At 48.1% G+C, this 72,089-nt stretch overlaps 1 protein-coding gene across 1 annotated transcript; it reads left to right on the top strand.

The window, feature by feature from the left end:
- Positions 1-13,976: 13,976 nt before the first annotated feature.
- Positions 13,977-63,219, top strand: LOC142584198 (endothelin-converting enzyme 2-like). The gene is made up of 5 exons (XM_075694358.1): positions 13,977-14,149; positions 27,919-28,972; positions 46,122-46,556; positions 57,161-57,343; positions 62,874-63,219. Exons 2-5 carry the CDS (start codon positions 28,043-28,045, stop codon positions 63,060-63,062), a joined length of 1,737 nt encoding a protein of 578 aa, XP_075550473.1. The 5' UTR covers positions 13,977-14,149; positions 27,919-28,042; the 3' UTR covers positions 63,063-63,219.
- Positions 63,220-72,089: the final 8,870 nt, after the last annotated feature.

The raw sequence follows: 72,089 nt of genomic DNA, 5'->3' as shown, positions 1-72,089 counted from the left end.
TAGGTTCGCAGTCATGATGAGTTGTGTATATAGGGCGGCCAATCTTTCTAGGACAGTGTTCCCACCATCCTTCAACAAATCTGCTGTTACCTGATCCTCCCCAGCTGCCTTCCCCCATTTGCATAGCTCCTAAGGCTTTCTTTACTTCTTCTGGCGTTACCTGTGGGATTTCGAATTCCTCTAGGCTATTCTCTCTTCCACTATCGTCGTGGGTGCCACTGGTACTGTATAAATCTCTGTAGAACTCCTCAGCCACTTGAACTATCTCATCCATATTAGTAACGATATTGCCGGCTTTGTCTCTTAACGCACACATCTGATTCTTGCCTGTTCCTAGTTTCTTCCTCACTGCTTTTAGGCTTCCTCCGTTCCTGAGAGCCTGTTCAATTCTATCCATATTATAGTTCCTTATGTCCGCTGTCTTACGCTTGTTGATTAACTTAGAAAGTTCTGCCAGTTCTATTCTAGCGGTAGGGTTAGAGGCTTTCATACATTGGCGTTCCTTGATCGGATCTTTCGTCTCCTGCGATAGTTTCCTGTCTAACGGCGTTACTACCGACTTCTATTGCGCACTCCTTAATGATGCCCATAAAATTGTCGGTCATTGCTTCAACACTAAGGTCCTCTTCCTGAGTTAAAGCCGGATACCTGTTCTGTAGCTTGATCCGGAATTCCTCTAGTTTCCCTCTTACCGATAACTCATTGATTGGCTTCTTGTGTACCAGTTTCTTCGGTTCCCTCCCCAAGTCAAGTCTAATTCGAGTTCTTACCATCCTATGGTCACTGCAGCGTACTTTGCCGAGCACGTCTACATCTTGTATGATGCCAGGGTTCGCGCAGAGTATGAAGTCGATTTCATTTCTAGTCTGACCATTCGGGCTCCTCCACATCCACTTTCGGCTAACCCGCTTGCGGAAAAAGGTATTCATTATGCGCATATTATTCTGTTTTGCAAACTCTACTAATAACTGTCCTCTGCTATTCCTAGAGCCTATGCCATATTCCCCCACTGACTTGTCTCCAGCCTGCTTCTTGCCTACCCTGGCATTGAAGTCGCCCATCAGTACAGTGTATTTTCTTTTTACTTTACCCATCGCTCATTCCACGTCTTCATAAAAGCTTTCGACTTCCTGGTCATCATGACTGCATGTAGGGGCATAGACTTGTACTGCCTTCTTTTTGTACCTCTTATTAAGTTTCACAACAAGACCTGTCACCCTCTCGTTAATGCTATAGAATTCCTGTATGTTACCAGCTATTTCCTTATTAATCAGGAATCCGACTCCTAGTTCTCGTCTCTCCGCTAAGCTCCGGTAGCACAGTACGTGCCCGCTTTTTAGCACTGTATATGCTTTTGTCCTCCTAACCTCACTGAGCCCTATTATATCCCATTTACTACCCTCTAATTCCTCCAATAACACTGCTATACTCGCCTCACTAGATAACGTTCTAACGTTAAACGTTGCCAGGTTCAGATTCCAATGGCGGCCTGTCCGGAGCCAGGTATTCTTAGCACCCTCTGGTGCGTCACAGATCTGACCGCCGCCGTGGTCAGTTGCTTCGCGGCAGCTGGGGACTGAGGGCCGGGGTTTGATTGTTGTATTCATATAGGAGGTTGTGGCCAAGTACTGCACCAGGGTGGCCAATCCTGCTCTGGTGAGACAGTGCGTTGCCGGTTCTGGTCACCGGGATCCTACCTTCAATGTGTATCCATGGCCTTGGCGGCATATCGAAAAGAAGAAAAGGACGCCCAGACAGCTAATTCCCGCTCGAGTTCACTAGCACCAAAACGTCTGTGCTGCCCCGTAACCTCCCACAGTCAGCGAGGGAACCCCCTTGAGTATAGACGAGACCTGCCGGCTTCTCGAAGTGTGCCTGTCCAATACCTTTTTCTCCTTCCAAGGCAGCTACTACAGATAGGTTAACGTAACTGCTATTGCGGCGTACATTTCCGTTGCCATGGCCAACATGACTATCGAGAGCGTCGAGGAAAGAGCTCTCATTACTTTTCCCCCGAAACTTAGTCTTCCTTAGGTACGTGGATGATTGCTTCTGCATCGTGAAGACGGGGCAAGTCGAAAACCTTCAGAGACACTTAAACCCCATAGACCCGGATATACTGTTCACATATGGCTGCGAACAGAACGGATCGCTCCCATTCTTAGATGGACAAGTTACACGAACAGATGACATTCCAAAATTTTCAGTCTACCGAAATCCAAACCACACGGGCCGTTACCTTCACTTCCAATCCGACCCTCCGGCAAACCACAAGGTCCTGTTGTAAATTATTTATTCAAAAGAGCCGAAACTCATTCCTTATCAGAATCGGATTGAAAGAAAGAAAAAGGAACGTTTCTCAACGAACTTAAAAGGAATGGCTTTAAAGATGACTTCATTCGAAAAATAACCCGTCAACAAAAAAGAAGAAACCAACTACGGTACCTTCAGCCGTTGACCTCTCCCTAACCCCAGAAACGAGTGTCCATCCCGTACATCAGAGTTACCAGCGAAGCGCTCAGCCGAATGTTGAAAAAAGAAGGGCTCAAAGTGGTGCACAAACCGATAAACTTTCAATATCCTCCTCCCTAAAGCAAAAGTTCGTCCACCAAAAGAAAAAAGCCCAAAGCATTGTCTACAAAATCAGCTGTGCCGACTGTCCAGCGTCGTACATCGGGGAAACCAAAAATCTAAAAGAAAGAATCCGACAACGGGAGAACGACGTCAGAACATTCAGCCGTAAACGCAGCGCCGTCGCCAAACTCTCTGAAGACGCCGACCACGAAATTTCTTTCCAGGAAGCCCAAATACTTCAAACAGGGACGAACTGGCGATAAAGACAACTAATTTAGTCATGGCACATTCAGCATTCGGGGGGTAACATAAACCGCGTGAAGGGCAACCTACCCTCGGTGTATATCCATCGCCTTGGCGACATGACGAAAAAAAGAAAAGGACGCCCAGCCAGGTAGATTCCCGCTCGAGTTCACCAACACCAAAACGTCTGCGCTGCGTTGTAACCTCCCCCTGCCATTTCCCGTCAACGGCACTCTCGCGGTCAAACTCCCCCAGCACCGGTCATCCCAGCCGAGCAGCACCACTGGAGCCATCTCACCCCTTTTGCTTCCCCCCATCCCGTCTCTGAAGTGTCTCCCCACCTTCCGTTCCGTAGTCTCTCCTCCTTTTTTACAAAAGACCCTTTAAAAGCTGCACACCACTACCTCCGAAGAACAATCCCTGAAGAAGGAGCCGAATGGGCTCCGAAACGTCGAGCTAATAAAATTCACTCATTTGGTGGCAGTCAGTCTGACGGTCCTACGAAGTCACTGCCGCGTAAGACCAATTCGCGTCACCTTACCGCCTCGCTATCCTATGTCACGTCAAGTACACCTCCTCGCAAAGAACCCAAGGAGGAAAAGGAGAGGTGACTCCTTCATACTCAAATTGAGTTGTGCTACAGCAAGACAAGAATATAGTGCACCAAGTTGCCCAGTATTTGTTGACCCACCGAGGGGGGACATAATTGCCCCCTGCCTTTTGTTCACCTTCGCGCAGAACGTCCCTTTCTTTTCTTCCTAATCCGGCGGCTCGGACTCGGTCTGACTGCAAACATTCCAAGCGACAAACGCGCCTTTCTATCTCTTTCAAGGCGCTCCCCTCATGCTTTAATGCATTACGCTTTATTCGGCCGCGTTGCCTTCTCTGTCGCATTCTTGTCTCTGCGACGCCTCTTAGCACGCTTTTTGACGCTCAGTTCCGAGGGTTCCGCTCTCATGTAGGGCTGACAGACACTCATATCGTAGATGACGATTGTCATCTCAACCGCATAGTCTCTAATTCTTACCTCGACTGGCGCATAGCTTAAAACGTTATGGGACAGCCATGCAGCTGTTTTCTTCAGTGTAACGAAGCTCGTAAACATGGGAGCTGTCTACAAATGCAGTGCCCTCCGTACATTGTGCTTTAGATCTCTTTTCTCACCGACTGAACTCTCCACTAGTGCTCTTGTGATAGTGGAGAGTGGAGAACTCTCCACTAGCGCCGTGATAACATTGGACTTCCGCATGAGCTACCTTGGCGACGTACTCCCTTGATAATTGTGCCAAATGGTCCCCAGCTGGCCTATTCGCTTCTCTAGCATTCAATTGGCATAGTGCCACATGTAGGTGGTGAGTCGAGGGAAAGAGTGTGTAGAGCCCAAAAGATCAAAGAAGACCGCGCTTCTCTTTCCTGCTCGCGAGCCAACTCAGACGGACGCGTTTTCCAGGCACCAGCTCCTCTACGGTTTATTAAACCCCCAAGAGTACATCTGAAGGCTCGTGACCAACTGGTGGAGGTGCTGGGTAGCCCTCACGGATGTTGCAAACTTCTCCAAAGATCCGCACTACGAATCCAGCGCCAGTAGAAACTCCCGTGCATCGAGCCAGTCGCAGGATGGTAAGGTTCCCACCATTCAACGGGCATGACCAGCGCTTCCGCTCAACCCGCCCGAAACGGTATGGCGAGGACGATGTTGAATCGGTTACATTTAAGAGTCCATGGGTGCCGACGACGTTCCATGACGCTATGTTCGAAGACGTCGAAGACTGGATAGTCGACTTCAAGCATGTGGCCGCCTTAAACCACTGGGACGACGCAGCAAAACTGAGACACGCCTACTTCTACCTGGAGGACGGCGCGCGTACATGGTTTCGAAACCGCGAGGAGCAACTGACGTCATGGCACGAATTTTGTCGTCGGCTTCTGGAGACCTACACCAGTGCTGATCACCACGAACGAACGGAACGAGCGATCCAGGCTTCAATGTTGCGGGTTGTCCTCCTCAATACCTGCGAGCGACCTACGCGGAAGCCTTAAGGCACCCTACTTCCTCTCCGCCGCTGTTCATTCGTGCTGCTCCTACAGTTTCACTTCAGTCAGCGCAGCCGATGTCGTACTGCGAAGCTGGGTACACGCCACCGCCCTTTGCTCATGCCGCTCCAGCTGCCCATCGACCGGAGCAACCGGTCCACTACGTCGACGATAGACGCACATCCCCTCGGAAGCCGGATATTTGGCGCACACCCGATCGCCGGCCTCTGTGCTTCCACTGCGGTGAAGCTGATCACTTGCACCACCAGTGCCCACACCGGCGCCTTGGACTTCGCTGCTTTTCTGCATACTCACCACCGCTCCGATACGGTCAGCGATCCCGGGACATTTAGAACTACCTCTCTCAGCAGCGGTTTCCATCGCATGCAGGGCGGCAGTTGCGGTCACCGTCTCCGAGACGATTTTCACCACCGCCCCAGCAGTATTCTACCGCGCGGTCCCCCAGTTCCCGCCGGGAAAACAAATTTTTGGGGGCGAGGTCGCTGATGAGCGAAGTGCTGAAGACCTCCGATCCACCCAGACATGGACAGATCCCGATCCGATACCACCTGCAGCTGAACAGGACGACCGGATTTCTCTCTATATAGCAGTTATTATTGACGGTTGCGCCGTTAGTGCTTTAGTTGATACTGGCGCAGACTACTCCATATTAAGCGGGAAAATGGCAACGCAGCTGAAGAAAATACTCACGTCATGGTATATCTCGCAGATTTGGACGACTGGCGGCCACGTCGTTAGCCCACTGGGCGCGTGCACGTCTAGAGTTGCAATTCAAGAGTCAACATTCGTAGCATGTTGCCTTGTCTTACGCGAATGCTCCCGCGACGTTATTCTTGGCGTTGACTTCCTGCGGGAATATGGCACTATTATTAATCTTCAAGAGCTTCGTATCACATTCCCAGCCGACAGAGAAATCGACGAACAGGGCGATCAACGGCGTGCGGACGTACTTCGTGTTTCTGGAGCCAGCGTAACGCTTCCTCCACGAGCCAGTGTCCTCGTCGAAGTCACATGTGGCTTACGCGATGGGGAACCAGTGGCCAAAACTAATTTGGAACACCTCCTGAAGCAAGGTGTTTGTGTGGCTAGGAGTGTATTACAGCTACGTGATGGCCAATCGCAATTGCTTTTTACCAAGTTTAGCAACGGGCATCGACACCTTTTGCGCGGCACTTCGATAGCGTTTGCAGACGAAGTAGCAAACGTTAACAACAGCTTCACGTCGAAAGTAGTAGAGACAGCAGACACGTCTCTGGGCCATGTCGGCATCAATTATGAACAGTCCATTGATAGCCAAGCAGCACTGCACAAGCTATTGCACGAATTCCAGACCTGCTTCGAGAGTTCTTCAAAGGTACACCAAACTCCCATCCCTAGACACAGGATCATCAGGTTCGAGGACGCACGCCCGATACACCAGCAGCCGCTTTGTGCTTGTCGACAAAAGAACGCGAAGCCATGCGTACGCAGGTCAGGGAGATGATTGACGATGGCGTTATCGAACCTTTCAAAAGCCCGTGGTCATCTCCGGTCGTTCTTTTCAAAAAGAAAGACGGAACGCTCCGTTTCTGTGTCGACCACCAGAAGTTAAACAACGTGACTAAAATATTTTTGTACCCGCTGCCGCGTATCCATGACTCGTTAGATAGGCTACAGCGTGCCCACTATTTTTCCACTGTCGAGTTAAAATGCGGCTACTTTCAAATCGAGGTACACGAAGGAGACCGCTAGAAAACAGCCTTTGTGACTTCAGATGGCCTCTACGAATTTCGAGTCCTTCGTTTTGGTTTGTGTTCAGCTGCGGCTACAGTCCAGCGAATGGTGGACACTGTCCTTGCTGGACGGTAGTGGCAGGCTTGTCTTGTGGACCTTGATGATCTGGTCGTATTTTCTGAAACTTTCGAACAGTATCTTCACCGCCTGGGGAGTGTGCCAGAAGCCATCCCATCGGCAGACCTCACACTTAGGCCGGAAAAGTGCCACTTCGGTTATGAAGAGCTCAAATTCTTATGGAATGTAGTAAGCGCCAATCAGTTCCGATCCGATCCAGACAAGCTTGCCACTGTCGCCGCATTTCCAGCTCCTGCCGAAAAGAAGGCCGTCGCGCGCTTCCTGGGTTTGTGCGCCTGCTATCGCCGGTTTATGAAGGGCTTTTCAAAGATAGCGGAGCCTCTGACTCGCCTTACAATGGTCGACACACCATTTGTCTGGCATAATGAGCAACAGGCAGCTTTTGCTGAATTACGACAGCGCCTGAACTCAGCACCCGTTCTTGCACATTTTGACGATGATGCCGATGCAGAGGTGCATATCGGTGCCAGTAGCATTGGCCTGGGCGCAGTGCTGGTCCAGCGTGAAGATGGAGTAGAAAGAGTTATAGCCTATGCCAGCCGCTGACTGTCCCACGCCGAGGTAATTTATTCGGCTACAGAGAAAGAGTACCTAGTAGTCTTGTGGGCGATTATCAAGTTTCGCTCCTACTTCTATGGTTGTCGCTTCATAGTACTGACCGACAACCATGCCCTCTGTTGGTTGGCAGGCATGCGGGACTCTTCAGAATGACTGACGGTGAAGCTTGCGGCTACAGGAATTTGACATCACTATCGATTATAAGTCTGGCCGTAAGCCCGAAGACGCTGATACACTGTTACGCACACCCATTGGTCCTGTCAGTCAGGAAACAGGGGACGATGACGGCTTCCTGGGCGCCATTAGTTCGACGGATTTGATCAGACAGCAGCGTGACGACGCTGAGATTCGACCGGTCATAATCATTTAGAGGGCCCCGGCACAGCCATACCTCGCCATCTGTCGCGCTCGTTGACATCTTTCTGTCAACGAGCCAACGTGTCGAATGCGCGTTCGAACAGCCGTGCTTACCTCCTGGTGGTTCCAAGAGACATGCGAGACGACATACCCTTCGCTTGCCATGACGAACCCACATCTGGCCATTTAAGCTACTCACGAACACTCGCTAGAGTAAGCGAGATGTACTATTGGCCCAGGACTTCGGCAAACGTCAAAGAGTACTTTAAAGGCTGTCAAGAATGCCAGCGTCGAAAGACAGCGTCCGTTAAGCCTGCTGGCTTCCTTCAGCCAATTGAAGCACCTCACATGCCTTTCGACCAAGCCGGCATGGTCATTCTCGAACCGTTTCCTCTTTCTGTTTGTTGCAAGAAATGCGTGACCGTCGCGACTGATTATTTAACACGTTATGCTGACATGCAGGCGATCCCAAGAGCCACGGCTTCAAAGGTAACGTAATTCTACATGCGCCACATCGTACTGCGTCACGGTGCTCCTTCCACTGTCATAACAGACAGAGGGAAGGGACAGCATTCACATACCAGCTTACGCATGAAGTTTTTGAATTAAGCGACGCCAGGCATCGAACGACGACCGCATATGATTCACAGACCAACGGACTTACCGTGCGACTGAACAAGACGATCACAGACATGATGTCTGTGATCGACGTTCAACACAAAACATGGGATCGGATCTTCCCTTACATTGCCTTCGCGTATCGCGTGCAAGAGACGACGCGATTGACACCATTTCGCCTTCTCTACAATCGTGAGGTCCTGACGATGCTGGGTGCTCTGCTGCCGTGTCAAGACGCCGACCACTTGACAACTGACGCCGATGAATTCGCTGAGCGTACCGAGGAAGCTCGGCAGCTCGTGCGGCTGCACACAGGCCAGCGGCAGCAGGCAGACGCACGACGCTACACATCGGCTGCCGGGACGTGTCCTGGAACCCCGGAGACCAAGTTTGGGTGTCGACTCCTATTCAACGCCGTGGCCTCTGTGAAAAGTTGCTGAGCCGGCATTTTGGTCCGTATAAAGTACTACGCCGCGTCAGTGATCTTAACTACGTAGTGGTCCCGGACACAACATTCCAGACCTGGACCCGGACACAAAGACAACCCAACTCGGACATAGTTCATGTTGTGAGCCATGGAGCCGCATACAACGCGTACATAATTTCTTTATCTCATTCACCCTTCTTTGTTTCTGCTTTTCATTTGTCTTCGTGCGTTTGCTTTCTGTTCATTGTCTGTGCCAGCGGCTTGTTTCGTTTTCTTTCTTGTGCTTTCGCTTTGTCTGCGTTGTTATCTTTTTTTCGTTTTTGTTTTATTTTATTGCCTGCGCCTATTTAGCAGCATCGAGAGGATGCTTTTGTTCGGAACAGGGATAATGCTACATGTAGGTAGTGGGTCGAGAGCAAGAGTGGCTCGAGCCCAAATGAACAAAGAAGGTCGCGCTTCTCTTCCCTGTTCGCGAGCCAACCCCGACGGACGCGTTTTCCAGGAGCCAGATGCTTATCGGTTTATTAAACCCCCAAGAGTACTACTGAAGGCTCGTGACAATAGTATCTCGTCGCGGTCAATCCAGTCCCCACCAACAGGCTCCTCACCAACTACTAAAAAATCTTCAAACTACTCACAACGCATCTGAATGGGCCTTTAGGGTCATATGGATTAGCCTCTCTTTCGACCATCTGTAGAACCGTGCCTGCTACTTCGTCGCACCTTCCGTGCGCCACTTCTATGGATGCCTACGATTTTTGCTGCTTTGCTTGTTGAATTCTTTCAGTCTCTTTTGTTAGAGCTTGAATCGCTTCTTCTTGTTGCCTTATCCATTCCTGTCTTTTTAATTACTGCTCCTTCTGAACTGCTTCCTTTTCATGTTCTTTTAGAAATAGGTTGCCGAAGTATTCAAAGTATTCCTGATCACTGTTGCTTTCCCAAACTGCTCTACTAATTTCGGCTTCTCACCTTGTCTTCCTCTACCTCTACGTCGCACTGTTGCAACAAGCTAGCCTTTGACAAAGTCATTAGGCCCATGGCCGCTGCGTTAGGCTCTGGTTCAGTTATTCCACCATACTTGGTGCGAAACCCGCTAAACTGCAGTGCAAGTAAAAAACTATCAGCGGTTTAATTCTGTTTTCCCAGGTGAATTTGAAGCCCGGCAAATAATGCATAAGCCAAACGCTCATCAAATGAAGTATCACCAAATCCCCAAGTTATCCTCCACCGTATTGAATTAACCTCAAGAAGTCGTAAATCCTTAGTCGCCTTCTATTGATTAGAATTATGGTTGATCTCGACGTTTGCATTACTCCCACAGAAGTATGAAGTCTGGCTTGAGTAGTTTGTTCGAATTTATGCTGAAGGCTGCTTTCTGCTGCGACAGGCTATAACCATAGCATCATTATAGGTAGTCGCATACGCTATGTTGGCTTTTAGTAAGTCTAGGATAAACGATCCGATGACTCGAAAGCGCAAAGCCAGGCACTCACCGTGTACCATGCACTCATGATACGCTGCATTCATTCAGCTGTTCGCGAACAAGTTGGCGATTTTATCCAGTCGCTCGTGAATCAGGTTTTGGCTGCACGATCCATCTCAACGCTGTTTTCCAGTTGTTGTGACTGGGGGTAGTGTTAGGCCATGAATCCTTCTGGCGCAGAGATGAGTACGTTCGGTAGTCGGAGTGAAAGATAAAAGGTTCATGTTACAATATTTGCACTGGCTCTAGAATGAGAACTCCACTCTATCTAGGAGAATTTCGAATGTCTAAACTCACTATACATCAGCTCACACATCTCAGCACACGTCAGGATTCGTCAGGACACCGTCACTGCATGAAAATCATCCGCTTTTAAAGCAGTAGTCTTCCCAAGGTTACTAGACTGAGGTGCATGCTGTCTGTCTCGGCCAATTATAATCGTCGAACCGTTCGCAAAATACCTCCGCTGTTGCGCGATCGCCCCCGTATGGAAGGCAACCGCATGTCGATTTGGGAAACTGAAGTAGACGCAGTTCCAACGGAAGTTTTCGATGTTGGTCCACTTCATCAATTAGTGTGCTCTCCGTGACGGTAACCTTGTCAGGGTCAGGATAGTGGCCTTCGTGGTAGTAATTGTTTCCATGGAGGACAGCGGTTGTCGTCGCCTCGACGTGGGCGCCTTTGCTTGCGCGTCATAGTCTACGTCGGCACGCCTTGTGGGCCCGCTGCTGAAAGAACTGTCTCTGTATTGAAGCGAAGGTTTGTTTTCATCTTCTCCCGACTTTCCAGGCTCTGCTGCTGCTTTGACTGACTTGACTTGCATGCCGCTGGGTTTCTTTCAACACCACCAGATGGCACTCGCCTCCTGCTCCTGTGTGTGTGTGCGCGCGCGCTGTTTGGTTTTTTGTAGCACTACCAGACGGTGCTGGCCTTCGCGCATCCCGGCCGGCACCGCAGCTGCACCATTTCACTCTTTGTGCATATGGAAGAGGCAGTGCTTTCTTTCCTGTGCTACAGAAATTCAGGCACTGGACTGTGGATGTCCCGTGCTTGGCTGTGATATTCTAAACGTTACAATCGTCCATAGCCCGAAGAGAGCGCTTGGAGCTGGCGTCTCAACAGACCGGTGGCCACGTATGCAGAAGCAGAACGTAAATACGCGCCAACAAAATGGCTACAAAACGTGCACTCACCCTCGAGGATTACCAGGCTCGAAAGAAGCGCCGCGTGCAACAGGAGCTTCCTCACTGCGCAGCGAAACGCGGTGCAGACCGCGAACGTATGCACACAATGTATACATACAATTAAAATGCTTTTTTGAGTTACGTACAGCCTCATAATTCAATTAAAGTTTAACAATTCTGACAAGATGGGATGTGCCATGTGAGACAGTGATAATGCTCAACCCTCTAAGACATTATGAAGAATGACGCACAAAGCCTCGGGCAAACAGGTCTCCCTGTGTGTTCTGTAGAATATGCCGAGAAATACTAGTTGTAGACGCAAATTAACGTTTAACTTGAACTCACCACTCGCGTAATAGACTGGGCGCTGAAAAAGTTACACATTCGGCCACCAACATCACTGCTAACTGTCGATAATCAAATCAAACAGCATTCAAAGGTTTGTTTACATCGATTCCTACAGTGCGTGGGATCCGCATATTTTCTCCACTCTTTCTTCCCGCTTCCTCGCGATATCTTGTCGCCTACGTCTTGTCTTAATATTCAAGTCGTTTCTGTAGCTCATTGTTTTGCTGCGTCAAGGAGGTGAAGGTGTTCTTATGGCAGAAGTACGGATCCGAGACTACCAGGTTGTTTAGCTTCCAGCACCGAGGGCACAAGAAGTTACATCTGTCCAACTAAGTCTCTGCTTGATTTGGCTTCAACTGTTGCTTTGGCTTGACTTCTTGCTTTGGCTTCTAATACGACTCATGCTTCGGCTTTCCTGCTGCTGCGTGAAGTATGCACTCTCAAGGGTCCAGTATAATTGCCTACGAGTTGTTGCCAGCCTTTCTTTGGATTCATGGTCATCTTTTCTTTGCGCACTGGCTTCGTTCCTTCTTTAATTCCTAAGGTGGAGCCGATATGAGTTTCCTGCATTTCTTTCTTGCCATCTCATGTGGAATGCCGCGCACCTTGCACTTGAGTTCTCAGTAGTGTCCACCTTTGGGGTGCTTGGTTTCGCGCTTACTGCCAATGTTGTTCTTGTTGGGACAGTCAGCTTGTCGGTGTCCTATTTCCTTGGAGGCCCGTCAGTATTAAACAGCCTTGCAAAAGAGATTGCATCTCATATATTCGCAGGTGACCATAGCATAGAAAGGCATATGCGGGTCCTCAAACGTGGTGATGACCACTGAAGAAAACCTTCCAAGCATTCTTGCATGGAGTACCACACACTTGTCGTTTGCATTCAGTGACCTTATGAGTTCCTGTTCCGTTGTTCTCGGGTGACTCCTGTGCACGACTCCTCTCACCGTGCCTGGGATGCGCTTCATGCACGGTACAATCTGGTAGATTCTGGGATTTAGCTGGGTACTGCTTACACCCGCTAGTTTGCATACGAGATCCGGGCTGAGTGTGCTTGCTAGAATTAAGTTCCCACTGGGTTTTGATGAGGGTGGTGGTACAGAAGTCGTAAAAGATCATGGAACGCGCCTGGGCCATTCCTTTCTCAATGTCTTGCCGTGCCAGCCGCGCGGATTTTATGTTTGTCTGGTCTCTATATGACTTGTAGTAATCCTCCGAGAAGGGTGGCGACGGTTTGAGGACAGGGTTCTTATCCTCCTTGACCTGAGGCGCACTCGAGCGGATCTTGTCGCCGTGCGAATCTTTCGGGTGCAGTAGCTGTTATGTTCATCTGAATAATTATTTCTTGGTAACTGATTTCCGCGGTGCCGTACTATCTATTCTGCGGCCTCTATTTTATTTGAGTGACTGTTGTCGTACTTCCATGACTCATTTTAACTTTGTTTCTTGCTTGCGCGCTACCTGAACTTCGTTCTCGTTAACTCTAGTACGCATAAATAAATACCCAGATAAATGGAGAGGAAAATGGCACCACATAGCTCAAATACTAAAAGCATCGCACGTGTAGTGCGAAGACCTCGGTTCTTTGCCCACCTGCGGCTAGTGGTTTTTTCGTCCACTTTCATTTTCATTCATTTACAATTTGCACAATTTCAATGAACTGAACAAGTAATTCCTCCCTGCTTTCCTTGTCATTATCCGCTGGCTTTATATGGCTGTGATGTAGATAAACCGGGTCCAACATTTCCGTTTCTTCTTATACATATTCTATATATGTGGGAAGCAGACTGGGAATGGAATTTACTGTGAGTGCTTAACAAGTTACACGAGCGGCACTAAATGGGTGTGTCAGTATATAGAAGATATATACACGATGGACCACATGAGTGTTTGGTGTTGGCCGTGGGAAGGTAATAATGATCAACTAGCTTTTTGGTTTGTCACTGACAAAGCCTATCATATGCTGCAGCTGCATTGGAAGTTACACTTACCAGAACTGTGAATGAATGCAGTCATGTAATGTCCACTTCAACACAAATCTAAGTTACTCATGTTTGGAGTGCACATTTCGAGAAATGGTGCAAGGATTGAGATTTCTAGCAAATGGATATGCTTTGGGGACGGCCTTTCATCCCCGACCCCAGACCTGATCAAGAAAATTTAGAGGGGGGGGGGAAGGCAGGGGTTGTGAGTCAGAGCTCCCACAGTCAGCAGCTATACCCGATACCCGAGCTTGCTACAGTAACGAGTGTATGAATTCTTGACTTCTTCCCAGGACACTACTGCAAGGACACGTGGTCATGTTGCACTCCCGGGGTATCAGCGAGTTCCCGGCATAGTGCTGCTTGCCGTGGGGCTCTGCGTGGTGCTTGTCGTGATAATTACCTACTTGAGGCCGAGAACACGCCAAGACGTGAAGGGATTGTGCCGAACACCTTCGTGTTATGCGTACTGGTAAGATCATCAGCCAGATTTATGCTCACCGCACGATGACCACCTCTTCCAAAGATTTCCACTTATGCCTTTTGGACATTAGGCTAACCCATGCTACTACTTCGTCTCACCCTGAACCGATTACTTATGCTGGCTCGACTGCTTGCATTTACCTCTGGCATCCATCAGCTGTTATAATGAACGAACTCATATCTCACATGCCCGACCCCCATAATCTTATTTACTCTTTTTTACTACAACTAGAATGTGATTTGAACTCAGCTTGCTCTACGATCGATACTGTCGCCTTTTTGTTTCTTTCAGTGGTATTCTTACTTATTCTACCACTGGATGCGCGATTAGGTTTCTTCATTGCTTTCGAAATTTCGGCGCCACCCGAGCGGTAGTTCAGTGGCTGGGATGTGCTGATACTGAACATAAGGTCGCGTGTTTGGTTACTAGCCGCCGTGTCAGCAGTTGGATGGGCATGCAATGTAAATAAAAAAAAACTAAGACGAACTCTGCCCTGTTGGAAAATGGCCCACTGTAGAAATAGCGGAAGCCAGCACTCAGCATCATAGAGGATTATTGCAGTGTACCGGGTGTTAGTCGTGGGGGGTAATGGGCATGCGGTATAGCGGTCACAGTGCGTTTCATGGAAACGCATTTGCGTGCAGCCAGGAGGCGGGACTGTTAGAATTGCAGGGCTGCGGCGCATGCTAACTGTAGCTGATGAGCCCACAGTGTGTTTGTTAGACATTGAGCAAGGGGTAGACCAAGCGACATTCACCTGTTCAACATTCACCTTGTTATAAGCGATTAGGCGTAGTGTAACGGTTTTGAGTGAAAAAAAAATCACTCCTGTTAAAGCCTCTGGGAATCTAACCTTTCCAGTAACAGGCTGATAATGGTAAGTGAAGTGATTAACTTCGCACTGAACATCTGACACTCGATGCGTGGGTTGTACATGTTATGAAAACTAGAAACCAGTATAGAGAAAGGTAGTGCGTGCATAAAAATCAAGGAACATAGGCAGTTTTGCTGATTGAAAGAAATGCAACATGCTTGTTACCTGATGATGATGATATGTAGTGTTTAATGGCGCAAGGGCCAGGTTTGGCCAAAGAGCGCCATTGCTTGTTACCTAAGCATTGCGTCAGGCAAACATGCTTGTACAAGCGCTACTTCCAACATGTCATTTTCTCGCTTTTTTATCTCTTTATTTGTCAGACCCTTGCTGCCCCAGAGCGACCTTTGTGTTTTGTTGTCACTTTGCAGTACAAGAAAGAATTAAAATATTTGCGGCAGGCTGCCCGTTAGTGGTCTTATGGTAGCTCTGCCGTTGTATGGGTACCAATACAGAAAGTCTGAAAATAATGAAGAAAATTTATATGTCTCAGTGCCGCACACTAATCTTTTTGTGCACTATGCATATATTCGAGGGGTGAGCGGATGTGTGTCTAATAGGCAACACCTAAGCACTAAAATATGTAGCTTAGTGAAGGGCTGCTAAATTATTTGAGCACCAGAATTTCCGTGGATTTTTCAAACACGCGAAAGTGACACCAACGATTGGGGTGCGCAAACAAAAACAAACAAAAGAGCAGGGCAATAATACGTAACATGAGCGCTGGCACTCGCACTATCTGGTCTTGCCCATTTGTATTTTTCGCGCAGGCACGAGTAATAATATATATATATATATATATATATATATATATATATATATATATATATATATATATATATATATATATATATATATAGGAATGAGAAGAGTGAGAGGAAAGATCGGAGTATGTTGTAGAGCCAGTGCAGTCCGCGTGGCCGCTCATTGAAAGCAGACAAGAGCGCTTGGAGATATAAAGGGAAGGGCGGCTTCCTGTCCCATGTGAAATTTTTCTGCTCATCAACGGTCCTTTGCATTGAAAAAATAATATATTTGGGGTGAGCGCGCTACCATCGCAGAGAAGCCAGCCTTGTGTTTGTGTGCAGCATGTAAAAGGCCGGCGGCGTGCTCAACTTCAACCTTCTGAATTAAATAAACGCGTCCATCTCATTGCAGCTGTTTACGAAATAAACAAGAAAGCAATCTCGTTCTTCCTGAAGACAACGTTTATTTGAGTCCATGAAGTTTACTTGTTCATGGTGCGGCTTCATCTATCCTCATCGTCATTATCAAAGCTGCTCCCAGCGAAGTTCGATTAACCACATGCAGCTTTGATGCACGCGAACAATCAAGCTGACGATAGGAAGCCGTGCCTCCGCGCGGTGAATCGGAAACTGCGCAGGTTTGTTGTACCCGAGGCTGCGCAGGCTGCAATGTTGTTCCGCTGAGCATATAGCCACATGTTCTCGTGCTCGCTACAGCTCTGCTCATCGCTATACTAACAAGCTCAGTTTGCAACCTGCCTGCGACGGCAACAACCACCAAGTATGGCCTTTCGCAGCGACAGTAGCTGTTCCTCCATTTTCACCTTGAAAGACAGTGCAATAGTTTGATTATGAGTTGTGCTAAAAGGCTAACGTTACTCTTCGCAAGTTTCACCTTCGCCGGTGCGCCAGGTCTTTTGTTTCCTTTGTGGCCGTGCTGTGGCATGCCTGTCTGTCATGCCACTCAGCTCTTCTTGTGGCGCGACAGCACGCTACAGTGGTTTTATTTATTTATTTATTTACAAGTACTGCAGCCCGGAAGGGCTATTGCAGGAGTGGGTGAATACAAATGTGGGAAAGAAAATCACTATACAAAAGAAGCATACGTGAGTAACATGGCTAAGGGGAGCATTCAATGGCATCCCCAAATTCTCTATGTGGTAAAGAACGGATGGAACCAGGCAGGCCATTCCAGAGTTCAATTGTCCGAGGAAAAAAACTGTGTTTAAAAGTGTTGGTGCGAGCAAAAAAGACGGATAAGTTTAAGTCATTGCTGTTTCTTGTGATTAGGGGCTTTGCACGGGTCAGATATGTGTTAGGGGAAGCATAATGTGGAGAGTAAAATAGAGAGTGTAGAAGTTTCAGAGAATTAATGTGACGACGGTTGGAAAGAGGGGTTAAACCAAGCATATTCAGATGAGATGACGGTGAGAACATTCTATCATAACGGCGGTATATGAAACGAACCGCCTTTTTCTGAACAGATTCAATTTTGTTAATGTCCGAAATTTTGTAAGGATTCCATATGGTAGACGCATATTCAAGAATAGGTCTTACAAGTGTTTTGTATGTAATGAGTTTAGTTTCTTTGGGCGCAGCACGTAGAGTTCGGGTTAGATAACCAAGTTTTTTTAGTCCTTTGTTGCAAGTTGTTAGAATATGTTCTGACCAGGATAATCTTGGAGTGAAAAGGAGGCCTAAATACTTATATTCATATGCGCGCTGCAGAAAAGTGGATTTATAGGAGTAATTGAAATATGAGCAATTAGCATGTTTGTGGAAGGACATGGCGACTGTTTTCTTGAAGTTAATGTTCATTTGCCAGAGTTCGCACCATTCACAAAAACTTATAAAAGATTGATTCAGAGTGTTATGATCGTTAGGTGAAGAAATGACATTGTAGAGAACGCAGTCGTCAGCGTAAAGCCGAATTTTTACTGAAACAGAGCTTGGAATGTCGTTAATATAAAGCAAAAAAAGCAATGGCCCTAAAATAGAACCTTGGGGCACACCGGAAGATACTGATGCGTCAGGAGAGTTGAATGAATTAAAAGAAACATATTGTGAACGACCATAAAGAAAACTACGGATCCAGTCAACGAGAAGAGGGTTATTAAGGATAAAGCTTAGTTTATGTAATAGTTTGGGATGCGGTACAGTATCAAATGCTTTGGAGAAATCAATGAAGAGTGCATCTAATTGATGACCTAAATCAAGAGCAAAAGCGATGTCATGTGTAAATTCAGTTAATTGAGTCACTGTGCTAAAACCACTACGAAATCCATGCTGAGCGCTGCATAAAATGTTATTAGACTCGAGAAAAGTGATAATGTGTTTATAAATTATGTGTTCAAGGAGTTTGCATGCATGAGAAGTTAACGAAATGGGTCTATAATTTAGAAGAGATTGTTTCTGCCCAGATTTGAACAATGGAATGACTCTAGCCCGTTTCCATGAACAAGGAACTGCACAAGTAGATACAGATTTCTCAAAAATCAATGTGAGGTATTGACACGTCCAAAGCGCATAACGATGAAGGAACACATTGTTGACATTGTCTGGACTGCAGCCTTTTTTGGTGTCAAGATTTAAAATAAGGTTCAGGACTCCTTGCTTACATATTGCAACATTGTTAATTGCACAGGACATGTTAGTTGTCGTGGAGTAGGGAGGAATTACGCCATTGTCCTGTGTGAATACAGACTGAAAATATTCATTGAATGCTTTAGCAATAGGTTCAGGATCGCTTATTTCGGAATCATCTAATAGAAATGTCTGGTTGGTGTTCTTCATTGGCGAAATTGAGCTCCAAAATTTTCGCGGGTTACCTTTAACTAAATTAGGTAGAGTGAACTGATAATAAAAGTTCTTAGCTGCGTCCATTTTTTGACGGAGTTCTTCCTTCATAAAGCGGAACTGGTCATTTGTTTCGGCATTCATGTGGCGCTTCCGACGTGCTCTGGCTACTCGACGCTTCAAATGCAGTATTTCCCTTGTCATCCAAGGAAGGTCTAGATTTTTCTTTTTTGTTTTTAATGGCACATAGCGCTCTATGCATGTATGGACAATGTTTTCAAACTGGGATACTATAGCATTGATATCACTGGTAGTACATACCTGGGAGAATCTGTCGAATGAAATGCTTAATGTATCAAGTATGGACGTATCATCTGCATGATTATAATCGTAAAAACTGGTATATTCATAGTGGCGCCTTGAAACTGAAAGATTAATAGTAGTAATAACAGCTTTGTGATCGGAAATACCGTCTGTAATCTCACACTCAAAGCCACTTGTAAAGAGCGGTGCACTTAGGAAAAATCAAATCTAGTATGGAGGACTCTCTAGTAGGGTTAGATACAATTTGTTTCAATCCAAGGGATAGTGGAAATTCAAGCAACTCTCTAGAAAGAGGGACGTTATCCCCAGTTATCGATAATGAAGACCACGAAACGTTAGGTACATTGAAGTCCCCCATGCAGATTAAATTTGAAGAGCCAAAACCGTGCTCTTGGATGAACGCGTTAAGGATCATTATTTCATTTGAGGTATGTCTGGGAGGTCGGTAAAACACACCAATGATTACATTTGTTTTATTAATGTGCACCTTACACCAGACCGTCTCGATTTCAAGTGGGGATTGTAGTACAGAAAACTGTAGGTCAGAGCGCAAAAACAAGGCAACGCCTCCGCCTCTGCCCGCATTCCTGTCTACTCTTATGACGTTATATCCTAGGGGAGTTACTTCGCAGTCAAGGATGTCGCTATGCAACCAGGTCTCAGTAACACCGATAACATGTGGGGAATGTGATGCCACCAAAGAGGAAAAGCTTGAATATTTGTTAGATAGGCTTCTTGCATTAAGATTTAATATACAGAGTTTATCGTACTTGTCATTGTTAAGTCAAGGATTGTTCCCCTGGGAGAGCGGTAAATGATGTTGAGTGGTGCGGTCAGGAGCTTTTACAAGAGAGTTGGAAACAACATCCCAATGGTAGAGCTGTTTATCAACAAACGCATGGTCGTACCCGAGGTGTACCACTGAACCATTGTTACGGAATTGTGCTGTAGCGTCCCATAGTTTTTTACGGATGGATCGTACGTTTGAAGAAAAATCTTCAGATAAGCGCCACTGAGACCCTTTTAGCTTATAGCCATTCTTTAGAGCACTAATCTTGTCCCGAAAATCTAGGAGCTTCATAATGATGGGCCGAGGTCTTCCACATCTAGGTCTACCAAGCCTATGCAATCGCTCAATTTGAGGAAAATCAAGCTTTAGAACGTCAGTAAAAAAGTTCTTAACTTGCGATTGCAGCGATTCATTAGTGTCATGCTCGGATTCTGTTAGACCATAAAGAATAAGGTTGTTGCGACGTGAGCGATTTTCTAAATCATCATTTTGGAGAGAAAGTGTGTTAATAGTGGATGACATTTTCTGAATTTGGCTCTGCAGGTTATCGTAGTGGGCTGTGCTAAACGTGGGTGCCTGCTGCTCAAGATCAACTATGCGTTTTTCAATTGCCTCAAATCGAGCGTCGATAGATTTTCGCATGTCGGCTATATCTTTTGTTATCTTATTTTGCCCTGCAAGAAGCTGAGCGAACATTTCGGATATCATAGAGCCAGAATCATCTGTTTGAGTGGCGGAGCGTTTTGTAGGGCCCGGGTTTGTTTCGATATCGCCACTCAGTAGGAGGCTGCTCATGCAGTAAACAAGATCAGCACATACAGAAATATATGCAGAAAGACATTCGTGTGGGCAAGGCATCAGCAATAAGAAGCGGTTGTCAGATCGAATACAATAAGCGTTCTTAAGGTAACATACCTGCATGAAGAAGAGACAACGTTTGAACATCTGGCCTGTATTGCTGCTGCCTTGCCCACTGAAGCGATGAAGCTGTGGTGTGGCTTTTATACTGAACGGAGCCGGCGTCGTGACTCGCATTAGTGCACCATCCAGGCTGACGTCACCGATGGCAGAGGTCAGTATCTTGTCGAATCCAGCGGTGAACGAACCATGACTATCTTCCAGGGCGGAGATAGGGCAGTCATCGCGCGCATGCGGGAACATCGGGGCGTGATGACATGCGAGCGGTGATGCATCCAGGAAGGCCTTCGTAGTATACTCCGGGAAAGCAGCCAAGCCGGTGAAAAGCTGCATGAAGAAGAGACAACGTTTGAACATCTGGCCTGTATTGCTGCTGCCTTGCCCACTGAAGCGATGAAGCTGTGGTGTGGTTTTTATACTGAACGGAGCCGGCGTCGTGACTCGCATTAGTGCACCATCCAGGCTGACGTCACCGATGGCAGAGGTCAGTATCTTGTCGAATCCAGCGGTGAACGAACCATGACTATCTTCCAGGGCGGAGATAGGGCAGTCATCGCGCGCATGCGGGAACATCGGGGCGTGATGACATGCGAGCGGTGATGCATCCAGGAAGGCCTTCGTAGTATACTCCGGGAAAGCAGCCAAGCCGGTGAAAAGCTGCATGAAGAAGAGACAACGTTTGAACATCTGGCCTGTATTGCTGCTGCCTTGCCCACTGAAGCGATGAAGCTGTGGTGTGGTTTTTATACTGAACGGAGCCGGCGTCGTGACTCGCATTAGTGCACCATCCAGGCTGACGTCACCGATGGCAGAGGTCAGTATCTTGTCGAATCCAGCGGTGAACGAACCATGACTATCTTCCAGGGCGGAGATAGGGCAGTCATCGCGCGCATGCGGGAACATCGGGGCGTGATGACATGCGAGCGGTGATGCATCCAGGAAGGCCTTCGTAGTATACTCCGGGAAAGCAGCCAAGCCGGTGAAAAGCTGCATGAAGAAGAGACAACGTTTGAACATCTGGCCTGTATTGCTGCTGCCTTGCCCACTGAAGCGATGAAGCTGTGGTGTGGTTTTTATACTGAACGGAGCCGGCGTCGTGACTCGCATTAGTGCACCATCCAGGCTGACGTCACCGATGGCAGAGGTCAGTATCTTGTCGAATCCAGCGGTGAACGAACCATGACTATCTTCCAGGGCGGAGATAGGGCAGTCATCGCGCGCATGCGGGAACATCGGGGCGTGATGACATGCGAGCGGTGATGCATCCAGGAAGGCCTTCGTAGTATACTCCGGGAAAGCAGCCAAGCCGGTGAAAAGCTGCATGAAGAAGAGACAACGTTTGAACATCTGGCCTGTATTGCTGCTGCCTTGCCCACTGAAGCGATGAAGCTGTGGTGTGGCTTTTATACTGAACGGAGCCGGCGTCGTGACTCGCATTAGTGCACCATCCAGGCTGACGTCACCGATGGCAGAGGTCAGTATCTTGTCGAATCCAGCGGTGAACGAACCATGACTATCTTCCAGGGCGGAGATAGGGCAGTCATCGCGCGCATGCGGGAACATCGGGGCGTGATGACATGCGAGCGGTGATGCATCCAGGAAGGCCTTCGTAGTATACTCCGGGAAAGCAGCCAAGCCGGTGAAAAGCTGCATGAAGAAGAGACAACGTTTGAACATCTGGCCTGTATTGCTGCTGCCTTGCCCACTTATAAAAACGAAATGATTATGAGGCCAGGTCATCTTTACCTGCGCATTTTCATATCACAGTTTTATGGCGGCGACTTTCTATACGTGTGAACCTGAAAGGCATTCGCACACTTATTTACGTAATAGAAAAATTAGTAGCCTTATGTAGGCTTAGCAACCAGCACACACATAATACATATGAAAAATGCCATAGCACTGTCAGCTTGAAGTTCAATTTTCAAAACAGTTATTTGTGCGGGCTAACTGGCGGCCTTCTCCTTTCAACACCCTGTGAATATCAGTTGCAATATGCAGGTTCTGCAACGGCCTGCATGCAATGTGTAGCTGTGCTGAAGTCTTATTTCTGAGGCCGCTTAGCAATCACCAGAAGAGAAGCTGCCTACCTATGCACAAAGACTAAAGAATACATTGATTCTAGAGTGGGTTATTCGCAACAATAGTGCACACGCGGTATTTACAGCAGAAGTGATCGTATTATTGCTATAGCCATTACATGGACACTGCAGGGACATATTTGCCGTCGCCGTGATGCTCCCTATAAAGCCCAAAAGGCGGCAACAACGTCGTCGCGCCTCGTATGCTTTATGTGCGAGTGAACGCGCGCGAGGGAAACGAGCGATCGCGCCTATATCGGGCGCACGGGGAGGAAATTAATGAATGAATAAAACTTTATGTGAAAGGGCACTTCGTCCTGAGAAAGCGGAGAGCAAACGCGCCTTCTTCCGTCGCGTGAAAGGCTGAGGGTGAATAGGAGAGGGGGCGTAACGTGGGGAGGCAGTGCGAGAGGGAGAAGGGCAACTTGGCCCCGCAAGCAACTCCGCACTTTGTACGGCCGCGCGCGCTCGCGGGTGCCGTATCTGGAAATGGATCAGCAGACGGCTCGTACCACTGTGTGCAGGTCTGTTTTTCAGTTTAGTGTTACCATGTGTCACACATGGAGAATGGGCAAAACATCGCGTTGTCATGATTAATCAACATGTAAAAGCGAAACCAAAGTTGAAAGTACAAAAGAAGCGAGGAAAAAGTTATCTCTTTCTAGGTGGAAAAGTGAAGCACACGTCGGTCGTCGCTCAGGTAGCTTCAACTCGTCAGAGAAATGTGCTACACCATAACAAATTTGGGCAGCAGGCATTCGAGTACCTTCCGCAAATACACATTGCAAGTTTTCTATTCCTGGAAAACATAAAGAACAATCGCTCAGCGCCAACACGGCCAAGACCGTGTCATCGCTTACGCTAGCCGCCTTCTTTCCACGGCCGAGCGAAATTACTCCATTACGGAGAGAATGTCTCGCGCTCGTATGGGTGGTCGCGAAATTTCGGCCGTACCTTTTCGGTCAGAGCTTCTGCGTCGTAACCGATCATCACGCCCTCTGCTGGCGCTCCTCTTTGAAGCTACTACTGCTGGACATCTGGGCATCACTCGTACATACGAACGCCTGCGGCGCTGCTTCTTCTGGCCCGGAATTTATCGCTATGTGCGCCGTTATGTCGATTCTTGCGACCTGTGTCAGCGCCGGAAGATGCCTGCTATGCCTCCCGCTGGTTTGCTGCAACCAATAGATCCCTTCTTCCGCGTGGGCCTAGACCTCCTGGGCCCCTTTCCAATTTCCATTAAAGAAAACAAATGAATTGCTGCAGCAACAGATTATGCCACGAGATATGCCATCGCACGAGCGCTACGAACCAGCTGCGCTACAGATGTCGCCGACTTCTTACTATACGACGTCATCCTGCACCACCGCGCCCCTCGCCAGTTGCTGACGGATCGCGGCCGCTACTTTCTATGGAAGGTCGTCGATGATCTGCTCCGCTCCTGTTCTACAGAACACCAGATTGCTACCGCGTACCACCCTTAAACGAACGGCCTCAGCGAGCGACTCAACCGAACGCTAACTGAAATGCTGGCCATGTACGTTTCCGACGATCACCGCGACTGGGGTGTCGCTTTACCGTACACCACTTTCGCATACAACTTGTCCCGTCATCACACTGCCGGATTTACACCATTTTACCTTCTATGGCCGCGACCCCACCTTGCCCTTTGACACGTCGCTACCTTCCGCAGTACAATCACCCAGCACTGGTTACGCTCGCAATGCTATTGACTTAGCCGCCCAGGCCCGAGAAGTCGCCCGTCATCGCCTCACAGTCTCGCAAGCTTCTCAAAAGCGACGCTACGACCTTCGGCACCGAGACTCCCATTTTTCACCTGGTTCCCTTGTCCTTCTCTGGACGCCTTCACGTCGCGTCGGCTTGTCGGAAAGACTACTTTCGCGTTATTCTGGTTCGTACAAGATCTTACGCCAACTGTCCGACGTGGCATACGAGATCGCCCCAGTCGGTCAGCCTTCAGTGCCTCCCAACGTCACTAGCGATGTTGTTCACGTCGACAGGCTTAAAGCCCTATGTCCCCCTATTAAGTGAGGCTCTATAACTTGCACCGGGACGGAGCTACTCCGCCGGGAGGGTGATGTTGCGGGGAAGAGAAGGAAGAAGTTGAATTGGACTAGTGGAAGACGAAGTCTGGCAGTTGCCTGAACGCCATATACATCTGTTGTAAATATACATTATTTGATACTCGTGGGCCTGCTTCGTTCCTATAACAATATTGAAGCGAAATTTTCACCTGCGTGTCAGTTAGCATCACTGGACTGATGAACAACTGTCAAGGGGTAGCTTAAGTTTTTTACAGCAGCGCAGAAAAAAGAAATGTGCCGCGCGAAACCAAAAGGATATTCACTAGAAAGAAACTGCGGAAGGTCGGTGTTTCTTACTCTAGCTCTTTTGATAAGGATGGCTCTAGCTTCCTTTATAGTGATTGCCGAAAAAGTGTGCCTCCCTCGCGTTAACTGGGAAATGGAAAACTTCGCTTTTCCTCCCGGTCCCGGAGTTGTCAAAGCACACAGCTAAGCAGCATGCCTAGTGCCCTTTCCTCGGTTTTTCCGACATTGCCAGAACATTCGTGGACACAGGAATAAAATATTGAACGATACAGCATACTAACAATTATGCACGTGTATTGAAAGCCGAATGAGCTGACTATCAGAATCATAGCCAAACTGATAACAGTGAAGGCGCCACCCGTTGGCAAAATAAATAAAGCGACTAAACACAAATGTAGGACTCCGAAAAGTAAATTAGCAAAAGCACATTTTATTGCTGCACATAATTGCACCCCTTTAGTACTGGGTAGGTTGAAAAGATAGAGTCAAATAAGCAAAATGTGATGATAAGTTTTTCTTTGAATATCAGGAAAATGGCGACGCTTTAATGCCAATACCGAAACTAGCCCAACTGTCCACTCGTTGATATTGATTTGTCGATGACTCAGCCACCTACCTTGCGCAGACGCAGTTAGTCGAAAAAGTGAGAGTAAGCGGAAGAGCAGCACAGCTGGGTGCAGCTTGTACAGCAACGTAGGATCCGGGTACTTAGGCAGCTACATCGGCACAAGATGAGCCAGCCAGGACGTTAGTGTGGCAAGACCATGGAAATGGCAGCACAATTCAGAAACGGTTGGTATAGCAGGTGAAGGCTTGGAATCAAGGCTGAAAACAAACGAAATATCGGCGAGAACGGACTGCGCGGCCGAAAGGAATGCTCTTTATCAATTGTCGGTCACGTTCGCTAATATTGTGTCCAGATTAAAGTGCAACTCCGGCGATTTTTGAGCATGTCAAGGTAATGGAATATTTAGGTTCCCGAGACCTCCCTGTAACACGTGTGACAGGAGAATTGTTACGCAAATTGGAAAATAATTTTAAATAGGCAAAACAGCGCGAAAACGAAACCGAACCAGACCAAGCAGCCGTGCTAACCTCTTCGCGTGACATCACGAGGGTCTACGCACAGGGAAAGGCGCGCAAGGCATGCCGGTCTGGCCCGCTGGCAGCAAATAGTAGACACGCTCGGCTGAATCGTCACCGCTCCGGACTTTCCGGTGACAATGTCAGCTGCACCAGCTTTTCGGATCTGTCAAATATCGACAGTTATGATCCTGACGAGTTCAATAGCCACGAATTGCCGTTCGCATTCGACCCCCCCCCCCCCCCCCCCCCCCCCCACGCACTAGATATCGTGCTGCTTGATATTTTGAATGTTTTACCCCTCCTGAGGGAAGCGCTTCGCCTTCTCACTGTAAGATGTGGAGCACGACTTTCTGCATTTGCATTCCACAAGAACGCCGCTGACAGTCCAAAGCACTGAACGGTGCATTTGTTTATATCGTCAGGTGCAGCGACCACTCCTCGTTCGCTTGAGATATAATGCGAGCCGCTCTTTGGTGACATCAATTAATGTCAGAACATGTCAAAATAGGCAGATTTTGTGCAAGTAAGCACCGTTGCATCACAATGGATCGCACTAATACGAGCGACCACACATCTTCGGAAACACCGTGCGGGAGACCGTAGTACGGGAGCACTTTTATGCTGCCTACTTGTCATTCTTCCTATTCCCTTCATGCACACAATATGTTCCGCAAAGTGGACGCAGGTGAGGACTTTGCGCGTATGATCGTTCATTTAGAGAACGCGTACCTTTCTCGCGTAAACGCCGATGCCAGTACAGAAACCGTTGGCAACTGAACGAGGCGGTTGCTTACGCTACTGTATCGAGAGGCCTCCGCTTGTTACCCGTTTGAGATACGATGCAAGCAGTGCCTTTCGGCAGCTAAATAATGAGTCTGCAGGATGATACGTAAAAATTTAGGGAAGTGCTGATGAGTGCGGCGGGCAGCTTTCCGTCGAAAACGGCAACGTACCGCTGTCGATACTGCTCCGTGCCGTCGCTTCTCGCTTTTTGTGTGTGCACTGTACGAAATGAGGAATGGTTTATTTCAAATCCGTATGGCCAAAACTGAACTACAAGAGCAGCTTTCCTCATCCTGCTGGTTTAATCAGCTTCAGGTTAGTCGCTCAGGTCCGCCAGCAGCAGACGCATGAACTACGCGACGGTGAAATATAGGCTTAACCTATAGGCTGCACGCGATCGGCATCGGCTCAAACTGTGTGTTCGGATGGCGAGGGATGAAGTTCGTGCGGACCGCGTCTATAGGGAACGCAACTTCTCGCGACAGCAGCTTCTCACGCCATGCACCACCTCGCGACCGTCGATTCCTCGACGCTCTCGTAACTGTCGTCTGCATAAACCCGGCATTCTCTGCATGGAACACTCCTGACAACATACACAATGTGGCTTGTAGCAATTAATTCATTTATAAAAATTCTGTGCAATTATCAAACATGCTTCTTTTTGAGGACATGACGGAAGTGTACAGAGGAATGTACCCAGGGAATTTCATCGACATCCGTTGACATCGAAAAATCGCCGGAGTTGGCTTTAAGGGTTGGTTAATATTTGCCCTGCCAATAATGTCAACAGATTGGGAGCTAGGAAAGAAATGTTTGTATAATTTATACGGCCTTGCTTTTTCGCTAAAGGTACAAATGTCATTGGATAGCACTGAAATATTGCCTCATGAAAAATGATATACCTGATACTATTTATTCTGATAATTCTGATCTTTATTATGAACAGCTCCGTGTCCGTTCGTTTCCATCGAGAGAGAAGTGACGTGAATTTTTGTATTTACTCTGCAGGGATCGTTTGAGGAACCAGCTGGACAAGAGCATAGACCCATGCGACAACTTCACAGCGTATGTCTGTGGGAGCTGGAAGCCCGAGAAACGCGTCGGAGCGCTCTCACAGTCGTCCTTCTCAGAGATGGTTATGTGGTGGCGCACAAATTTCGGGGACATCGTACGGAAGGGCTCCATCGAGCTGCCGGTGGGGAGGAAAGTGGTCGCAATGTTCGAGAGCTGCATGACGCAGATGCGCTCTGATGTACCAACCTTTCTGTTATTTATGAGCGTTCATGGATTGGCATTTCCGGGAGAAGCCAAGGAAAGGCCTCCCTTGGAAGTCCTATTTGATCTTGCGTTTAACTGGAACATAAATCTCTGGTTCAAACTGCAGCTCCTTCCGGGTACCAAGGATGATCCACGGCGCCGCATTTTAATTACTACCAACGAATTCATGACATACTGGTACGCCATGCTCGGTCAAGTTCCAGCGAACAAGTTTGCGGCCCTTTACAATGCGATGGTTCGCATTTTCGGTGGTGACGAGGCAAACTCGGTCACAGAGGAGAAAGTCAAGCAGGTCTATGAAATAATGTTATCCATAGTCAACAAGCTTGTGCGGGCCAGCGCGAGCATGGCACGTTTTCCCGCTGTGTTTGCAGTTCGCGATGTGTCTAACTACACTAAACTCGTCACTGCCGAGCACGTGCACGACGTAATAAAGAAGACACTACGGATCGAACCACCGTTCAGTATTGATGAACTGCTACTCTTTAATGACGTTGCGGTACTACATGCTATGCTCCGTATCATCAGCACTTACAACGACACCACGTTGCTCCGTCATCTATCATGGCTGTTCGTGTACGCATACGGAGCAGTTGCTCATCCCATTGCCATTCTGAACACCTTATTTGGAAGCGCAGAGTGGGCAAGGGAAGCGCAACCTCGCTACTGTGCTGTGCAAGTCGAGGACAGTTACAAGCTCCTGGCGGCTGCTTTGGCTTCCGTCGGAGGTTTCTCACCAGACGAACGCCGTACCATCGATGAACACCTTGAAGCAATAAAACAGGTGGGTTGTGCGTGAATGTGTGTGCTGTGCTATACGGCGACTTACTAGTTTGACCGATTTTAATTTATTGGACAGCGATCGCAGCGTGCAGCTATGCTGGTTGCGAGATTGAGAATGCAGGTTCCGGAATACTGGCTGCTGTCAATCTAACGCTCGCTTGATCGCGTACCTAATGTCACGTGGTACTGACGTATAAAGAACACAGTAGCAATATTGTGAAAGACGAAACTAACTTTTATTGGGCAAACCTGTGCTCACAAAAACAGGCTACAGAACGGCGACGGCAACGACGACAGTAGGCGTTCGTCCAAATATGATCAGAGGGTCAAGCGTGTCGGCTTTTATACATCAGTCGTCGAATGTTCCAGAGTAATCGCTCGGACCCGCATGTCTTCCACAAAGTTCTAGACCAATCGCGTCGCGCATACATGCACACAAGATTCGGTTACAGACAGCGAATCGATCCATCGATAACATTCCAGAAACTTCCGATACATGCAGGCGATAACATTTGCGGTAACATTGTTAGGCGGTGTAACGTGCTCGCCCGATAAAGATAAACAAGTACACGTGTCGATACGCCCCTCTTAATATGCATCAAACCCATGCTGCAAACAAACGAAAGTAACAAACAAGAACACCCGTAGCAAAGGAACAACAAAATAAGCAAGTTCGTCAGCGTGCATAAAGGGGCTTAAGACGCACTACGCGAACCACATCAGATTGCGCGTGGCACCACTGCGAATGCGAAATGCCGTCTTGCACGACCTTATAGTCCAGTTCGCCAATACGTCGGTTGTAGGGTCCGAATTGGCGTCGCAACAGTTTCTTACTGAACCCTCGTCGGCGCATCGGGCTCCAAACCCAAACCCGGTCGCCGGGCTGGTACTCGACGTACCGTCGTCGGAGGTTGTAGTGTCGGCTGTCGGTACGCTGCTGCTTCTTGAACTGTAAGCGGGGGAGCTGTCGGGCTTCGCCGCGCTGGAGATAGGTGGCGACGTCAAGATTCTCTTCGTCGGTGACGTGCGGCAGCATGGCGTCTAGAGTGGTCGTCGGGTTCATGCCGTAAACAAGCTTGAACGTGGTGATCTGTGTTGTTTCTTGCACCGCCGTGTTGTAAGTGAAGGCTACGTACGGCAGGACGGTATCCCAGGTCTTTTGTTCGGCGTCAACCTACATTGCTAGCATGTGGGCGAGGGTCATATTCAGGCTCTCCGCAAGACCATTCATCTGTGGGTGGTAGGCAGTTGTCCTCTTGTGCCTTGTCTGACTGTACTGAAGAATTGCTTGGGTGAGATCCGTTGTAACGGCCGTTTTTCTGTCGGTGATAGCAACTTCTGGGGCACCATCTCGCAGCAGGATGTTCTCGACGAAAAATTTCGTCACTCCGGCTGCGCTACCTTTCGGCAGGGCTTTCGTTTCAGCGAAGAGGATGAGGTAGTCCGTCACCACGACGATCCACCTATTTCGGGTTGTTGACGTCGTAAAGGGTCCCAACAAGTCCATCCCGATCTGCTGAAATGGCCGGCAAGGAGGATCGATCGGCTGTAGCAATCCCGCTGACTTTGTCGGTGGTGTCTTTCGGCGCTGACAGTCTTGGCATGTCTTGACATAACGGGCAACGTCGGCGATCAGGCGCGGCCAGTAAAACTTTTCCTGTATCCTCGATAGTGTGCGGGGGAATCCGAGGCGCCCAGGGGTCGGATCGTCATGCAGGGCGTCCAGTATTTATGGACGCAGCGCTGAGGGAACAAGAAGGCAGTTGGCGCGGACTAGTGAGGAGTTCTTTACTAGTAGGTTGTTTTAAAGCGAGAACGAAGACAATCCTCGCCTAAATGCCATAGGTAGAACGTCGGTGTGCGCTTCCAAATAATTGAGGCATTTTAGCCCCGGGTCTGCTCGTTGCTGTTCAGCGAAGTCTTCCGCGCTCATTATTCCAAGGAAGGCGTCGTCATCCTCGTGACCTACCGGCGGCGGGTCAATGGGGGAGCGTGATAGGCAATCGGCATCAGTGTTTTCGTCTGCACTTGAGGGTTACATTTGTGTATTATTGTAGTCAGGCTCCGCGGCGCTAGCCGCCCTGAAGGATCCTATAAGTTCGCTAGCCAAAACAACGCGTGATGGTAGCTGACGACTTTGAATGGCCTGCCATACAGGTAAGGGCAAAATTTTGCTGTAGCCCAAACGATGGCGAGGCATTCCTTTTCGGTCGTAGAATAATTGCCTTCCGCTTTTAACAACGACCGGCTTGCGTACGCTGTCACCCGTTCAAGTCCGTCTTTATTCTGGACTAGGACGGCATCAAGGCGTAGGCTACTGGTCTCAGTATGGGTTTCTGTATTGGCGTGCTCGTCGAAGTGCGCAAGCACCGGCGGTGACTGCATGCGTCTTTTGAGTTCTTCAAATGCGTCCGCCTATGGCATTTCCCTCTTGAACTCGACAACACATTTGATTATATGTGTGAACGACTCAGCGATGAAAAATCACAAAGCTCCTGATGTAGGCAGGCATGCCAAGGAATCTACGCGCTGCCTTCTTGTCGATGGGCTGCTGGAACTTGCGATGGCGGCTGTCTTCTGTGGTTCGGGGCGTACTCCAAATTTGCTGATGGTGTGGCCCAGGAACAGAAGCTCATTGTACGCGAAGCGGCACGTTTTCGGCTTCAGAGTGAGCCTTGATTACTTGAAGGCCTCTAGTACTGCCGCAAGGTGATCGTCGAAATTTCTGGCGAACACGATGACGTCATGCAAGTGAACAAGATAGGTCGACCATTCAACCCTGCTAACACCGTGTCTATGACGCGCTGGACGTTGCAGGCGCCGAGCACAGTCCGAATGTCATGACCTTCAACTCGTTGAGGCCGTCTGGCGTGATGGAGGCTGTCTTTTCGCGATCTCTCTCGTATTTGCCAGTATCCAGACTTGAGATCCATCGACGACAATTGTTCAGCGTTGCAGAGCCGATCCAATGCGTCGTCTATCCGTGAGAGGGGGTAAACGTCCTTTTTCGTGATCTCGTTCAGTCGACGATAATGGGCGCAGAAACGTATGGTTCCGCTCTTTTTCTTCACCAAGACTACAGGAGATACCCGCGGGCTTTTCGACGGCTGGATGAGATCGTCCGCAGCATTTCGTCGACTTGTTGCCTAATAACCTCACGTTCTGGCGTAGAAACTCAGTAAGGGCTCTGGTGGAGTGGTCGAGCGCACTCTTCAGTTATTAAGCGATGCTTTGCGACTGGTATTGGTCGAATCCTCGATGACTTCGAAGAGCAGCCTTTGTTTCGTCGAAGCAGACTCCTGAGCTGTTACTACTTAATCATCGGGAGACTTGGATTTATGCTGAAGTCCGGTACGGGAACTACGGTCGTTGGGTTAGATGAGGCAGAATCCGAAAGGACACACGCATTGCGTGCTTCCAAAATTCCCTCGATATATGCGATCGTCGTGCCCTTGTTGATGTGCTCGATCTCCTGGCTGAAGTTTGTCAGCAACACTTTCGTTTTTCCTCTTGCGATCCCTCTTGCGACACAAATTCCACGGTCGAGTAGTTGAGGTTGGTCCCCTTCGATGAAGCCTCCTACGTCTGCGGGTGTTTTGGTGCGGACGGAAATAATTATTCTGGAGCGCAGCGGGATGCTCACATGATCTATCAGCACACTCAAGGCGGGGTGACTACGAGAGCTCTCTGGTGGTATTGCTTGATCTTCCGACAGCATTTTAGATTTTGACTTCAGGTTGATGACTGCGCTGTGTTGGTTCAGGAAGTCCATGCCGAGAATGACATCTCATGGACACTGTTGGAGGATAACGAATGTGGCAGGGTAAGCCCTGTCATAAACGGAAATTCTTGCAGAGCAGATTCCAGTCAGCGTAATGAGGTTTCCTCCAGCGGTCTGAATTGCAAGGCCTTCCCCTGTAGTCTTAATTTTCTTCAATTGGGAGGCGATGTGTCCACTCATAACGGAATTATCGGCCCCTGTGTTCACTAAGGCGGTGATGAGTGGCCGTCTAGAAGCACGTCAATGTCTAGTGTTCTTTGTCTTACGTTACAGTTATCTCTGGCGTCGGATCAGGGCAGCGTCGCGTTGGCCTGTGGATGGGACGTGGCGTCATCAGGTCTTCTTTCGTCGGTGTATTCTTTGCTTCCGGACTTCGTCGAGTTGGTGGCGTCTCGTTGTTATCTCGTCGAGATAATCTCTTCGGCGTCTTCGTCGGCGGCAGAGGATCTTCGTCAGTTCCACGAACAGCAACCGCACTTCCATCGGTTGCTGCTTTTAGATTTCTGAATATGGGCTCGCAGAGCAGCCCCTGGCTAGGTCAGGGTATGGACGGCGCCGCGGCGATAGGTAGCGGCCTGGTCATGGCGAACTGGACGGTCGTAGAGAGCTCCACTGAGTAGCGGCGAGGTAGTCGGTGAGATCGCGAGGGCGTTCACCTTGCTGCGGGCGCGGAGCGTTGACGGCGAACCCTCGTAGTCCCATTTCGCGGCATGGGCATCGGTGGTAGACATGTCCCGATTCCCCGCAGTGATAGCAGAGCGGGCGGTGGTCGGGGGCGCGCCAAATGTCGGTCCTCATCGGTTGGCTGTGCTGGTCGACGGGCGGGCGGGCGGGCGTGCTGGCGGCACTGGACGACGCAATTGCGGCGCTAGAGGACCCTGGCGCGGAGGGGGACCTTGACTACGGGCGACGGCGGCATAGGTCGTCGCTTCCGGCACGGAAAGCGGCGATTCGGGCTGCATTCCGGTAAGGCCAGTGGCCGTCGAAATTCGCCCTTGACGATGTCAGTGACTGAGGACACATGAGGTTGCGACGAAGGAAACATCTTGCGCAGCTCTTCGTGCACAATGACCGTTATGGTCTCTTGGAGGTCACCGGAGCCCTGCGCTTGATGGCGCACTGCGGCATGAGCACTTGGCGGCTATATTGCCTAGAGCGCATTTATAGGGTTTTCTGAATCGTCCTTGCCTCTTTCAAGAATTCAGCTACGGTCTTCGGTGGGTTGCGGATCAGTCCGGCAAAAAGTGCTTGCTTTAAGCCTCGCATCAAGAAGCGCACTTTTCCCCTTCAGACATTTCGGGGTCCGCGTGCCGGAAAGGCGCGTCATGTGATCTGTGAAGATCCCTATGGTCTGGTTGGGTTGTACTCGGGCTTCTAACATAGCTTAGGCCCTTTCCTTGCGCACGACAGTTGTAAATGTCTGCAGGAAGCCGCTACAGAACAGGTCCCATGTTATAAGGGTCGACTCCCGGTTTTCACATCACATTCTGGCAGCGTCTTCAAAAGCGAAGTATACATGCCGCACCTTGTCATAGGAGTCCAAGTTGTTGAAAGTCGCGATTCCTTCATATTTCTCCAGTCAGGTTTCTGCGTCTTCAGACGATGATCCAAGGAAAGTCGGTGGCTTCCTGAGCTGGTTGCAAAACGATGGGGGACGCTGCGGCTGCCATTTGGGTTGTCTCGTCCACAATTTTCCGGGGGCGGCTGTTGTAGCTGGCGGCTTGCTCGGCTTGCTTGCTGGCGGCTTGCACTACGCTGGTGTTCTCTTTGCGGCCCGGGCTAGGATCACGGCTTGTCGGGGGCGTCCGGTACATGAACGAAAAGCACCTCCACGACATGCCACGTAGCACTGAAGTATAAAGAACACAGTAACAATACTGTGAAAGACGAAACTAACTTTTATTGGGCGAACCTGTGCCCAAAAAAAGCAGGCTACACTTAAAGAACGGCGACAGTGGTGAACACATTCGGCGATTGGCAAGATCTGATCAGTGGGTCAAGCGTGTCGGCTTTTATACATCAGTCGTCGAATGTTCTAGAGTAATCGCTGGGATCCGTGCGTCTTCCACAAAGCTCTACACTATTCGAGTCGCGCAAACATGCAATCAGATTACTCAAGGTTCGGGGACAGACAGTAGATGGAACAATCGATATTCTATGAACTTCCGATACATGCAGGCGCGTCCTGCGCTCTGCGGTAACATTTGTTAGGTGGTGAAACATGGTTGTCCGATAAAGATAAGTACAAGTGTCAATATCAGTGCAATGGCATGGCGGGGGTTACATAGGTGACCTGTAAATATAGTTGAAGGAAAAAAACCAGTCATAAAACACAGAGGACAAGGAGACACCACAACGATAGGTAAACCTCTCCTCTTGTGCTTTGTGTTATGTGACTAGTTTTTTCCTTCAACTGTGTACCAACTGGCCCGGATTTCGACTCTTCTGTAAATATAGTTATGTTGGAAACAAGGGCTCGCACATTATCTGAAATGATCAGAAAGGATTGTACAAGGACGCCAATGAAGACAAGTTATTAGCAAGGTATCGGGCTTCACGGCTGGACGGCGTGTTAGGTTTTAATGCAATTAGCATTCTCAAGGTATTGACGTACGTTGCGGAGAATCAATCAATCTATCTATCTATCTATCTATCTATCTATCTATCTATCTATCTATCTATCTATCTATCTATCTATCTATCTATCTATCTATCTATCTATCTATCTATCTATCTATCTATCTATCTATCTATCTATCTATCTCCATAAAACAGATCGAAACCCACCGTGGGAACAACTAGGGTTACTGGATATCTGGCACCGGGTATGTGCCACTTGGCCTGTGCCACTCGCAACTCTTTTTCTTTATTGTCTTTACTTACAAGGGCCCAGAACCACCCCTCTGTCTTGGTGAAATAACATTGTCCGCAGGTTGCATATACCGCTGTGAACAAAGAGCCAAGTTTCGCTATCGTACGCGGTTGCGTGGAGCTCGCAAGCGCATCGCGAAATCATCTTTCTCTCAAGCGCTCTCTTTTCAACAGAAGGCACTGTCTTCACTCTTTTCTAGACACATTATTTCGTCATCCCCTCAGACGGCGGCTATTGGCCGATAGCTGACATGAAGCTGCGGTCGGCTGGAGACGTTCATTCGAGGGATCGCCCGACCCTTCTGCACAGACGCGAGTACAAGCGGGCGCGAGGGGGCGAGGAGGCTTTTGCTCCTTGAATAAATGACTCTGCCTAGGCACTACGGAGAAGGTTTTTAGCGCGTGTTGTATGTGTTTGTCCGGCGTGCCGGCATTGCGGGGTCGAGTTTTTTTACGCTCGTACGCTGGCTGCCAACGGGGTAAAATAGACGAAGCAGCGGGCATTGACGCCCCATTTGGCGACCGCAGTGTCGCACAGACCATCTCGCACCTACGGCGCTCGTGCTATGTCATTCGTGTCGGATCATAGCTTTCTCGCGCCTTAAAGTGACGCACCTTAAACATAATATCAGAGATGTTTCCGTGGGAGTAGTACGGAGCGTAGTCGAGGCCAGGCCGCATATATTTAATATCTAAAAGTAAGAGAGCCTTAGCAACCGCGGTTGAACGCAAGTGGCTGAAAGGCCGCCGGTTACGCTCGACGCCCCTGCAACCTATAAGAATACGTCGCGCTACCCTAACGCCTCTTAGGCTAACCTTACTTAACCACACATTAACCTAACCAAACGTGGCCTACACGAAAAGAAGATAATCCTCACAGCGTATCGGCTGTGAGAATATGCCGCGCCACCCTAACGCATTTTACGCTAACCTAAGGTAAGCTAACCCTAACATACGCCTAAGCTAACGTGGGCGAGACGCAAAGCCAATAATCCTCACGGCGTGACATCAGGCAGTGGGGTTCAACTATTGTTCTAAGGCGCTGTGCGTTTATTTCACTCAAAGGGGACCCTCGACGATGCTTCTGAGAAGTCGCGGATAGCAGCATACGAAAAGCCTGCCAAGAGCGAAGATACTGCAAGAGGAGTGCATGCGGGGCCTCCACTGTGGCCCCTACTGCTCCCCCAGAAAAATCAGTGATGCTTTTTTTGACGGTAGAGCACCGTAACGGGCAAGAAAGATTCAAACCGGCATTACTGACTCAGCACCAGCGCCGCAGGCACGATAATGTGTGTCGGACGTGCTTTCAGACACAGCGATCACCAAATGAGGCGTCCGTGCCCAGTGCATCACCGCGCGGGCAACGAGCGTCGGAGCATGAACAAACTCGACCCCACTCCGCAATGCCGGCATGCCTATGGGACAAATGCATACAACACGAGCGCAGACATTTCTCCGACGTAATACCTTGACAAAGACAGCTATTCAAAGAGGAAAAGCCCCGGATTTCCTCTCTCGCACCCGCAAGTACTCGCGCCTGCGCACAAACGTCGGGCGATCCCTCAAATGAACGTTTCGTGCGGTCGGCTACATAGCGCAGATACCGCGGCCGCCGCGGGGGGCCGCCACGAGTCCACTGGCTAAGCGGATTGCGGCTCGCCGAGGACGACCGCATTTGGCTCGTTTGGCCTGTCGTAGGGGCACCAAAGGCGTAAGTCGTGGCCTCTACTTGAACATTCAATATTAAATTTGAACTGTGCACCATGGTGACAATTAGAAGGCGGAGCGTTGTGGGCACGCCTCACTGCGCCGTAGCGTTCGCAGTGCAAGGCACTGAAGAAGGAACAGGAGCATAGCGGCGGCCGTGTTAGAGTCAATAACGCCGCTGCTGTACGCAGTGAAGTACTTTTTTTGGCGGCAAAGTATTTCTGAAATAGCCTATTTTTACTTCAAATGTCTTTCTCCACTTCGATAAAAACTGGTTAGGGCCCCTTTGAATTTATCTGGTAAATGGTGGAGTTGAACGCGTCTCATAATATTCAGGCAATCTTCGAATACATTTTCCCACACGCTCAACGGGAAACCGGTGCGGCCGCATAAGATGGCGCAGCGTGTATAGAGGGAACGCGAAAGAGCAGCACGGCTGCATATAGGTGCATACACGACACATTTCGGCGGTTGCAACACGGTGTCGGTTCATATCGTCAAAGCTAATTGCAACAGTGTCGACCTTTATCACAATATGGGTAGTGCCATCTTTTATTGCGTTAGGAAGTATATGGACATTCCATGGGCATTTTTGCCGTCACCGTAATGCTCCACATGAAGTCCAACGGCGACAACACCGTCGCCGAACGCCGTATGTGCAAGTATATGTGTGAACCGGCGGCTGAATCTGGTGCGCGTCAGGGTAAAAGGCGGAGAGCAAACGCGCCGTTCTCGGTCGCGCGAAAGGCCGTGAGGGGATGGCAGAGAAGGAAGGGGGGAGTGGCGTTGGGCTTCGGCAGCAACTGCATATTTCACGACCGGGGGCGGCGTTTTTACAATTGCTAGTAGGTACAGCGGGGCGTGGCGCTTTTGACGGCGTTCGACGTTTCCTGCGCAGGCGCGAGTAAGAGCGGGCGCGAGAGAGAAAAGCTGGGGGCTTTTGCTCCTTGAATATATGACTCAGCCTAGGGACCACGGAGGAGGTTTCTTAGAGCGCGTTGCATTTGTTTGTGCCCTAGACATGCCGGCATTGCGGAGTGCGGTCGAGTTGGTTTATATGCTCCGCCGCTGGCTGCCTGCGCTGTGAGGCAGTGGGTGAGGACGCCGCTTTGTGATCGCTGTGTCTGAAGGCAAAATGTTCTGACTGGTGTTGTATTAGTCACGGGTCGCTTTTTTTAGTCGCGACGATAGATTGCATTTTTTACAAGCACTGCTCTAGAAGGGCACATGTAACCGGCAAACGGAGGCCTCAGGAGAGCACCTGAGGTTATATTAAAGCAGGCGGCGCAGGATTTCCGGGACACCCAAGCGGTAGCGGGGGGACCAAAGCTGGAAGCAGAGCGGCCCGTGGGTTGTAGCCGCAGAGGCCGAAGCCTGCCAGGGGGTGCTTGCATAAAAAATTGGCTGTCCGCGTTAGCGGACAGCCGATCTTATACTCCCCTGGCATGCGCAGGCAGGCCCCTGCGAGCCCCAACCCATGAACCAGTCCGGCTTGTAGCTTTGATGTCCCCGTTACCGTTTTGGTATCTCGGAGGCACCGCCAATAATTCGAAACAATGACACGTTGTTTTCATTAGTAAAAACAAGATCGAATAAATATAATTTCATCGAGCCGCCAACTTGCGATGCTAAGTTCCGCACTACCGCGCCCCGCGACTTCTGCCGGCACGCCTAGGGATATGCACATACAACGCGCGCCAAGAAACTCCTCCGTAGTACCTAGGCAGAGTCGTATTTTCAAGGAACAAAACTCGCCACATTTCCTCTCTCGCACCCGCTCTTACCTGCGCATGCGCGCAAACGTCCGTCGTTTCAGAAAGTGCCACACCCCGCTGTACCTACTAGCAATTGGAAATACGCGACCGGGCGGAAGGTGAGCTGACGAACGCGGCTCAATTTGGCGCCAGAAGCGGAGGAAAGTGGGGTGGCAACGCTAGAGAGAGTCAGTAGGGCTAAAGCCCCTTGATAATTTGAAAGTAGCGACACTCTCCTCCTCACGGCGCTTTCCTCCTCGATTCTCCTCGCCCGTCGGCTGCGCGCGGCGCACTTTTCCTCCTGGGCACCCGCGGACGGGCCGCAGCATTCTATGGAGGCGTGTTATTTTGGGCCAGTTGCGCGCCCCAGTGGGGTTGGAAATTTTGAGAAATGCTAATAACAGCATCCATAATGCTGGAGGCAACGTTTATGAGGAGGTTGGTTTTTCTTAAAGCCGTATGAACGGGGTATACCGATGTAAAGGGAGCTTTGAGGCGAGTTCGATACTCCAGACAATATTTCTGCCACACGATCAGATGCTTTACTTCGTGGGTCTGATGTAGTATTGCTTGTGACGCATTCCTTTGTGTGTGGCTTATTAATAATAATAATATTTGGGGTTTTACGTGCCAAAACCACTTTCTGATTATGAGGCACGCCGTAGTGGAGGACTCCGGAAATTTTGACCACCTGGGGTTCTTAACGTGCACCTAAATCTAAGCACACGGGTGTTTTCGCATTTCGTCCCCATCGAAATGCGGCCGCCGTGGCCGGGATTCGATCCCGCGACCTCGTGCTCAGCAGCCCAACACCATAGCCACTGAGCAACCACGGCGGGTGTGTGGCTTATTAAAGGGACACTAAAGGTTACCAGAAAGTCAAGTTAAAGTGATAAAGCAATGCTCTAGAACGTCTAAGGCGTCAATATAATCGCGAACACAGCTTTAGTAACCGAGAAATTGAGGCAAATGCACGACACGATTTGAGACCCTCCTGCGACATTCCGGTACTAGCCCGATGACGAAAGCACTCATCATAATTTATGTCACTAGTACTCAACTACTCGTATTAAAAAGATAATTTCATTAGATTATAAGACGAAAAAAATGATACTTGTCTACTTCTATTCGATTCTAAGAAAAAAATAACATTTTGACGTTACCCTAGAGTAGTATGGGTGATCGAAAGGTTTCGTTTTCGCTCGACTCTGCGCGCTCGACTTTGCGCCGCGCGCGCTTTGGAGTTTCAGTTGTTTTTTCATCGCATCGTGCTGCGGTGGTCCTGCTGGCACGCAAAACTTGCATTTGGAACAAGCAGCGAGAATGCCACGTCCATGTGATGTCGTGGGATGCGCAAACCGTCCGCGGAACTTGGCCAAGGGCAGTTGCAGCGGCGAATCCAACGTTACTTATCACTGTGTGCCAACGAGTGAACCTCTCCGTTCGAAGTGGTTAAGTGCCGTACCTCTGCCACAGCGCGCTGGCAAAGAGCCGAAAAATCACGTAGTGTGCTCGCTGCACTTTCGTCGAGAGTATTACGAGCTTAACGCCGACTTACTGAAGTCGCGTGAAGTGCCTTTCAAAGCAGGCCGTCGTCGTAGTAGTACGCAACGATGCCGGCAGCGCGAGCCCTCAACAGCAGGTCACGTTCATCAGTGCTTAAATCGCTGAACTCGAGCCCAGCATCGCGAGATAATGTGTCGTTGTCAGGGTCATCCATTGCGGCGTCGAAGTTTACGTCGTAAAATAAAGAACCAACCTATCGTCGTACGCTTTCCCTTACGCTTTCCTTTACGCTTTCCACCATAGTCCCGCTTTCGCTCTGCTGTCGGCTCTGTCTTGGCTCTGTTTCTGGCCGCGCGTTTGCGTTTTGTGCAGAAAAGCCCTAGCGCCGTCTGCGGTAGCCGTTTTACTCACCGACGGCCCAACGTCACTATGAGACCATGACGTCAATACTTCTCGATCGGAGGGCGGGTTACTTGAACTGTGCTAGAGGCACGCGGACGCTTCAGAACGCATTTTCTCTTGAAATAAGCCTCTTCTTCGCACGAAAGAAGCGTTTCGAAGTTTGTGGGATGGTATTTCAACAGGCCACATTGACTTAATATTAACCTTTAGTGTCCCTTTAGGCGAAAGCCTTAGACCTCTGTTTCAAGGTCCCGTTGTGAGCAACAGAAAATATCACGTGACCAAAGGAAGGCGGGAAGCAAACCAAAGCATGTGCAGCCGCGTAAAAGAGATAATGAATGATTAGCAAAGTAATGATTGATTAGTGATTGGAATAAGATGAATTTGGGTGTATTAAGGAGGATTAATGTGGATTAAAGTCGATGAAGGTGCATTAGGGTGAATGAAGGTGGGTTAAGGTGCATAAAGGAGGACTAGGTTGGATTGAGGTCGATGAAGGTGCATTAAGGTTAGTGAAGGTGCGTTAGGTGCATTAAGGACGATTAAAGTGTATTAGGGTGGATTAAAGTGCATGAAGAAGGATAAGGGAGGATTAAGAAGGATTAAGGTGCATTAAGGAGGATTATGGTGGGCTAGGGTGAATTAAGGTGAATGAAGGAGGATTAGGGTGGATTAAGGAGGATTAGGGTGGACTAATGTAGATGAATGTCGATTCGGGTGAATTAAGGTTAATTAAGGACGATTATAGTGGATTAGGGTGGATTAAAGTGAATGAGGAACTATTAGGGTTGATTAAAGAGGATTAAAGTGCATCAAGGAGGGTTAGAGTAGATTAAGGTTGATGAAGGTGAATTAGGGTGCATTAAGGAGGACTTTCGTGGATTATGGTGGATTAAAGTGAATGAAGGAGGATTACGGTCGATGAATGTGGATTCGGTAGATTAATGTGCATTAGGAGGATTATGGTACACTCATCGGTCTGAATACTCACTGAACCCTAATTCACCTTAGTCCACCCTAATCCACCTTAATTCCCCTTCAACCACCTTAATCCAGCTTAATACTCCCAATCCACCTTAATACAGCCTAATCAACCTACATCGCCCCTAATGCACCTTAGCCTACCCTATACGGTCTTAATCCTCCTTTAGCCACCCTAATCCATCATAATCCGCCTTAGATCTCCTTCATCCACCTTAATCCTTATTCAAGCACCTTAATTCAATTTAATCTTGCTTAATAGTCCCGATCTACGTGAAACCTAATCCTCTATCGAACCTAATCCAGCTCCATGGTCCCTAATGCACCTTGATCTAGCCTATTCAATCCTAATCTGTCTTATTCCTCCTGTATCAACCATAATGCACCTTAATCCACGTTAATCGACCTTAATTTTCCTTTATCCACCTTAATGCACCATAATCCTTGATCATGCACCCTAATCCACCCTAATCGGTCTTAATACCCCATCATCAAACCTTCACATGAATCTACCATAATCCACCCTAATCCTCCTCCACCCACCTCAATCTTTATTCATGCATCTTAATCCTTTATAATGTACTCTAATCCACCTTAATCTTCTTTAATACACTCTAGTCTACCTTAATCCTTCCTAATCCGCCTTATGTCAAACACTAATGATTCATTAATTAAATTGTGTAATCATTCTCTTATACAGGGGTGGACATGCTTTGGGTAACTTTTTTTTAATAAGTGTACTTTTGTGTTTCGCTCTCTCATGTTTGTAGCATCGGGAGGATGCTTTTTAAGAGGGGGGTATTGACACGTGTACTTGTTTATCTCCATCTGGTGACCACGTTTCACCACCTAACAAATGTTATCGCACAACGCAGGACGCGCCTGCATCTATCGGAAGTTTCTGGAGTGTTACTGATGGTTCCATCCGCAGTCTGTCGCCGAACCTTGTGTAATCTGGGGCCCTGTAACGTAAAACTATTCCAATGTATTTTTATTCCAACCTCCTTACTTCAGATTTGCGTAACCGTCGACGCAAGCATCTGGCGGTGACCAGCAGGGCTTTCTGAACAGACCAATCAAACGCTGTCCTGATTTATAGAAAGTCACTTTTGTTTGCTTTAAAAACGAATAACATTGCCTACGCTGAGCGGCTTGTCTTATCTTATTGGCTGACAGGAGACGAGGAGCACGCTCGAGTGGTGAAGGATTCGATGGGGCCGAGCTAGTGCACTGAAAAACTATGACTGCATGAAGAGGGCGGGGCCGGAGTCTGCGATTTATCCGCTTCGTGAATGACATCCGCTGTCGTGAATGGCGGTTGGTGGTCCACGTTGAAAAACCGGTTTTCCTGATAATAACACATAAAAATAAACCTTTACCCTTTCATTAATGTACTAATAACGCTTTCCTCTCTGAAGTTAGTAACTGTAAATATTTAGGGCAGTGGATTTCGAACCATCCCAACTGTAATACTCATACTAATTATGTCACTGCAAATGTGAACCGTTAACTCTTCTTTCTCAGGCGAGCCCTTAAGCTTTCCTCCCCTTCTGTTTGCCTCTTGGCTTACAAATCCATTGTTTTCCCCATTTTAGATTACGCTGCAGTGATACGGCGCCCGTTTACAAAGACTAACATCGCCAAACTAGAACAAGAACAAAGAAGAGCCATGTGTTTTATTTCTAACACATTTACGAAAAGTCAGTTACAGAGCTTTTAAAAAGGGCTAATCTTTCTTCTATGGCCCAAGGAAATCGCTGTTCGCGATCGTAATTCATATATCAACTAGTGAAGTGGCATTACAAGATTAACACAACGGTGCTCATATCCTTCTCGGCTGGATAGGCTACGGCAAAGACACAATTTCACTATAAGGGCTTTTCCTCACGTAGCAACTGTTTCTCATTCTACCCGCGAAGAATAGTGAACTGCAAACAGTTAAAAAATAACGTCGTCTCTGCGCCAACATTAAATTATTTCTTATCATGTTTATAGTGACACTATTTGTGTCATGTTTCCAACGACAGTATTTTAGTTATTTGGTGTAACCTCGTGTGGGCCCAACCTGTATGCTTTGTATTTATTTATGTAATAGTTTTGTAGTATTAATAATCTGTGCATCCTTCTGTACAAACCGTTGTATTAATTAGGTTTGTACCAGCCTGCTAAAATCAGCGCATGGTGATTGCCTTATATATAAAATAAAAGAATTAGAATAAATTAGACTAATCATCTTAGGCAGGATGCAAAAAACATAATCTAAGTATATTCAAGCGACGACAAGCAACATTACCTTGGTTCGGTCCAACTACGTGCCATTTGCATATTTTTAATATTTGGCTCAAATTACGTGGGACGCGATGTATATGCCATTTTGTGATTTCTTTTATAAATTCCCGAGAACATTGCATGAAGCGATCACTCGATTGTATCAATATGATTTAAAAGGGTCTAAATTTGAGCTTTATCACGAGGAAACTGCACCAAAGAAACACACAAGTGTGCGTATACATTTGTGCTCGCAAAATTAAGCCCTATTGTTGGTTATCATCACCTGTCCTGTCGGCTTTCCTTGTCCCGGTTTTCTTCGTTTTTCGCGCTATTTCTCGGCAATGAATTTGATGCAGGTAAAACTCGATTTTGCAGACCCAAGAGGTGATCTAATTTACATTGTGTCTCTATTAACCATACTAAGAGGCAGGTAGTAATGTGGTATCCAAGAAAAGTAAACTATGCAAATCTATATGCTCTTATGTATTGAAAAGGCAGCATTGTTCGTGGCACACTCATACACTTATTTGGAATCTCAAGAACACTAGGTTGTAGAAATTATTACGGAGCACCTGCTGGGGTGTGAAAAGTATTTCTGGTGTCTTTTTGAAGATTAAGAGACATAATTTGATTTTTTGGGGGGAACTTGTAATCAACGCTGCGCATCCTGGACTTTGAACCGCCAAGAAATGGCGCGATGATCGCGCTGAGCATGGCGGAGCAAGCTTGGTCTAAAAACTTTGGTAGTTTTTGTCAAATGGGTAAATATGCCAGTGTACAGCTGTTAATAAAAATAGCAGGACGGCTATGCAATAAATGCGGTATGATACATCCTTTTCGAAGCAGCGAACTTACTTGGTGTACGGATGCCAAGAAAATTTTTCTATTTTTCAAGTATGTGATGATATCGAAGAGTGCTAGCTCATCTTTCGTAAATGCAGACACGGAAAGTAAATTCAACAATTTATGCTTTGACAGTGCTGTAGAGACGTACAGAGGAAGCAGCTGTGAAAAGAACTACTCGTAAAACCAATGTAAGGCGTGGGATGCTGCAAGAATAAAAAAAAAATGGTTTGATTAAAATATTCAGTGCTTCTGCACTCTAAAGAACACTCTAATGCTGTGGAGTAAACTAGACCCCACGAGTGGAAGACGTGTCAGGTTACAACCAGTAATAACAGCAATCTTGCAGGATGTGCAGTATAGAAAATAGACATGCATTGATACTAGCGAAAACCACAGAAGTGCGGTATCAGAGTACACCATATTCCCATGCACCATATCGTAAGAAAGCTTGCAATGATGAAGAGATTGCACATATACAAGTGCAAAATTAGCGCCACTGTATGTGACTCCCAGTAGGTCCCGGCGGCGCGCATCAATACCATACCGATCACTATGCCACCCCGATATTTTTGATAACCCATGCCTCACCCAGACGCATGCGTCGTGCTTACCGTTGCACGTAAACTTGACATTCAGGTAAACTCTATTCCACAGACAGTAAGGCAGTGGTATGAAATCAAGGTGTATCTAAAACTCCACTTAAGATTACGAGGAAGTGGAGCTGGTAAGGCCTGGTAACGGGTGGAGGAAACAAACGGTAACAGTTTCAATTAACAAAATCATTGTAATGAACGGCAAAGAGCGAGCACGATGGAAGGGATCGCAATGAAGGAAATTATTTCATCTGAACTACGACAGGCATAAGTGCCGGTCGCTGTGTAAAGGCTTGACCCCTTGCAGCCGCATAATTGATGCTGTTTATGGGTGTTGTGATAACGAACAAGAAAATGCTGAGTGTTGATCTGTGCTGTGTAAACGGGGTGACTCTTTGAAAAAGAAAGAGAAATAGTGGAAATGATATTTCGCCGCAGGTCACCTTCAACAAGACATCCGCTATGGTGTGGCTCGACGAAAAGACGAAGCATGTCGCCAAGCAGAAGCTGCTTAGAGCCCGCACTGCTTTGTGGCCACCACCGGAATTCCTCACTGACCACGTCCTAGAGGACATTTACGGCAAATTCCCCGAGAAGAACGACACCACCTTCATGAATATGTGGATAGCGACCAGGCAGAATGAACGGAATCTCTCGGGCACCCCAGCGGGTGTCCTTGAACAGAGCCTACTTGAGAGCACGGCACTGCCCTACGCTCAATACGAGCACCTGCTGAATGAAGTGAGGCTCGCTGTGGGAGCCCTTACTCCTCCGCTGTACTACCGGGATGGCACCAAGGCCATGCTGTATGGAGGCCTGGGGTTCTTCTACGCGAAGAGCCTCATCAGCACGATCGACAGCGCGGGCACAAAAGTGAGTAGGAACACGCCATTGAACCTGACTCGTTAAGCATTGGTTGAACGCAGGTGTGCCGGAACATGCTTCCGTGGGTTTGCCGCATTTTCGAGATAAAATTTAGGGGTAGGCAGATGAATGGACACAGATAGATGAACATTTCGTTTCTTTATTTGTGCGGCACTTCTTTGAGGCTGTTTAGTTATGAAGCACTTATCCTTGCAACACCAGAAATTGTGGTAGTGCTATTTCGAAGCAGATGCCCATGAACCGCAGCGGTAAAACCTGCAGTAAAAGGAGACATGATGGGAGAACGACCTCTAGTTGACAGAGAGCCGACTGGGAACCGACATGGAGCCCGACGTTAAACCCGACATTGAACACGAGGTGGGACCCAGCAGTGCATCTGGGTTTGCGAAAATGACAAAACAGATTTTTTGTTAACAGAAAAATATTGCAAAAAGAGCCCTCATATGCCAACGGTAGGGGAGCCGAGACAATTCGCCACACGGCAGCTCACAAATCTAGCTCATTTATCAATGTATATAACGCTGTGCGTCGGCACCTCTTTTGTCTGCAAACTTCTTGGAAAATCAGGGAACCGTGTTGGTATTCATATATACGATATTGTCATGACACGAAACATAACCGTACAATAGAAATACCGAATTATTGCTTTCCATCACTTTCAATATCTGGAGTATACGAGGTCTGTCCGAAAAGCAACTGGACCAGCATCACTGACAAGCTGCTCTGCGAAATGAGAAAATATATAGCATCCCTGTTAAAATAACCCTCGTCAAGCTTAACACACCTTTTTTCATACTTTACTGCCCCGCTTATAAGCACTACTCGAGAGATTCTTCTGCGATGTCACGCAGCTCCGTCGTCACGGATGCTCTTAATGGCCGTAAGGCTATAAAAGCGGTCCCCGTTGATAGCTCTGTTCAGCTTGGATAATAAGAAAGAATCAGGGTAATTTGGAGATTTCTCTGAAACGGGAAGGGAAGGAACTGGCCGATGCTGAGGGCATTGTTAATGGGTGAATAATCCTGGTGTATCGGCCACGTTGTTGCCGGCCCCAACTCTCTTTTATAGTCGCAGAATGAGCTAAGAAACACTGCAGGATGTCCCTAGTGTCTTGGTGACGGATTATCTGTGAACTAGCTCTGAACGTATCTACTAGCTAGCTAAATTAGCTGTGCACGTATCTGTCACACTTAAAAAATTTCTAAGCGTGATTTCACATTTGACTTCGAATGTGTTGCCTTCCTTTTACTTGGCAACGACGAAGACATTACTGACAGTTCTGGCGGTCGGATTCGTGGCCGCACTAAAGTTTCACGTCTTAAGTGCTCACTCTAGGAAACAAGCTTGACGTCCGACGACGTCCTGGCACAGCTGCATGCGGAGCTACTGAACAGAATTCGTCAACCGGGGCGCAATATTTGCGGAAACTTTTCGCATGCTCAAATTGTTAGTAGTAATTTCCTATTGCATGTCCAACTGGCTGACGATAATTCGACCGGTTAGCCCGTGATATGCGCAGAATACATGCCTCTTTCTTTCCATGTTAGGGTCAGTAGATCTTGCTGAAAGCCTGCTTCTCCTACGGCCATCTTATACATCTTGGTGGCTTTGTTTAAACATCTTGCACTATTTGAACACAAGTGCTCCTGACATGCTGCTATCTCAATGCACTTGCCTAAACAATGATGGGAATTTGACGAACTTTTCCTAAAGCGGAACAAAGATTTGTGGGTATTCGTTGATGTGCGTGCTTGTGTTGTTCCTCAGTTCTCACAGCTCAAGGACGTGCAAAGAAGAAAGCGCAAACAAAAATATTTCTTGAACGTTATTTGTTTCATAAAGCTGAAATACAGTCCTATATTACCATGATATCATATTACTTCACGAAATAAGCTTATCCTTGTTCTGACAATAACATTTATAATAGACACTGCCCATTTACTTTTCATACTGTCCTCCTGCGTATTATCGGAGAGGTTAACTGGAAAGCTTATATATGTAACTTTAAAGACGATAAAGAAATTTGGCCTGCTTCAGACTTCCTAAAAGGAGCATCGCTCTAATGAAATTTTCGCGTGCACAAACTTTTGTGAAACTTTGAAGTACGCGGGTGTTATTTTTTGTCTACACTAAAGATCAGACAGAAATTCTATTGCACATGTGAAAAGAAAAGCACAACTTCTTTTTCATAACGAATGCGGTCGGAATTTATGCGTTTCTTTTTTTTTTCGGTGTATCTGCATTGAGAGCTAAATACGAAACATCACATCCTGGAAATCAGGGCAGTTTAACAAGGCATATCATCCTACATGGAAGCATAAAAATAGTTCTATGCTGTAATCAAAACCAAAAGCCTTTCATTCTTTCTTATATCCGCTGACGGTAAATTGCAGAAGACCGCTCCTTCATTTCACAGCAGAGGTAACACCAGTAGATGCGGTAACACCAGCTGTACGGTGCCCTTGCTATGAGTGGCAATGTTTTTTTCCCTGTCTGAACATTTCCTCGTTTTGTTTCGCAAAAAAATTATGGTTTAATACCTGATTCTCGGAGGCGGTAGTGTTGCGCTAAACGCTGCGTAATTTTTTTCGACGTGCTTTCTTTGACCAGTGGTAGCTCAGTGGCTGTGAAGTAGCGCTGCGGAGGGCGCGAAGTCAAAGGCTCTGTATCCCGGCATTCCGTTGGGACGGAATGCAAAGACGCTCGTTTACCGTGTTTTGGGGGCACGTCGAAAAAAAAAAACCCAAGGTGAACAAATTCATCAAAAAGCTTTCTACTACGGCGTGCTTTATACCACACACTGCAGTTTCACGACAGCAACTCTATCATATATAGATGCTCGAAATACTTCGAATGGTTTTCTTCCTCTTTGCGCTTATGTATGAGCGCAGTTTAATGAAATTCACCGATACCTAAGTAAAAGTTTCTGATGTGACTGAACTAGTTCTTACTATTGTATTTGTATTCGATTCGATAATTCTGTATTCGAAGTTGTGGAATATTATTGTTCTTCGAGAATATGAAGGATAACTACACTTATCGCGGTAGCGAGGGCGGGAGAACGGCACAAGTAAGCGCTCTTCCTAATTATTCTGCTGCAGAAAAGCGTGGTTGTTCAGAGGCACAAGTTAGTTAGTGTACACACGTGGCAGGTAGCCTCTGCTAAATTGTCAGTCATTGAGTGCGAGTGGTTCGCATGTGAAAACTTGGTTTACAAGTTTGTTTATATTTACTTGTTGGCCAGTCTCATCGTCTTTGCATCCTGATAATACGCTGTGCGTTGCTGAAGTATCACACTTCTCTGGTTCAGGAAGCACGGCGCTATGCGTGTGCTTGCTAACGTGCTCTTGCAATGTTTCATTACATTAATGCGGTGGTGCACGATCGAGGTGAAAGCAGTTGTTTCCCAGTTACAAACCGCTCACTTGCCCTGTCGTGTAGTTGCCATAGGTATTACATGCTTACACCACGTAATAATAATAATAATAATAATAATAATAATAATAATAATAATAATAATAATAATAATAATAATAATAATAATAATAATAACAACAACAACAACAACAACAACAACAACAACAACAACAACAACAACAACAACAACAACAACAACAACAACAACAACAACAACAACAACAACAACAACAACAACAACAACAACAACAACAACAATAATAATAATAATAATAATAATAATAATAATAATAATAATAATAATAATAATAATAATAATAATAATACACCTGAGCCTGAAATTATTTTAGCAAACGAATTATACGTAGACTTCATATATCTCGTTGCTTTGCAAATATCCTAATAATATTTGGTGGCGGTTTTTTTCTCGAAACACTTGTATTTAATTTTAATGAACTCTACCAAAGGCGCTGGCTTAAGGTTGCTGTGTGCTGCAAGCATAGCCTTAATGTTTCGATTTCTTCAATCTCATACAGATGTAAAATTTTCACACGCGTAATTTGACTTTTTGCTTTGCGGAATGTCCTTTTAGCGCACGCTCACGATTTATTCATAATCATGAAGTAGGTGTTCCGAAATCTTATTTGCGCTATCAAAGTAATATTTAGGCAAGTGTGTGCTCTATGTACTGCTTGTAGCTGTTTCTTCGTTTATTTGTTCTCGCTAAACAAAATCTATTTTGCTAACGTGTTCTTTGTACTATTGATTTGTATACCTGTGTCTGTCATTGTCGGCACGGACTAGTCGGCAGTGTCTTATACAGAATTATGAATGCCTGAACTATCTCAAGTTCTAATTGTTCCATCCACCAATCTGAATATTACGTGATGTATTTCTGTGCATTGCTGGTACACCTAATTAGTGATTAGGTGTGATTAAACCTTCATCCTTCTGCAATTGTCCATCCCCAAGATATAAGATTTCACTGTGAAAACAGTTTTGCGTCTATTGCGCTAACGCTCTTATCTGATCTGACATTATTTGAAGTATCTTCTGAGAGGCTGAGGCAATATATTTAATGCAGTTAGCACCCTTGGCTTACTTCAGCCACTATGTCTCCATTTGTCAAGCCTGCTTACGCGCTCTTCAATGAAAAAAAAATGCTTTAAAATGCATGCGGTGGTGGACGGGTTCTTAGCTGCCTCACACGGGTTCCTGAAGCAAAACGGCCGCAGACGTACTTGGGCTGCACCATAGATGTCCGCGGAAAGAGAGAGATTCATTGTCAGCCTTTGCATGCAACAAGGAGGTTGAAGAAAAACTTCTAGAATGCGGGGAGCGCCCGTGAATCCGCCTTTCTTATTTTCCTGTGCTGCCCTCCGCCGCACGCCGCTGGAAAGATTTTGCAAGGGTGTCGGGCACTCGCCAGTTGATTTGTGTATCTGCGCCCACGTTAAGTGTGCGTCGGTTGCGCGTTTTGTGGACCGCGAATCATTATTAATGACTTCTCCGCGCCAGAATGTCGTTCCTGGAAGCGACGAAGCACGCAGTGACTACTGGGTGAGCAGGCCTGAGTGCGCTGCTGTGCAAACAATGCTGCCAATAACGGCATGCTGAGTTTCCTTTGCTGTCACGTCTGTCTTGGAGTTTGTTGTCGGTAATTTCTGCACTTGGAGCTCGCTTTTTTGTACTGTTTTTCAACAATATTTAGACATTTCGCATATTCAAGAAGTCTTTGAGGGCGGCCTTCCGCACCGGATTTATCAAGGCACTTGTTTACATCAACACTTGTAGACACAGATCGTTGTTAGCGCCCAGCATTGTGGAAAAGGTGCATCCCCGATATCAGATAATGTCAAAACGCAGCAAAACAGACATATCCGCATATATGACGTGTTGTTCCACCCTGAGACGAGTCAATATGAGCTACCGAACCACTTAAAGAACCGCAACTGTGATCCAGGTAACATATTACCGGCTGTTACGGTATGCGCGTGCGATAAAACATTATTAGAGAAAACTGTGCTCACTATAAATTTAGTGCTCATTTGTAGGACTACTGTTCTTTCGCGAGAATGCGCATACAATCACTGATACCGTTGGTATAATTGAGCCAGACGGTTTCTTGTTTCCTGTGTGACGCAGTGGTCAGCATTACATCTCTGGAACTGAGAACTGTGTGAGCATAAAAACACGTACAGACCCACCCGTCTACGTAGCGAATGCGACTGGCAGCCTACCGGTAGGGTGACGTACATATGGTGGCACAGCGCTGCGTAGCCACCTGCGGCTTATTGTGTACGCGCCATGCGTGTAGCTTATTTAAAATCGCTAAAGACAGAACTGAGCTGTAAAAGCAGTTTCATTACTCCTAACAGCTTACATTTCAGTTCATGGCCGCCGGTATCGGGTGAACAAACACGACGGCGCCAGGCTTAACCTTCGCTTAACAGGATCAACAATCGCTTAAACTTCATGTGCACGGCTTTACACGGTTGAAGCTTGTGCATTTCAACTTCGTAGGCATGTTCTTATTCATTTTGAGCGCGATTAATTATATGCACAAGCGAAGGCGCTGTCGCTATCGCGTTGCCACTTCGATGACAGATCGCGCAGGGTTCGCCAGAACGATGGTCGGCGCACTGATATTCTCGGTGCAGTCGACAGGAAAGCCCCCCGCAGTGGGACAACTCGCACTCGTCGGTTACGTCGTTGTCGGCATGGTGTGATAAAATGCTTTCAGTGACACACTGTACTGAAAAATGTAGCGGAAACGTACTTCGCTACGCGTTTAACTGCGACTTCTGTAATTTACATGTTCATAATTACCGATATAAAACGCAGTAAAAGTTTGTACTGCAAGTTTCTAAGGCAACACCGCATTCACTAGAGATGCTTTTGTCCCTATTTCAAGCATAGAACTCTTGCCTGAGGGGTAGCCTCTCCGTCTCACACTCCGGAGACCCTGGTTCGATTCCCACCCAGCCCATCTTGCAAGTTGTGTTTATTTATGTGTTGCCTTCCGCCATTTTTCGCTCACGGCCGACGCCGGCTGTTCTGCGACACGAGCTCCTTAACGCTGTCGCGTTAATATTCGGTCAATCGGTGACGTGGGTGTCTTGTTGGTCTTGTGTCGACCCACTGTTACCACACCTTTAACGAGTACGGGAAGTCAGGCACGCACTGCCACCACCAGCAAGACAGGACCGACGCTGCAAGAAGACCTCATTAGCAACGGGATTTTTTTAAGTGTCGCCCAAGTGTAACGCAAGGGTTTGTCGTTAAATTTGCTAGTCATCAACGAAAGGCGGAAACTACCTGGCTCACCGTGCAGTCCAAGCCACTCGGACGAAGCTCTGGTCACTTCCTGTTTTACAGTGGAGTTGCAGTCTTACACACCGCACGTTTTCGGCACCGCGATGACGTCGATCGAAGTAACAGTGCAGTTTCAACGCGGTACATGGCACGAGTGCTTGCAGCAGCGCGCATCCGAGCGCTTATTTTTTTTTTACCGTGGTCTTTCCGTCGTGCAACAACGCGCGCGACCTTTCCGAAACGTTTCGCGACTAAACCGCTCGGTCAGGGCGCATGCGCCATTGCGCCATGAAAGTGGAGGATTGAAGCCGTCGCGTCGCCATCTTGCTGAGGACAAGAGCACGCCAGTAGCCGCAGCTTGTGTATTTCTCGTCGTATCTTGCCTTGCACGGCGCTATGCGGATCTCAAAATGTACTAGCGCGCTCGGGTGTTTTGAGGAAAGGTGACGTGCAAGCAGATGACATGTTAGCGTTACCCTCCTCATTTAAATAAGGTTGCAGATTAGCATTGCCTTACTAGAGAATGAAGGAAAGTTGTATGTTTAAGGCTAAGCGGAAACGGCCGCTGCCAATGTTCCGAGCTCTTCCATGCGATGAGGATGCCAACGCACCGGCAACACCTGAGGACAATGAAGCTTGTAATGAATATGTATGCTTGTTGCATGTATTGCTATTGGTCATGCTACATTTTCAGTTTTTAATTGCATTTTCTTCTGAAGGCTTTCCTGATTGATCTATTTCTACACTGCATTAAATAAGGTGAATAAACACTAATTATTGCGCGAATGTTTTTTTCTATTTGACGAAAGCTGCATATTCATGCCGATAAAATGGAAAAATGACCTAGTACTCGGATATCTGTGATCCGGAGACCTTCAATATGTTTCGCCTCATAACCCACAGTGCTGAATTAGAACTTTAAAATTCGTTAAACGATTGAAAACCGCCGGAACAGTCGGCGAACAGCTCTGAGAAGTTCTTGGCAGGCCGCTTGTTGCCCCCCCCCCCCCCGCCCCCCGCAAGATGGCCGCCGCCTGCTTACCCGAGTCCACAGGCCGCTATAGGCCACTTCAACTACAGCAGTTTTTCTTCAACCTCCTTGGCATGCACCAGCCGGTGCAATCTCGGAGGCCACATGAAATAAGGGGGCTTTGTGGAGACGGCGCTAAATGGCGCACGGTGCGCACGATGTAGCGTGACAAAGGATGCAGTCTACAGTACACGGCTCATACATGATGCAATTTATCGGTAGCAATAGAAGGTGTGGCTGCGTTGGTTGAATGCCAATAGTATTAACCTCAGCAGTCAACGTGGATCTGCTCCTGTGGGATCTTTTTTTCTCTTTTCCACCGCGTGTAGCTTAACGTCAAACATTTAGATTGTAATCTCCTTTTATTTAATTCACGATGCCGCACTTATGCTAGCACATTATTCGTCAGGTGGCGTCTGACGGTGTTAACGAAGTACGGATACTGACTTTTGGGGCTGCGTGTTCAGTCTATCAGCGCCGCAAACGACCATCTGTATTGCCCGCTGGACGCCTGCACCCCATCAATGTACCTTCTAAACCATTCTGTTGCGTCAGCATCGATCTCCTAGGCCATTTTTTACGTCTAAAAGCGCTAACAAGTAGGTGGCTATCGCAACCGACAACACGACGTGTTCCGCCATCACGCGAACATTGCCGACAAGGGGTGCTACGGGCGTTGCGGATTTCCTGCTCTATGACGTCATACTACATCACGGCCCACCGAGGAAGCTGCTCAGTGATCGCGACCGCACCTTTTTGTTCCAAGTTGTTGGAGATCTTTGCGCCTGTTTTGCCGCGCACAACCTGCACCGAATATCACGCGCAGACCAATGGACTAACTGAGCGGCTCAACTGGACGTTGGCGGAGATGGGATGCATTTACGTTTTTCCTCCCATGGTGACTGGCACGACACCTTAGAAGGCATAACCTTTGCATACAATTCGTTCCGCCGCGAGACCGCTGGTATTTTCCAGTGAAGCTGTTAAGGGCTAGTTAAGGCCAGAATACATGGAGCGAACCTTCACGACGAAGTTCGGGCGGCAGAAAATCTGCCACGGCGCGACGCTGTATGTTCGTCGGGCTGCGCTACATGGAGCGAAGACACGGCGGCCGCCGCCGGAGAGTCGCTGCGTTGTTATCAGTGTGGCTAGACGAGGTAAATGCGCTGCAGTGAAACACATGACAAAAAAAAAAAACTTTAACGACAATTATTATCGCTTTTGAATTACGGAACACTCTAAAAACGCTTAAAATTTTGTTTAGAAATGATTTCTAATCTTTTTTATGTGTTTGAGACATTCATGTGACGATGTAGTTCAAAGAAAGCGGCGATGCTATGCGTTGTGGCAACACTGGGCGGGTAAACAACTTTCGGCTCCTCCAACTCCGCGGCTTTGTTCTGTGGCTCAACGCGCGCGCGGCCGAAGCAAGCAGACTCGAAAGTAGCCCACGTGAGCTTGTCTAATCATGGCTGTTATTAACTTGTTAAATTCCAGCCGCGCCGCTTTGGATGCCATGAATACGAAAAGCGGGAGACCGGCGTGAACGATAGAGCGGGATCGGGATACACGGACAAGCGGGGAAGCCTAGCCGGAAATCGGGGCGGATAGTGAGACCTGATTGGCTCGCTTTGGGGCGCCGCTCGTTTGCCGCTTCCGGTATCGTCGCCGCCCGACGAACGTTTTCTGCGCCAGCTGGATCGGCGGCAAACGACGTTTTCTTCGCCGCCGCGCGTCGCGCGTACGCCGCCGGGCGTCGAACGCCGACTATTCGTCGCATATTCGCTCCATGTATTCTGGCCTTTATGCGGAACGCGTCCGTTTGTAGACACAAAACTCGCCGTACGTGGGCCAATCCTGAAGATAGTGCAATGCCGGGCCGACCCGTGGCGGAGGTGAAACAGGCGTGAAGCACTCCCCATACGTGGCCCGATCCAGAAGGCCGTGAAATTGCGGGACGACCCGCGGCGGAGGTGCACTTCGCCATTGAAGAGCCCGCATACACAGCTTCGCTCGTCTTCCTTCAGAGAGCGGAAGGGCACTGAGTTTCTTCATTTCATTTCTTGGCGACTCAACTTTTCCCTTCGACACACTCCTTGCACTTACGGCCAACATTCCAAATGAGCATGCCCGCCACAGCTTCGCCCGGGCATACAATTTACCCAGATTGCCCACTCACGGCCGACTGCCTCCCAGGTTGCACATAAGACGAGGTACGACAGCCGCGAACGGGATTTTTGTCTTTGCCCTGGGTGTCCAGTTCTTAGGGGACACCATGCCACCACATAGGCTTGTCCGAAAGACACAAGGCGTTACAAGATTCTTCGCCAGCTCGGCGATGCAAACTATGAAGTATCCCCGCTGAACTATTGTTCGTCGTCTGCCGCTGTGTCTACTAATGTCCACGTGTCTAGGCTGAAACCTTAGTTCACTACGATTTCGCTCCTATAAACAGTAGTGCAGAGACGCTGGCTTTCTGACCGGGACGTGATGTTACGGAACAGTGGGGCACGGTGTGACTATGCACAAAGAAAATTTGGCGAGCGGACCGTGCGGCTGGTTCGGGTAGGCATACTGTGCATGCAGCGCTGCTGCAGCTTGTGGAGATCTTGCGTCTACACCTAAGGTTCATTAATTCTTCCCGTGGCTATATATTAGGTATATTGTGCATATTTTCTTAATGTTTGTTCTTCTAATATCTGCTTGCCTTTCTATGATTCTGTGTTCTGCCCTATCTTCCTAGACCTAAAGCCTGCATTACAGTGTGTGAATAAATGAATGAGAATGCGCGCCGAATCGTCCTCATCGTCTTTCTCTGCCTACCGCGCAGGTAGATGATCAGGGCCGCATTGTTTCGTCTTGGCTCAGCGAGCAATCACAGCAGGAGTTCGAACGACGAGTCCACGGCTGCCTTGAGAACAATTTAACCGTGTTCCCCGAGGTGCCGGCAATGGAGGTGGCACACGCAGCTTTCTTGCGAGACTCCCGAAGCAGCTCCCCTCGGCTCTCGCCGGTAAGATTGTGTCCGGTTTCGCTAATAACCGGCAGACTCTCGTAGAGCAAAGCTTGCTTTCTGAACCCTCGCTCACTTTGCGGACGTGGCCGCCACAATCTTGACGAATACGCCATGTGTTTTTTTTTTTCATTGCGCGTTAGCTATGTACACGTTTAGAGCTAAAGAATTAGTATTGCAGGCAGAAGAAAAAACTCCCGCTGTGCTTCAGCTCTTGCATATCTTTGAACGACGTTGAATCCTTAAATCCATTCGGATACATTTCCTTGGGAACATTGTATACGCACCAATGGACATATGGATTGGAAAAAGTACTCTAACAGGGCGTATATCAATATCAGTGTGGTGGACAGCAATTTTTTATCAAAGTATACTGTGCAGGCTTAGTACAATAACAAAATCTAAATATACCTCCTCCTCATTTTCAACTGGGATCAATGTAATGTCATGGGCGTCCGAAGGCTATAGTCACCTTTCAAGGCTCATTGAAAGCATCCGAAGAAAATACCCCTCCCAACAATAAACAAAAACATATTCAATAGTCTACGGTTTCCTATAAAGAAACCCTTGTTCTTTTCGGCAGTGTGCCAGTCTGCACTTAAAAGAAAAGGGCTTTACACGTGGTGCTACTTGCATTCTTTTCGCACGACTTAATACATGTTCTAGACCCTGCAAAGTCCATTGAGAAAGAGAGTCTTCCCACCGACTACATGGCTCACTATAAACTTATGGTTTTTGTGCTTCGCTTGCGGATTTGTTGCTGCGTCACTATGTCGTTTAATTACCTGTCGCTGCGTCCGTGTTCTGATAGTGGTGGAATGGCAAGCGTCTGCTGTTGTAAAATTGAGCTTCACGTAAAAGTTCACCAGATAGTCGTTGAAATAAATGAGGAGCTTGAGAAATGTCGCGTCGCTTGTAACCCACTGTGGTGTTTTAGGATAATAGACTCATTAGAAGTCATAGTAAGTCGGCCGTACACGTGCAGTCGTGAGTAAAAAAAAAATATTGGGTTTTACGTGCCAAAACCACTTCCTAATTATGAGGCACGCCGTAATGGAGGACTCCGAAAATTTTGACTACCTGGTGTTCATTAACGTGCACCTAAATCTAAGTACACCGGTGCTTAGGCATTTCGCCTCCATCGAAATGCGGCCGCCGTGGCAGGGATTCAATCCCGCGGCCTCGTGCTCAGCAGCCCAACACCATAGCCACCGAGCAAACGGCGGGTCGTCGCGAGTAAAGCTGCTTCCTAGTATAAGTGGATTGACAAGTAGGAAGGATGTCCTCCCACGGATCGAATCCTCCCAAGGAAGTAAACGTTGATCGGCCTGCAGTAATTTCTTTTCACAATGAAGAAAGATAGAAAAAATCGGTAACTCTGGTAACGGCGTCCTCTTAACAGTGCCTGACTGCAGCTACGGTCATTCCAGGTTTTCCTTATGCTTGTTTCTTGGCTTCGCAACCCTGGCATAAATTCTCAAATTTATTCGACACTCGCTCGCTCTTGTAAATGTTATTTCTCTTGTGTCCGCTAACATCTAGTTCCATTCACCGAAACTACTGCTCAAAAGCGCACTCACGTGACAGATATTAGTGCGCTCATTAGACAGTACGTAGTCCTATGATTGGCTTACGTGTGTTACGTAAGAATGTCAGAAGGTGAGAATATTGTCTTGAGCCACAACGTAAACGTGTGATCAGCACGGCATTGCAAGACCGCTGTCAGCCACTGCAGAGCTTCAAACACGGATGATAAAGATAAGAGCGCGATATACACATACTTAGGTCAATCGCTTCATTCACGACTGACTACGTAGAAAATATATAATGTGAAGAAAAATGGAAAAAACTGACATCCACCCGTTCGTAGCAATTGCTACAACATATTTGATGTGAGGACACCGCATGAAAAAATTTTATAGAACCAAAAGTATGCCAACCTGTGGCTTCCAAGCCTTCGTAATAAACAAGAACCATTGAGAAAGTGAAAGTTATTCTGATTTATTAGAGCATCTGAAGATACTTTCCTCGTCTTTGAAAACAATTAATAACCCTACAATCGAGGATGCGCGCCGTGCGACAACGCTCGCACCATTTACACATGACGTAATACGGTCTGACGGTTCAGCATGCGCCCTTAATTTAAATGTCTTCCGAAGCTTTGGCGTATGTATCGAGCCGTTGAAGCAGTGATGGTAGGCGACAGACGACAAATCAGCGCTTTCTTTGGGGGGGGGGGGGGGAGGGTGGCTTAGGCACGCAGTATACGCGTCGCCCCGTGATCAAATTTGGCGGCGCGCAAGAGAGCGCGTTGAAGAGCATATGTGGAGAGGTGCACTAAGAATGATATCAACTGGATCGTTCCAGTACAGTTTATGCGACACAGAATGAGGTACTCGAAAGAGAAACATGCTTTAATAAATACAAGAAATAACTAATACATTGAGGCAGCCGCCGATACTTGCTCTCGTGCAAATGGAGGCCACAACAAATCTTGGCAATACAGTTCCAAACCTAAGCTATGTAACAGTACGTATAAAAAGAGTTCGAGTGTCCCGCAAGAGCATAAATGCCCTTACCTTTTACTGTCCGAAAAGACAGCACCACTGTGGGAACACGATGCACGCAAGAGCTTGTGTGCTGCCTGCGTTTTCCTTTGCTAAGAAGAGTGCATAGTAGATCGCAACAACTTGCGCCAGCAACAAGTCTTAACTAGCTAGCGCACACACAGGTGACAGAAGCAAACCCCTTCACAGCGAACACACCTGCATAGGTTGGTTCTACTTGTGCGCCTCCAAATAGAACCTCAGAAAAAACAAATACCTGGTGGGGCTTTAGTACCACAGAGTGGACAATGTTGCATGTTCAGCACACAGCAAAGCTCACTGACGAAGGTCACGTAACAAAATTTGCATTTTGCAAACAGTGAAGACTGAGTGGTAAACCATTGAATTCTTTAGAGTTAGTTTTTGTCGCAATTTCACCGCTTGCCGGCGCCAGTCAAGCTCAACGTTACGATAATAGTCGCATGACGCACTCATTACACTGGAGCGGTGGATCTCATAACATTGACCAAATAGCTCACACTAAGAAGCACATTATTTTCCCAATTTATTTTTATATAACTTCATCAGTACTGTCCATGCAATAGTGCCTATTGCGGACTTTGTTTTCTACGGAATTACGCAATCAACCAACGAATGCTGTGTAAAATTTCTCCCTGAAGATACCAACGCCTTCAAGGTTTTACATGAAGCTGGGTATTCCATGTCTTCTTTGCATGGTTTTGGCACGTTTGCTTGGTCGGCCTATTGCCCAGTTCTGTGGACCGATCACCGGGAAAGTCCAACAGAAATTCACGTGATCGAGATTGCGCCAATATGGTAGACAGCTGCAGGAGCAGCCGTTGCGCGAATCACGTGGTTTGCGCAGTGGATGTTTCTGCATATCGCTGATTTTCAGGGTAAGCACTTGACCGCTAAGCTGCGAACAAGTTGCAGAGGAGGAACAGTTTAGCAGCAATTATAGATTAGCTTCACGAAAGCTTAGCTCCACATAAATTCCTACAGGTGTGCTGAATCTGCGAGATTATTCTAGACTGGAAATAGTACTTAAACAAGCAGCCAGGAAACTTAATGACAACTAAACTCCTTTTGTGACACTTAATTTTAATGCCACTGTTTGGAGCTTCTGTTCTGCGCACAATATTTACATTGAACTAAAGTGCTCCTGGCAGTCAGCCAAAGACTTAAAATATTTCCAGGTCTCGAGTCATTTGGCCGTCGTGGCATGACACGTAAAAATGGAAGTTACGCATGTACAAAAAGAAGGCACTCATTACTTAGTGAGGGTACGCGTCCAGTTTGACGCATAAGCTCAATATCTATAGGGTTTATGCAGATGGTGAAATTAGACCTAGTATGGGAATGATGCGCTTGACGGCAAATATTTGTAGCGAGAAGAATATTTAGGTATTTTTTGCTTTGCTGTGTATCCTTTGTAGAGAACAGATGGGGTCACTAGCCCATCTGTTACGTTGGCACCTATGGGTCTACAAATACGCCGAATCGTTATATGTGCAAGGACTGTTTTTGCTGAGCAGTTTGGGCTTGCAGGCTTGCATTTTGGGCTCCCGCTTGCGGAAGAAGGTATTCATTATCTGCAGATTATTTTGTTCTGCAAACTCTGCTAATAATTCTCCCCTGCTATTCCTAGATCCTATACCATGTTCCCCCACTGACTTGTCTCCAGCCTACCCTGGCATTGAAGTCGCCTATCAGTATACTGTATTTTGTTTTGACTTTACCCATCGCCGATTCCACGTTTTCATAGAAGCTTTCAACATCCTGGTCATCATGACTGGATGTAGGCGTATAGCCCTTTACGAACTTCAATTTGTACCTCTTATTAAATTTCACAACAAGACCTGCCACCCTCTCGCTAATGCTATAGAATTCCTGTATGTTACCAGCTATATCCTTATTAATCAGGAATCCGACTCCTAGTTCTCGTCTCTCCGCTAGCTAAGCCCCGGTAGCACTGGACGCGCCCACTTTTGAGCACTGTATATGGTTCTTTTGGCCTCTTATTAGCCCTATTATATCCCATAGACAGCCCTCTAATTCCTCCAATAGCACTGCTAGACTCGCCTCACTAGATAATGTTCTAGCGTTGTACGTTGCCAGGTTCAGTATCCAATGGCGGCCTGTCCGGAACCACGATTCTTAGCAACCTCTGCTGCGTCGCAGGTCTGACCACCGCCGTGATCAGTTGCTTCGCAGCTGCTGGGGCTGCGGGCCGGCTTTGATTGTTGTATTCATATAGGAGGTTGTAGCCAAGTACTGCGCCAGGGTGGCCAATCCTGCTCTGGTGAGGGAGTGCGTGACTGGTTCTGGTCGCCGGGATCATGCCGCACTCCACGCCTGTTAATGCAATTTGAAACACACGCGGACTTTTTTTTTAATTCCGTGGAAAATTGCGCGGCACCGGGATTTGAACCACGGTCCTCTTCCTCGCGAGGCGGATGCTCTACCTCTACACCACCGTTGCACCTAATAAATAATATAAATAATAAAATCATAATAATAAACGTTATAAAAAGTGCCTCACGAAACGCATCGCATCCGAACTGCCCTTACATGGAAATATGGGGAGGACGCTTGGCTGCTGCTTTTCTATGGAGTTACAAGCTTTATACTACCCACAGATTAAAGGCTTCACATCTGCCCGAAGGTGGTATCTAAATATTATTGTGTCTAAAACTGCGTTACAATATTTTTCATCGGCTACAGACATCTGATTTTAAGATGTAAGGATAAAGTACTTTTATGGCCCTAGTGATGGCAGTTAAGTGGCATGTCATTTAAGCCTGAGCTACCTCAGATACATCTACGCAACCAGCACGCTGTTACAGGCCTAGGTAGCGTTTAACAGCGGAATCAGCGGAAGGGTTTGGTTAACATGGTTCACCCAGAGCCCAGTAATCGAAGTTACAAAGCAATAATGAATTTTGTTCATGTTTTTTTTACAGAATCTTACCGAACATCAGGTCTTCTTCGTCACAACCTGTGCTGCCTCGTGCGCTCTATCAGCCAGCGACAACCTATATGGTGGAGATTGCAACAAGGCGGTCATGAACTTTGCGCCGTTTGCCGAAGCGTTCAGTTGCCCAGTGGGCTCCAAAATGAACCCCATCAGCAAATGCACGTTCTTCGACTAATCGGAATCAAGTCGTCAGGTCTTTTTTTTTATTTCATCTGCCGTCAATGTAGATATACGGGAACAACGACCTCAATCGCCGTGTCACGACACTTTCTGTATATTTTGGCATGCAGTGAACTCTTTTCGTACGCTCGAGACTTCGCGCTTCCATAAAAATTGTGAAACACATGGAAGAAAATACCCCGTCTCCACGGTGACACCCAGTTACTTTTCCAGGTTTCACCGATTATACCAGTGGTCACCACCACTGCCTCAGTACACTATGATTCGAGTTATTATGCACTGCATTGTTTAGTTCTGACAATCTTACATGCCTGCTTCTAATGATGCCAAGGCGAGCTAGCTCTTTCAGAGATGTGTGGCACGAGGGAGAGCACGTGCACACGTGCCATTTTCAATTCGGTCACAGACTTAGGAATGAAACGTAAGAGTCATAGTCATAGTCACTGTCTTTCGCGTCTGTGACGTGACATGTTGACACGTAGCTAATAAAGGCGGTTAGGTACTAGTTTGACCCACTTTTCTGCCGTTGCATTCGATTGCGCCGCCTTCGGGACATTCCAAAGTCGCAACACATCAGGCCATAACGTTCCCTCGCCGAAGTGTCGCAAAAAATCCATGCAAATGTATGGCTATCTGAGCAATTGATACATCGAGGATCGCGGCGCTGTTTACGCCAATTGCTACAACCACTGATCTCTAGAACAGGGGCCTGGATGGCGCATCAAGTTCCTAGAATGAAGCCACCGGAAGTAAGCTGCCTTTGCCCGGAAGTCAGTGATTCGCAACATTGCAGTGGCAGTTCGCTTGCAGGGGCGTTTCGGGCTTTTTTTTTCTTCTTCGCCTAAAACGCCCACCTGCTGTGTCGTAAACTACCAAAGCAAACCGGATAACTTTTTTGGAAATACATCTATAATTTGCCATTGCCACGAAGACGGCGTCGTTCGCAATCGCGGCCCGCGCTGTAAAGACTATGGATTGAGAAATCGCATTTTCTCGAGTACTCGGAAACAGTATCGACTGCTTGCTGCAGTCGGTCCCGGATGGCTCCGTCGGAACCCCGTGTCGACCAGATAGTAATGTCGTCCGCATAAATAGCGTGGGCGACATCAGGAATCTGGTCGAGTATCCGGGGGAGCCCTGCGAGCGCGATATTGAATAGAGTAGAGGAAAGAACTGAGCCCTGGGGTGTCCCACGTCCTACAAGGCGAATCGTGCCGGATCGATGCGGTCCCATTCCTACGGTGGCTGTGCGATCTCGAAGAAACGCGCGGATATAGTTGTACATACGAATTCCACAGTGTGAATGTGCAACATTGCGAAGGATGAGGTCATGTTCAACATTATCGAATGCCCCTTTTGGGCCTAAGGCGATAAGTGCTCTCGTTTGGGCGGACGACGGAGGTCCTATGACTTCCTCCCGCAATTGTAAAAGCGCATCTTTGGCAGACAGATGAGCCCGATATCCGTATTGAGATTTAGAAAAGAATTATTTTTCTTCGAGGAAGGGCTGCAGACGCCACAAGAGTAGCTGCTCCATGAGCTTACCAATGCAGGATGTTAGGGAGATGGGTCGTAAGTTTTCAACCTTAACAGGCTTGCCCGGTTTGGGGATCAGTGTGATGTCGGCGTGTCGCCATGCTTGGGGAAGCATGCCCTTGCGCCAGCAATCATTGAAGATATGGGTGAGGGGGTTAATATCCGCGTCACTGAGGGTACGAAGGGTGGCGAATCGGATGTAGGTCGGCTCCCGGTGCCGTGTTGAGCCGTAGGTCCTTTAGGACCACCCGCACCTCGTCAGATGTGATGTCTGCATCGAGCAATTCGTTCGCCTCGCCTACATAAGGATAGTCAGGGTACTGCGGCGGCGGCCCTGTGGGTATGAAATGCTGCTCTAGCTCTCTGAGGGGTGTCGAGACATCGTCCCGGTACTCGTGCATTAGGATGTGCAGCTGTGAAATGTTTTTCCCTTTGTTGTGGTGGGATCTGTGAGTGAGCGAAGAATCGACCACGTTTTTGCTGTGCTCAATGTGCCTGAGAGGCGATCGCAAAATCCTCGCCAGTTATTCCTCGTAAGGATCTCTGCATACTCCCGAGATTCCCGTGTAATTTCATCTATACGTTTCCTAAGTTTGAGGTTGAGGCATTGTCGTTTCCATCGTCGCGCCAACCCTCTGCGGGCGTTCCAAAGATGAAGTAAATGCGGGTCTATGTCTGGTGTCTCGGTTGTGGTGCGCAGTGTGCTCGTAGTGGCCTCTAGATCTTGTGCGAGAGAGTCAAGCCAGCGTTCGTACCCTTGGCGCTCAGGTGGGTCCTGGCGACGTTCCCTGAATTTCGCCCAATCCGTTATACGCACATTTCGCTCGCACCTGCGCGCACCCCGTAATGACAAGGTGGTCGCTACAATGTAGTGGTCACTACCAAGGTGCTCCTCTAAAGGCCCGTGCGCAACGACTGGGCCAGTATTGCGCACGAAGGTAAGGTCAGGGCAGGTGTCACCGCCCATCTGTTGCCCATCCGAGTGGGGTGCTCTGGGTCGGTAAGCAGTGTGTATCTCATGTTACAGATGGCATTCCATAAGCGGGTCCCTTTAGCCTGCGATTTAACGTAACCCCATGCAGTATGTGGAGCGTTAAAGTCGCCGGCCACCACACTAACCCGTCCAAACCTACCAAATTCTGTTAGTAGGTGCTGAAAACAGTGCTTTCGCGAACAGGGGGAACTGTATGCATTGATTATAAACAGGCTCTCGCTGCGTTTACCTTGCGTAATTATTTCCAATATTTGGTGAGGAATGTCAATGTTAGTGGTATGCATGCGACATGTAACGTGTTTCGAAACTAAGGCTCCCAAAAGAGGAGAGACACCCGAGAGCGTGCTGTAGCCGGATAAAGAAGGGGTGCAATTGACTTGCTGTAAGAGGATGACATCGGGAGGGTTCGTGGATGTGGCGATATACTGCTGTAGGGAACCTCGTTTTCGGCGGAATCCCCTACAATTCCACTGCCACAACACTAATTGCTCCGCGTTACGCGGCGCCATCATCATCGCGAGAGGAAGCAGGCGGTCGTGCATAGGGATGCGGGCGCCGGGTGCCCACATTTGAAGGTTGCGGCCGAGAGCCTTGGTCGGAGAGCGCGCTTTCGTTGTTACCGCTAAGCTATGGAACTTGTATGCGTGCGAAAGTGCACTCCATACATGATTTCACTTGCTCCGTAATCCCTATTTGAAGGAGCTCCATTTGGCGTTCTATCCTGTCCAGAGCCACCTGCATACTAGTGCTCATGTCTGCCACCAGCGCGTCCATTTGTTTTTGCAGGCGCTCACAGCGCGCCTCCATGTCACGACGTAGGCGGGCTATTTCTATGAGAGGATCGGGATTTGGTAACGAATTGATAATAGGGGAAGGGTTAGGGAGAGATTTACGGGGCGGAGCGAGCTGTGGGGGACCCTCCGCCCGATCTACCTACCGAGGCGCCTCCATTGCTATTTTCTTCTCTTGGGTCCGCTGCACCCCTGAAGGGACCAGGGTCACCTTGGATGGGGCGTTGGTCTGCAGGGCCTTCTTATAGGGTTGTTGTGAAGATGAGGAAGGAGGGCGCTTCTCTGGGAGGCGCACCGATTCCTCGCGGGATCGGCACCGAGACTTCAACTTGCGACGGGATCTCGAACGGGTCTCCGACCGGACTTTTGTGGTCTCCTTCGTTGGGGCGCGCGACGTTCGGGTCTCCACCGTATCTGTGGTAGTGGTCGGGTCGCTGGAGGGTTGGAGTTCACGCTGCTCTTCTCGAGAGCTTTCCGAACCCAAGCTTTGTTCAGTGTCTGCCTAGCACGCCGCGGGCAGTTTGGTTCCGCTGTAGGGTGGGTCCCGCCACAGGATCTGCTGTGTGGGGTGCACGGGTGTGACGGGGTGGGGTTGTCAGTCCCGCACGTCGCGCAAATGACCACGTGCGGCGTAGGACAGTAATCAGCCCAATGGCCGAGCTTGTGACATATCTTGCAAACCAGCTGGCGGGGTCGATGGGGGTAGCAGCGGAGTTCTGCACCATAGAAATGCACGTAGCGAGGCACTTTAAGTCCTTCAAATGTTACCAACGCAACGTTGGTTTGACCCATCATTCATGCTTGAAGTATTTGAGTTCCAGGAGCCAAAAGCTCATCCACTAGCTTGGAAGACGGTGTACCGGGCAGAAGGCCAGGAACAATTCCCTTGCATGAGTTGTCTGGGGCCGCAAAATATGTCGTGATGGGATAGACCCGCTGACCAAGGTTCAGCTCCCTCACCTTGTACAATGCGTCGGCTACGTGTGACTGGGGTGTGCTGATGATTGCCAAGTTCTGCTGAGGTCGCAGTCGGAATATGATGTCCTGACGATCGTCGGTGGTCAAGCGAGGTGCGCTCCATAGAGCACTGGTGAATTCTGGGCGCGTCCACTTATCGAGACAAAGTCCTCCGTGAGGCCGCAGAATTATCTTTTCATCGTGCAAAGGAAGTTGAGGCAGATTCTGATTCCGAATGCGCTTTCGTACGGTAGGCTGGGAGGCGTCCGGAATGCCCGAGATGTTCTCGGAGGGTTGCGTCTTAGCGTGCGTCTGACAGAGGCGGCGCTTATGTATGACTGTCTTCCAACAGCCACGTGTGTCGTCGTAAATGTTCGGGGCAGCGTCTTCCTCCATCCTTTCCCCGGTCGGAGTGTCCCCCTCTCGCTGTTGGGAGGGAAAATTGGCGACGATGGTATCGGCGGCCACTCCCGCGGTATCCACCTCGGGCGTCTTCGTTGTTGTTGAGGAGCGCGCGCCGGCGTTCTCTATCGCCGAGTGCGTCTCCTGCTCGTTGGAAAATGACGTTGCGGTAGATAAATGCTCCATCGAAACACAGCGGCGAATTGGCCGAAGGCCCTTTGCACGGCGGTTTAGAACATGGGCCTCGGAAGAGCTGGTCGCTTGGCGCTCTTGGTTCATGGTGTAGAAAACACGCCAAGGCAGCTATGGCCCCGGCAGGGGCAGCCGCATTGGAACTGCTTCAGAGATGTAGAGGCGCGGGGAGCGGCAACAAAGTCCCGGGAAGAAAAGGCGGTCGGTGGGAAACGGCGAGAAAGCCGCTTCCCATATGACTCCCGGCGAAAGCGACCCGGGCAAGGGCGGTCAAGGGCGGTCGGTGAACGTCGCGTAGTCTCGGAAGTTGCGGAGCGCGCCAACGACACGTCCGTTCACTTCGGCCGACCGATTGGAACTCAAGAGCGCCGGAGGGAACAGCAACGAGAATGTAAACGGCGCCGGCGCCAAACGACCACCGACGAAGAACGCTCCGACGATGCCGAACGAAAACGACAATGGCGAGTCCGAGCACCTCTGAACGAGCAACGACGCCAGACTCGCAACGCAGAAATAACCATTCCACTCTGTGAAGATGGAATGGCAGCGAAAGCTGACGACAGCCAAAGCTCTCAAGCGAAAGCTCTCAAACGAAAAGCAAAGTTCTTTCTCTGTCATTCCATCTTCACAGGGTGGAATTCTTGTCAGTTTTTTTCGTCACATTCGCGGCGATAGGTGCTACGGATAGTGGCGGCGGTGGCAGCGGCGGATAGCATTGCTACCCGAAAAAACTGTTGGAATGAGCCCAAACAGCTTACGCTGTAAAATACAATTTTCAGCCTTCACATGCAGGCCCTCCCAAAGGGAAGCTGAAACGGTTTTCAATTTCCATGAATTGCTGGGATTGGGAAGAACAGACCTAATAATTTACGGTTCCGAATTTTTTTCTTCGTTTTGTTAATATAAGGGGCGGAAATCGCTTTCTAAATCACCCCCGCGGACACGCCCCATCGCTTCCCGGAGCGCCGGGTGAGGTGGTTGCCAGAGGAGAGAACCGGCGAGAGTGTCGTCATGCGCGGCGACCGAGCTGCCGGACCGGCGTGCTGGCATGTACTGGCATGCCTCTTTCCGTCCTGCGCTTTACTGAACGACGCTACGAGAGATCTGCCGCCGCTCACGTTTTCTTTTGCGATTTTCGTAAAATGTTTTTTCGTGAAGCTGCCCGTCGCGGCAGGTTCACGTGCATGCTCGCGCCAGCAAACGCCGCTGGCACGCTGCGAAGCATAGACGGAAACGCGCGCAGTAATAAATTTTAGTGACCGGACTTCGTGCGTAGCTTCCACAGCGTTGCACCTGAGGTATGAAATGGAGTATTGGCTTGCCTAGTTACATTAGACGTACGGTTGCAGTTATAGTGTTTACCACACGGCGGTGCTAAAACTGCCTAATATCTTTATGTCAACACTAGCATGGAGCACGCATACCGATTCTTGATCGTGCCACAATAGCAAAGTCGTCGAACCATAGTATGGATATTGCACATATAATACCTCTGGCCATCTCTAGATGTGTATGATAAGCAACTTCCGTGACTGTACCTCGCAGCACTGCATGTGCGCGGTTTGAAACGCAGCACTTATGTTCGCGATCGTGTATCAACACTAAAAAAACCACGGGACTTTAGACAAGCAGCGGCAAGGTGCTTGACATCGCGGAATGGCACCTGTGTTTACAATCTAATGAGAAGTTAGTGCTCTGGCATTCTTCCAGCAGCAAGTTCCCAGTGACACTTTAGCGCATTTTTTTCTCCCGTCATTGGAACGTGCAGCTACATGAAAAAAAAGCATACGTACCAGCTAAGATTTCCAACGCGCGAGAAGGTGCACAAACAGCTCTCGCTGTTGGCACACTCAACATCGTCGTTGCCGCCGTTTCCGCCATTGCCGCCATCGTTTTCCGTATCGGCTGTCGGTTCGAACATGTACGGCGAAAATACACGCTGTCCGAGACAGCGAGAACGTTCCATAATGCTTACAACTCAGCTATGAAGCCAGAACAGCGTGCTACGCTCTGAAACGGCGGCGTGCGGCGGCGCCGACCGGCGACTGCCGCGATTGACGTAACAGCGGCCCCGACCAATCACGGGCAACAGCGGCGTTCTCGCGATGCCCTGAGGCGCTTGTGCGTGTTTTCTTGAAAAAACAGCCGCTTGCGTCTGTTGCCGCCCTTTTTGAACCAGATATTCGTGTTCAGGGGACTCAAAACTGTAGAATGCCGCAGAGAACTCATTTTTTTCGAAAAGTGTTTCAGCTTCCCTTTAAGAGGGGTCTTAAGCTGGAGCCGAACATCAATGCACTTATTTAAATGCATGTAAAGCGCTGAAATGATTTTCTGAGATAACTCCTGGCTAATTTTACTTAAAATGGTTTTTAATAAAATGAAAGAAAAGACTAACGGCGTTGAGCCAAAATTCTGTTTTAGGTCCTGTATATATTTACAAGAATTGCTGAAAATTTACAAGTTCAAAAAATTGAAGGACGAAGTTTACTGATCTGAACATTGCACCAAGAACGGAAATTACAGTTCTGAAAACTGCATCCCTCAGAAAATCCCACAGTCCATACATACTTGATACACCAATTTATAAGTTACGCCGTTTTGTTACAGTGTTTGCATTGGCTTTGCAAAAGCCCTACTCACATAATTGTGGTGTACCTTTTGTGCGTCCCCGTGCCCCCGAGCTAAAGATCCCTTTTAACAAGTGCGGCCGTACATAGTATTAGCTGGTTTCCAATACGTAGTCAGTAAAACAAACTCAAAATAAAAACATTGTTACTCCGTCGGGTGTGGCGTTATTCATTGATATCAGCAACGCAGGCACGCGCTTGTCGGAGACAATCTAGGAATTACAAGGTTATATCTCCGCTGTAAAACTCGAGCACAATTTGCATTGATGCACCAGCCAGTTAAGTTGGCTTACTTCGAGGACGTCAAGTGGTTTCACGTGTTTAAAACAACTGTTTTCCCCTTACAGATCACTCTTAGTGCCACTGGTATCAGGAGGAAACCTGAACGCCAAGGGCAAAATTTGATGAGTACTCTTTATATTGATGTTGTGAAATCGCCAAAATTTTAGTTTGAAACAACTGCGATTTATTTTACGATTAGCCTAGCATTTACATTAGCAGAGTAAGGTCAATAAATTAACTGTGGGCGCAGAATAGTTCACGGGGCTCTCTGTCATAAGGGAAGATCAGGTGCCCTGCATTTCGTTGGGACGAGATTATTTGCTATTCTTAGGTCGTACCTACAATAGTGCATTTGGTGACAGCGTGGCAGCTGTGAGAGTATGGAGAATCAATATGGTTGATCAGTATAGCAGGCGCTAGAGGCCAACGTGTATAGCGGGAGTCTCACAGATTCATGAAACAAAGGAGTAAATAGCATTATCTATCCACAGACGGATAAACGAAACATAGAGAGAGGAGGCGGATGCAAAATAGGAGGTCACAGCCAAAGCAAGCATATCACAAAATCAAGGTAGTAGCTCTTGCATAACGCTAAAATTGTTCTGTCGCATAACAACTGCCTAAAAACATTAGAAGAGCGTCGCACACTTTTAAACGCCATTGTATTGCTCTACGAAGCCACAACAGTACATCTGATTCAAGGAGGTTGAAGCTTTTCTACCTCTTCACGCTACTCTGGTTCCCGTGTGTACCATTTTTGCGAGCATATTGCATTGGAAGCGCACAACCTGCACCCTTTCTACGCATTCTAATATTTTTTACAAGTTTTGCACTGCAAACTGTTTGCTTCAATAACGGCCCTGTCACACTATAGGCGAACATGACGCTTAAGTAAGCTTTCAAAGGTGAAACGAACAATTGCCGGGCCTTCTTAGTCTTCACCATGTGCATCAGACGCGAAGAGGTGTTGATCACGCTCTGTGGAGGCTAGGCTTAGCAAAGCCGACAAGTTATAGGAAAGGACCGGAATGCGCCAGCTTGACAATAACTACAGGTCTATTACTGAGCGTAGTTGCCTTTCGTTTATGACGGAACTACTTACGATAGCGACCGACCTCCTTCAATCAAGAGTGGTGATGAATATGGAAGAATGGTAAACTAGAAGCTCGGCTATTCTAGTTTGCTCTCCGATATACACCGCTCTCTTCCAGTCTTATTTTACGCCTACTAACATTTTTCAT

The sequence above is a fragment of the Dermacentor variabilis genome, chromosome 6 (genome assembly GCF_050947875.1).
Source record: "Dermacentor variabilis isolate Ectoservices chromosome 6, ASM5094787v1, whole genome shotgun sequence".
NCBI lineage: Eukaryota > Metazoa > Arthropoda > Arachnida > Ixodida > Ixodidae > Dermacentor > Dermacentor variabilis.
This window is presented reverse-complemented; position numbering and strand designations above follow the sequence as displayed.

Coding starts and splice junctions, on each gene's coding strand:
- LOC142584198 (XM_075694358.1), top strand. CDS start 28,043: ATGGTTATGTGGTGGCGCACAAATTTCGGGGACATCGTACGGAAGGGC. Junction 46,557..57,160: donor TCGACAGCGCGGGCACAAAA/GTGAGTAGGAAC, acceptor CCTACCGCGCAG/GTAGATGATCAGGGCCGCAT. Junction 57,344..62,873: donor GCTCCCCTCGGCTCTCGCCG/GTAAGATTGTGT, acceptor TTTTTTTTACAG/AATCTTACCGAACATCAGGT.